At 37.2% G+C, this 72,089-nt stretch overlaps 2 long non-coding RNA genes and 1 pseudogene across 2 annotated transcripts; 1 reads left to right on the forward strand and 2 right to left on the reverse strand.

Annotated features, from left to right (window-relative positions):
* Positions 1-16,138: 16,138 nt before the first annotated feature.
* Positions 16,139-18,858, reverse strand: LOC105972557 (uncharacterized). The gene is made up of 2 exons (XR_016029583.1): positions 18,491-18,858; positions 16,139-17,352 (listed from the first exon to the last, which is right to left on the reverse strand). It is a non-coding gene; the product is annotated as an uncharacterized LOC105972557 (long non-coding RNA).
* A 3,335-nt stretch (positions 18,859-22,193) lies between these two features.
* LOC105954689 (uncharacterized) lies at positions 22,194-24,936 on the reverse strand. The gene is made up of 3 exons (XR_016029582.1): positions 24,529-24,936; positions 23,295-23,390; positions 22,194-22,448 (listed from the first exon to the last, which is right to left on the reverse strand). It is a non-coding gene; the product is annotated as an uncharacterized LOC105954689 (long non-coding RNA).
* A 25,675-nt stretch (positions 24,937-50,611) lies between these two features.
* Positions 50,612-51,326, forward strand: LOC148765176 (secreted RxLR effector protein 161 pseudogene; annotated as a pseudogene).
* The last annotated feature ends 20,763 nt before the right edge of the window (positions 51,327-72,089 follow it).

Raw genomic sequence — 72,089 nt, forward strand, 5'->3', positions numbered from 1 at the left:
TATGAAATCTACAAAATTTTATATTTCAATCTTGTATGGTCGTATTGATATATGAATTGTAATTTTTGTTGTCGAAATAAATAAGTTATGATTTATTTACCGAAACTGTACAAAACCAGAGTCAGTTTAGAATAAGTAATTAAATGTAATGTTTTCCTCTTTCAAATTTGGTTATTCTACTTGGATCATAACTCCAACTTAGAGAACTCATTTGAGATAATATTTGGCAGTGTTTGATATAGTAGATATTTTATAAGAAATGTTTGAAGTCTCCTCCCTTGTTCTGAGTTTTAAACTGCACTACTGTACCAATTTTCTTATTATCCTTATTTTCTTAGGATTTTCTAAAACTATTTTTAAAGGGTATATAAGACTCCTAATAGTATATGGAGTTAAAAGTTCAAAAGGTTTGGATGAATTTGTAAAGCAAAATGAATTTTTAAAGTCACTCCCTGTGTCAAGATTTCAAAAGTGTACCCCCTTAGAAAAATATTTATATCTTTTATTCGGATAATAATTTTTATAAAACAATTCTCAGTGGTTTTAAAGACATATAAAGGAGTATGTTGTAAACATTTCAAAGGCTTTTGATTTGTGGTTCAAGAAAAATGATTTTTCAATAATGGGATACCAAAACTGTTTGAAGAAAGAATTATAGTCTACTAGCCTAGAATGGTGTTAAGAAGCAAGTACAAGATTTAGAAAAATGATTAATTGATTTCTATGATAAATTAGAACACTTGATTTTTTTCGTATATTATTTGTGATTTTATGTGGCACTTTTGAAATAAAGGTTTATGTATTAAGTGATTAGAGTAAAGTAATGCCGTATGTGATAATTTTCATAATTCATGACATGAGTGTTATTGATATGCTATGAATGACATGGTTATATGATTGGGTGATTATGATATGGTTAAAGTTGAAGAATACCCTTCTTGGTGCTACTATGTGATATTTAATGTTTATGTGTAGTTATGAAATTAAAATGTGAAACAAAAGTGTTATCTTCTATATGATTGTGTGTTCAATGATTTGATTAAAGATGTGAAGTGTATTTGTTGTGGTACTTGTTACGTTTATGCTTGTTTATGTGAAAGTAAACATAGATAGATCATGTAAGCTTCATGTGATTCATTAGTAAGTCTAAGAAGCATAAATCACGATTTTTCAAAGTTAAAAATGTTTCGAAATTGGTTGTGGATCTAGGTGAATAAGTATGGGATACGGGGGGCAGGTATTCTGTTAGTGGTTGATAGTTGGGGTCCACATAGGGACCTTTCCAAATAAGGACTGATTCACATAGGAATCGAGATTATAAACCACTAGCTTGGCTATAGTAAAGTTATAGTCGTGACTATAGTAAAGTTATAGATCACAAGCTCCAAAATACACGGCTTATTGCCGAACTCCACGATTGTTTTTTCAAACGAGCCCAATGTTTTCCGATGAAAAGTTTTAAAAGTCTAATTATATGGCATTAGACTATCAATTAACTTAGAATTGATTATTCTATGATATCTATTTTCCACATCATGGAGAAAATAATGTATCACTATAATCAATTCCAAATTATCCGTTAGGAGATTTTTCCAGGTAATGTCTATAATTAATTATGCCCGGAGTGGGAGCGAAATTCCATAAATCTCCCTTCTCATAATCAATTATATTATCTATAATCTATGAGGATGTCCAATATAATTAATCATAGAAATACTGTGGGCACCTATTGAGGGTGTTCTATTTCTATGTTCTCTAGTTATATATCATGGGATCATATTAATACTCAAATTAATCATCCTATATAACAAACATAGAAAAACTACGAATCATGATAAATTTATCATGTTCAACACAGTCATCTATGTTATCTAATTATAATCCATGGTATTACATACAAACATTTATAACCAAATATAAACACATAGATGAACACGAACATAATGAATTAAAGGCAAATTTATGCATGTCCAAATTTCATGTTGTTCAATTATATGTCATGGGTGTCACATAAACAAATTAAACCCATATATAATAAACATGAATAATGCATGCAATCATGCTTATAACAAGTATAAGCACTCATCAACCATAAAATATTAAATAAAGCCATTTAATTTTGTTTCCGCTATTATGGTTAAGTTGGGACCCCAGATTTCGACTCCTTAAAATTAGGAAGTCCAAATGTCCCCGTAAATCCAGAACTCTCGAATTCCAGGCTGCCCGGAGCCGCTGCCTATTGCCCGATGTCGAGACCCTGCGCAGTTAGTAATTATGGTGTTGTCCTGGAATTTCCAGCCTTGTTCTGAAATTTATATCTCTATCTGGGTAACTCCGATTCACAATCCGAACGGTCCAGTTCTACGACAAGAAGTTAGGAACCTCTAGAAAACATTTCAGCTTGATCCGACAGTGGACTAGGCCGTAATAACAGAAACGGCACAGTTGTGCAGACAATTCCGAGAACAAGAACTGCTCTATTCTATCTACGTAATTTCTATGTAAAACTCCTCTAGAAAAATTACAAAAAAATAAAAATATTGTAGGCACACGATCTTCCATCAATATCTGGCAATGGAAATTAAAACCGACAAGTAACCACTCACGAGGCAATGGGATCCATTCACATAAAACATAAATAAAACATCCATAACCATAATAGCGGATTTTCTATTCTGCAAAACCAAAGTCAGAAACAAAACGCTACATGCAACATATGAATTTTCCGTTTCATGAAACTTTGGACAACATGGTGAACCTCATACGAATTAATCAAAGAAGCTCCGATACCAATTGTTGGGATGTGAAGCCCAAGATTCAATGAAAATTCACAAGAGGTTCTAGATTAGCCGGTTTTAATTTTATTAACATGCTTTTATTAGATTCGTTTAAAGAGGAATAAATCTAATCTAGCAACTAACTGTTTTCCCGAGCACATTAGTTTGTATCGGCGCACGAACGAGGATCCACGCCAAGCCTTCAATCCTCGAAAAATTGTTGTCCAGAAATTTACAGCCCTCTTCCTTCACCAATATCTCCTCGATGGTTGATCTGATTAAGAAAACCATCAAACGGATTTTATTTCTATGGGTTAGGAAACTAATTTATGAATTGCAAGCCAATCGGACAAACGATTAATTTTTGGTAAATTTCTTCGCAGGACTGCTCAGAAATTTCGGGAATAATACTTTGCTCTAAAAAACCTATAGTCTTCTATTGTATATCCCGGATTAATAATTCTTCTACAAGGGTGGACTTGTACTTGAAGAAATCTATATCTATAATCGAGAAACTTAGAGAGAGAAGAAGAAGAGAAAAATATTTTTTCTTCTAACGTGAAATAGGCGTGTGGAATTATTTTTCTCTCATCAACCTAACTCTATTATATATAGCACAAGGAATTAGAGTCACACAAAGAGAGGATTACATGGAAACAAATCTCACTCCTTCTATAACTCTATATAGTCAAAAATTGCAATCCAATGAGAGCTTATTTTTCGGCTATATTAATTCCAATATATAATATTGGTTGAACTTTATTTTCTCGATTAATAAGAAAATCCATTGGGCTACAATAGGGACTAAAGGAGAAAATATAAATCGGGCAACTAATAATTAATTAAATCCAAACTCTTAAAAGAATTCATTTAATTAATTATTAAATAATTATTTATTTTACACTACCAAATAATTATTGAACTCCCGTTTATATTCTCAAATATTATATTCGAGCTCCGGTCGATCATTACTTAGATTCTCCCCACATTAAAAAATCTATATAACCACCAAATAATTTAGTCACTGCTAAATAAATTAAATGGTTTCTTTTCATGAGTCTTACCCGCTTAACTTATTTGAGTATGCCGGATACGAAATCCACCTGGCCAGGACTTGGCATAAACAAATCTTATAAGCTACTCAATGGTTATTATCAATCTCATATTTCAGATATGTGGATTCCTGTCGATAATTAATTTCCACCTATTAATTCTTATTTCTCTACCCAACGCACTGGGGGCCATTTCACTTAATATTGGAATCTCTACCATTGTGACATCAAAGTAGAGATCATCAATTAAATATGAACGTTAATTATCTAGGGATTAAGAGAGTAAGTAATTTACTGTCAACTAGAAATAATACTGTTTCATTTATGAACACTGATGAAACAGTTATTTCACTTTGTCCGGTTCAACACATGCCGGGTGTGCTAGCACAATAAGTCAAAACAATAACTACAAAAGTTATTCTCTGTTTACTGTGATCAAGACCAATCATTTAAATATTGTGCTACAATCTTTTACCAATGGTCAGTCCATTTCTATCTAGATTGTGAACGTTTATCTTTATATTCTAAACGGACTTTCGAAATGATCTTTCTCTGCGCCGTAGCACACCATCTCGAATACTATTAGAATATTAGACTTATGCTTTTAATTAATTGACAAAAAATCTATTAAATGCATTGAATACCCTAGTGCATATTCTCATAAAATTATAATAAACTATTTTATTAATTCAATAATAAAATTATGTAGATAAAAGCGAGACTTTTAGTCTACTATCCTAACACTTTCTTCTTGCAAAATGTTAGAATTAATGAACTTTTGATTATAGATTGTCTTTGCATGTTAAGATTTCGGTTATTGCTTGTATTTGATTATATTTTTATGCCTAAATGACTATGTTAATAAATGACTATGTGGAACTTTATTTGTGTTTTGCTATGTGATCTTGCTTGGCTTGTTTATGTGTTGATCATTGGGTATGAGGATGAGAGAAGGGTAAGTAGATGGGTGCATGTGTGGGTGCATAAGTGTCATGATTTTTAAAAGGTAAAAATATGTTGGAAAATCTTTCGAGGTTACTGTAAATAACCGGGGTACGACGAGACGGTACAGTAAGGCATAGGGGTGGTTTGATTCCACGTCGCTAGACGGATTCGTAAAATATGAGGTTATTTATCGGGAACTTAGATTGATTCTTCCAAAGGGATTCCCGATGATTTTTCATGTCATGCATGTCTAATTATGGTGTTGAAGATATAGGGTTATAAAAGTGGGAAAATTTCACTCTATGGTCTTGGGATCATAGGGTTATAAATGTGGGATAATCTCACTCTATAATCTTCAATACGTGTCATGTCATAGGGTTATAAAGGTGGGATATTCTCACTCAATGGTCTTGGGATTATAGGGTTATAAAAGTAGGAATTTATCTCACTCTATGCGCTTGACAAAAAGGAACAACGACGAAGAACTCTGACAAAAAGAGAAGTATATGATTGCTTTAATTCATGTTGTATGTATATGTATAATAAAAATATATGTATATATGTATGCTCTATGTGTTATTGGTATTCGATAATACTTCAAGTTTCTCATCGAGTCCTCAAAGGCTCATATAGGTATTGTATGTTTGTAGGTATATCCGATTTGGAGCCCGGGGAGTGAAGATGGGAATCGAGCTTGAGAATCGGGAAGGGATCATATGGAGGGGATGTGGATTGTGTTGGCTCTTAACCTAGTTATGTGGTTTTATTTGTATAATATGCTTGTAAAAACATTTGATACGGTTCTAGGTATCTTCTACCGATCGCTTCCTCCGATCTGTGGAAATTATTAAAAGATGCTATGTGTAGTAGTAATTAGGATTACCCTCCTTTGGATATTATATCGGTAATCCGTAGTATTTTTTAAACGAAAGCGAATTTTTCCAACTATATGAACGTACGCTTTTCGGCTAGCAATTTCTTCGTGTCTTGTCTCGATATTTGAAAATTATTTTTATTTATGTTCCTTGCTTAGAAAATTATGAAATTTTCCGATTCTTTGAACCTATCTAATCTCATCAGATTGATAGGTATTATGCATAAATGGGATAAGTATTTAATTAGTTATGTCATAACATTGATAAGTATTTCTCATCACATTGATAAGTATTTCTCACTAGTGCACTAAAACAGGGTCAGTCTAGTGTTTTATGTCATAACTGAAGCTTTACTCACTCAAATGCCTTGTTTCCACTTGAAAAATGTTTTAAACTTATTTTTGTGTCTTGGGATAAATTTTGGTAGTTTTATGGTCAGTGAGGAACTTATTAGGAAATTTCAAAACTCCCTCCCACTGTTCTGGAGTTTAAATTGAGTGTTTGTGCCATTTTATTTATTTGTCCTAAATGGTCAATCATCATTCAAAACTGTTTTCACTGAATGATTAAGACTCATGATAGAAGGTATGGTATTAATCTGGAGTAAATTGAGTGTAAGAGCAATGAATTTTTTAAGTTGCTCCACTGAATCTGTCCGAATTTTCATGAGGTCCATCATATCTAGTTATTTTCTAGTGTTGCATGTAGTATGTATTTGTGTTAATTGATTGATTAGGGTTTAGTATAGTGTGATCTCTCTCCCACTGATTTAAAATCAAAAAAATTGACGTAAATATATATCTACAATAATCATTTTTAAAAGTCGTCCGCTGAGATTACTTATAATAAGAGTAATCCTGAGAGGGGTGTCACATCAACATATCCCTTTGTTGAAAATTTGAGGTTTACCTACTTTTTAGAAAACAAATATTGAAGTATAATTTCCATATTTAAATTACGAAATAAATGATGAATGAATGAAAAAAGTCGAGGCAAAAATTTGATTCTTTCTCCGTAAGAATATTGACCCGTATAAGTGCTCACATTCTTAGTCCATTGTTCCCAAGATACTGTTAGAGTAGGTGACCAACAAGCCAACATGTGGCTGTGGTTTTTCGTATTTATTATGGTAATAAACGAACCTTTATTCGTAATAATGATAAAACAACTTGGCATTCTATATCTTTGTCCCTTTGTCACAAGCATAGATATAGTCCTTACAGTTATTACAAGTACTAGTAATTGATCGTTAGGATTGTGAGATATTTACTTTAGTATTATAACTGTTAAACGTGTTCCTAGTCGAAGGGTTACGCCACGAATGAGGATATCGGCCTTTCCCATTAAGAGACTAGCACTTAGTGTATATGTACTGCATCTCATCAGTAAACGGTATTGTGATAACGGCATGCATAAGTGGGTGCTCGTAAGTTGACGAGTTCACTGAACTCCCTCACCCTAGAAATCTCTAAGTGGTTCCCAATAATCGAGTCGAGATATCTATGGTATAGTTGTACACCATTAGTCCTTATGACCTAGACATCACCGTGACTTCACTAAAGGACCAGCTGTATCGTGACATATCCCTGAGTTCCACCGAGGACCATCCCAAGGGCCAGTGTTCGTGCAGTCTGAAATCTAGTGGGAGGTCAGTGCATTGTAGTCGGGGATTCGATCGCTAGAATAGTCTTGGATGTCCTGTGTGTTCTAAAAGTTTGTGATCATTCTAAGTCTCTGGCCAGAGCTGACTAAGTGATGATTAGAGAATTCGATTCTCTAAGTCATGCACGTAACGATTACAACACTTAGAACGATTGCACCGTCATTGAACAAATAAAGAGGTCTCGACGAACCAATGCCTCTAGTTGAATCGGGACATATGAATGGAAGGGACCGTACTGTACGTTAACTATATCTGAAGGTTCTTGCAGGCACTTCATTTGTATCTAGGGAATCATGATGTGTAGTTGCTAGACGCCAATCTTGATTGGTTGGGTGATTAAGGTGAAACGAGCTTCATTTTAATCGTAACTCTAAGGGACGTTTTTTGACCACAAAAGGTTGTGGGCCCACGGCTAGCTTACACCTGAACCATCAAGGGTCACACTGCTCGTGCACATGAGATCTTTGAATAAACGGTCAGAGATAAAATGGTTTATCTTTGCATGATTGGAAGTCAATATGATTGGGTCCAACATTCGTTATTTGGAATTATGAATGAGAATAAGAAAAGGAAAAGAATGGGCAAACGTATTAGTGAACTTTCTAAATCGGGATGTTTCCAAATTTAGAAAGTGCACTGAATTAGGGTTTCCACTTTTGGAAAGTTGGAAATCGAGAGATGCACTCGTAATGACGAGGACATTATAATGATTCCGAAAATGTAATCGTTACAATTTTCCGATCTTTGAAATGAGAGAGACGAGCAAGTGAAAGAACTAACGAACTTAAGCTGTTGGGCCCGGTCCAACTTAAGCCCGCTAGGATTTTATGCAAGACAATATAAATACTTGATTTATAGGTCTTGCACAATGACACAACATGAAACCCCAACCCTAGCCGCTCTCTCTCACTCTCTCGCTCGGCCGCCTCCACTCAACCACCGCGCCGTCACCGAAAAAATTGCCGGAATCGGCCATCCGTTGGCCGATCCCTTTCGGTATTCCTTTCCTTCTTTCTTTTCTTCCGTTTTTCTAACTATTACGTGTCTAGTGCCACGTGTTTAGTAGATCCAAGTATACGAGGTGAACTTCGAGAGGAGGAAGATCGAAGATCGAAGAATCAAGGAGCAGCACACGAGCCGAAGCCGCTCGCATCCCCACGCGCCGCCCGAAGACCGCGCCACACGCATGGCCGTGGCCCGTCTTGTCACTGCTGTCGCTCCACCGCTGCTGCCCCGGATTGTACGGATTGGTTTCCGTAGCAATCTTGTCTTGCTTAGTGCTCCTAGCTCACGCTTCAAGAGGTAAACTCACGAATTCATTGTTCTTGATTCGCTTACGTTTAAATAAAATGTTCATGTTCGTTCTTGTATGATTTTATGTGATTACATGAAATCGTTTTATTTGTTGCGAGCATGTTATTTGATTTAATCGCGAGCATGCTCATTGATTGAAATTCGGTTGAATAATTAAGCATGTATGTTGTTTTTAATTTCGCTGGAAGCGCAAAGGTACGCAATTAATTGATTTCAATTATCGGGCATGTGTTTATGTGTTTTAAATTGTTTAAATCGCATAAAATTTTTGTTTTCCACTGCGTACACGTGTTCGATTCCCAACAGATACAACGACTTTAGGGGTACGAATTTTGCAGCACAACAATACTCTAATTAAAACGAACAAAACGAGAGCGTTGAGCTTTCTTAGACACGCGGGAAATGATGAAAAATATGCTTTTGTATTCTATGAAGTGCACGAATGAATGAATAATTCTGTGGCAATGGGTTCTCTTTATAGGGCTGAAAAAGTTGTGTGCAAAAGACACAAGTTTGTGGAAAAGAAGGGGCTGAAAAGGTGCATACACTTTCACATGGACAAAAAACCAATTCGGTTGAAAAGCCACCTTTTGGATCAGAGGGAGCCACTTGGCGCACACGTAGATGATGATGCCCATGCAGTACATGCACACGCACGGGTCAGGCAGGGCGGCGGCGCTCGTGTGGCTTTCCACTATTTAAAGTGTTCTCATCAAAACTTTTTTTCCAATGTGGGATGACGTTTTTTCACCTCCCATTTCACATAAATAATATTATTTAAGTCTCCATCTTTAGACATTAATTTATCTTCTCTGAAAAGTCATTTTTGAGAAATTAACTACATTAGATTCATGAAGTCGAAGTATTGATCATAAATATTCTATTTATTTCCATTTTCCAAAAAAGAAAGCCACTTAAATATTTTATTAAAGTTAGGAATAAACCCACTTTTTTCAACATTTTCTTTCATTTAATGTATGTATGAAAATGTACTGGGAAAAAAAATATATGTATGGCAAACAACATTTCAATTATCCTAATTGCTAAAAACTCATCTTGTAAATTTTATTAGTAAAGTCTGAAAGGATCGACAAAAAACAAATGAATAAAACATAACTCATCAATTAAGGAAATGAAAAAAAACATAACTCATCAATTAAGGAACTGTGAGTTACAAAAATGTACTCTTTTATTGTATCAAATATTTGCTTGATTTTTTTATTTTTTTATATATAGTCAGCATGGGTTGTTCAATTTATCTATCCTTGGCATTTTATTTTCTACACCACATTTTATTTGATTGTCTTTGTGATTTAGTTTTTACATAAGAAAAATATTAGTCTTTATTGATTGATGATTGGTGCAGAGTGAAATATGTAAACTATACACGAGTCTTACAAAATATTGCATATTATGTAAGAAATACATCCTGAATAAAAAAAAAACTTTTTTCACTTTGCCTTTTGTCTGCAAATTCACGTAAAAATGTACACGTCGAAGTGGAATAGTATTTGTTTGTTTTCTTCCATATCAGGTATTGTGCTATTGTTATCTGCCAAGTTTGCAGTGTTTGAAGGAGCTCTCGACGTGTATTGTAGATTGTAGAGTGTCAGGCCATATGGTCAACACACATAAAAGTTCCGTCATCTTTGGCAAATCTTGTGCTACCGGTGACATTTCCCTTATTCGTTGGACCCATGGGTTTGTCAGTCAGGAACTTCCCATCACCTATCTAGGGTTTCCTTTGTACCGTCGGAGTGGTATGTTTTTTAAGACCCTCCTCCAGAAGATGAAGAATTGTTTGCAGGGTGGGACAAACCATACTTGGCTTTCGGGGGTCACCTAACCACGATCAAGGGCACGCATTCTTCTTTGACCTTGTACTTGATCCAGATCCTCCAACCTCCGAAGTATATTATTCAGTCTCTGGAGTAGTGTATGGCCCGGTTCTATTGGTGTTTATATGACGACCGATGTCCTATGAATTCAATTACATGGTGATCGGTCTGGTGACCTGTTATAGAAGAGATATTTTGGCAAATCGGGCAGGGTGATTTTTTTTTGCATGAACACTGGCTAGGCTATGGCCCTCTCTCTCACTCATTCCGATGGCCCACCATGGTCATGAGTTGGTCAATAGTTTTATTCGTGATGGTTGGTGGGTCAGCGATGAGCTAGGTTTGCTTCTCTTAGAGAATTGGGTTGACCGGGTTTTGAGAAGCCCTATTTTGTAGCACACTATAGACCTTCCGGGTTGGAAACCGATTTTCGATGGATGATTCTCTATTGGTACAGCTTGGTCGATGCTTAGACAACAGTATACTATTCGTCCCATGTTTAACATTTTTTTGTCCTCATGTGTAACTCTTACTATTTCTATCCTTCTCTGTCGTCTGGCCAATTTCTGTCTTCTTGTTGATTTGTTGCGTTATTCTAGTGGCATTGTTCTGGCTTTGAGGTGTACTTGTTGCCCAAATAGATCTTCAATCGAGTCATACGATCACATCTTTTTCTAATTTCCGATTGCCGAGAGAGTCTGGACACATTTATGTTTATTGTTTGAGCTTGCTCCTCCACACACTTCTCAGTCAGTTATATTCTCACCTGCACACATAGATCATTCCGCCATATATTTCACTTATGGTTTCAGCCAGCCACACGTACATGTTCGCTACACATCCTGTGTATGGATGTTTCTCTAATCTTGTTGTGCCGTTGGACTGCGAGAAATGATTATTTTACGCATTGCGAGTCACATTTGCACGCTTCACTACGCTTGAATCCTCCAGGATGCCAGATGGAGCGGTATGTCCCATGTTACTGCCATATTTGGATTTCACTACCGTCGTCGGCCCTTGACCTCAGATCCCGCCTATTATTTAAAGTCGTCCCCCTACTGCGTGTGATATGATCCAATCATGCATCGAAGCTAGTGCCGAGCTCACAGGATTGCAAACTCTTTCAATGCAAGCCGATGAAGATGGTGTTTTATGCGATATGGTGCAGAGATGTGTTAGTTGGCTACCAAATAGAGAGATCGATTATGAGATCGATTTTGATTATACTCCTTCTGTTATTTTTCCGGATTCGAGGACGAATCCTTTTAAAGAGGAGGAGTATGATACGATCCTAACAAGCTCAAAGATGAAGGATTGGAAGAAGAGAAAACGAGTGAGATTCATTGAGCCATTCGTGTTGGAAATAAAGAATGGAGGCTTAAATCATGCCTTTGAAGAGTGTTTGTTGAGGAATATGAAGAAAATGAAGAGGATAATTCGTTGGAAAAGTCGAATTCCATGCATCCCAGATTCTCGCCTATCTCTGGCGGTTTTACCATTCGGGTTATAACTCTCTCATATGACGTCCAATTTAAGTAATTCGAATTGATGTAAAATTCCAACTGGAAGTTCTACAACTTTCATGTTTTGAGAAAAGATAGATTTGAAGTTTAACAGTGTCGTAATTGAGCATGAAGTGCATGCACGTGCACAGCCAATTGTCTACGCGAGATTAGAAAGTTGATCGAGAAGTAGAATTCATGATCCAGTTATTTAATCTAATTATGAACGTTTTAATTTTAAGATTACTATGTTTTTTTATTATTTTAGAGTTCTTAATGATTATGATTTGCTTATTTATTAGTTTTCTTATTATAGTTTAGGTAGAAGTCATTTTCCTTGAGGAAAAAAGAATCTTTTTAGATCATATAAATAGGTTGCCAATTTGGCCTATTTTAAGGGACGGTTTTTAATCAATATTTGAGTATTTTGAGAGTTAATTCTCCGTTGCTATTCTACAACAAACATTGGGATTTTACAAAAGTGGATTCTTGTAACTTTCTTAGCGACATAATATTGGTTTCTGGTTCTTTATAACCACGGGGTCACTATTCCACATTGATAATAATGGTTTGTAGCTCTCTTTATCAGTGTGAGTCATCCCTCAACACCGACGGGGCCTTTCTGTCATCTTTGGCCATTGTTGGTGTCGGTAGCATCATCCGTGACATGACGTTGAGAGTTAAGTATTCAATTTATTAAAATATTAAATTAAATATTGGAAGATGGATATAACATAGGAAATTAGAGGATTTATTAAGTATCTTTTAATTTCCTATTTTCCTATGTTATATCCATCCTTAAATATTTAAAGGGTCGACAAACTGTACAACAAATTTTATTTTCACAATAATAAAACATACATGAAGTCGTTATATTGTTCTTTCGAAGGTATTTACACTGAACTGTACACCTGGTTATTTACACTAGATAATTTTGAACTGTGGATCTACACATGAATGCACACATACCCATGTGTATGTGTGTTTAATGGATACTTATTTAATCAAATATAATGTTCAAATCTATCTGATGTAAATAAGCATGTACATCTAGCTTCCAAATGTAACATATAAGTCGATATATTTATCTTTATTAGATAATGTAATATATGCAAAACACATAGAAAATATAAGGAGGTGTGCTTAGAGATTAAAGTTCAAATTGATGTTATAAATATTACTTTTAAGTAATAAATTTACAATCAAGTACATTGTATGCTGAGTTTTTTTGCACGTAAAATCAATGGTTATTAGCAGCAACAAAAATGAGATAACGAATTGGACACAATGAATTAGTAACAATAAAATAATTAGCATTTGATTATTACGCTCACACATGGTTCCCCTAATACGGAAATATTAAATATCGTTTGAATTTTAGTACAATTTTGACATCAACTGCAATTTACAACCTTTTCAAGTCTGATTTTAAAAACATGAAAATGGTAGTCCTTTGATTAACTTTCTAATACAATTTAAACCAGTTAGGTTGGATATCGAGTGTCAAAGTTACTGCGTGAATGAATTACATTTTAAATTTTAGATAACTCAAAACATCAGAGTTGTGGGCAATATTCATTGATTCATGCATATCTTTCTTATCCGACATCCAACTTTTGTGATTCTATTTGGATGAGGGAACTATAAATTCAGTATTTTGTGTTTTGCAAAACAGTTCCAAATTGATCAAAATTATCTTTGAAGTCGAAACGATATTATCAAAACTAAAACGGTATTTATCGCATTCCTATATAATATATTCTGGCATAATTTGTTTTTATATGTTTTTTTTGGAAATAAAATATAGGTCTTATAGTAATTTGAAGTTTGTGTACTAAAAAATTGCCAAAGTACTTTTATATTCATTTGTCATCTACTCATTTTTAATGCTATATACAACTAGTAAATTTATTTATTGTGTGTATCAGAGTATTCGCTCAATGTTGGTGACCCATTGTTGTTTCATGCACATGCTCTACATCCATGTTCCCATAAGTTGTACTTATTTTATTGTATTATTATATAATAAATTGAAACTTGAAGATACCATGATAAGTTACACACAAGTTATTTTTGTTAAATTTAATTTAATGTTTTGTAAGCCGCATCTAAACAAATAAATGTTTGAAGGGATGATGAACATTACAACAAATTTTATTTTCACAATAATAAAGCATACATGAAGTCATTATATTGTTCATTCTAAGGTATTTTTTTTCTGAATTGGTATGACTTTCAAAATGTCGATGGATTATATATAATTTTCTGAACTATGCACATGAGATAGAAATAAAAAGTTAGACACACTGGAAACGAAGATAGTAATTAAATTCATACATTCTCGTATTTTTATTTTTCGTAATGAAATTCATCTTTGGGCATTCTATATATTATATTCCATGCAAGCGTATAGATATATTCATAACGAGTCACTCTACTACTCTGCATTAATTAAACAAGTTCGTAGTCGAGGGGTTACGCCAATAATGAGGATACCAGCCTATCCCTTTTGAGACTCGCACTTAGTGTATGTGTATTGCGTCTATCAGTCATCGGTGTTGTGTTAAATCTGTTAGAGTAGGTGACCAACATGTGGTTGTGGTCTGTCGTATTTATTATGGTAATAAACGAACCTTTATTCGTATTGATGATAAAACAACTTGGCATTCTATATCTTTGTCCCTTTGTCACAAGCATAGATATAGTCCTTACAGTTATTACATGTACTAGTAATTGATCGTTAGGATCGTGAGATATTTACTTAAGTATTATAACTGTTAAACGTGCTTGTAGTCGAAGGGTTACGCCACCAATGAGGATATCAACCTTTCCCATTAAGAGACTAGCACTTAGTGTATGTGTACTGCATCTCATCCATAAAAAGGTTGGTGATATCGGCATGCATAAGTGGGTGCTTGTAAGTTGACGAGTTCACTGAACTCCCTCACCGTAGAAATCTCTAAGTGGTTCCCAATAATCGAGTAGAGATATTTATGGTATAGTTGTACACCATTAGTCCTTATGACCTAGACATTACCGTGACTTCACTAGAGGACCAGCTGTATCGTGACATGTCCCTGAGTTCCACCGAGGACCATCCCAAGGGCCAGTGTTCGTGCAGTCCGAAATCTAGTGGGAGGTATGCGCATTGTACTCGGAGATTCGATCGCTAGAATAGTCTTGGATGTCCTGTGTGTTCTGAAAGTTTGTAATCATTCTAAGTCTCTGGCCAGAGCTAACTAAATGATGATTTGAGAATTCGATTCTCTAAGTCATGCATGTAACGATTACAATACTTAGAACAATCGCACCGTTATTGAACAAATAAAGAGGTCTCGACGAACCAATGACTCTAGTTCAATCGGGACATATGTATCGAAGGGACCGTACTATGTTAACTATATCTGAAGGTTGTTGTAAGCACTTCATTTGTATCTAGGGTATGACGCGTAGTTGCTAGACGCCAATCTTGATTTGTTGGGTGATTAAGGTGAAACGAGCTTCATCCTAATCGTAACTCTAAGGGACGAGTTTTGACCCCAAAGGGTTGTGGGCCCACGGCTAGCTTACACCTGAACCATCGAGGGTCACACTGCTCGTGCACATGAGATCTTTGAATAAACGGTCAGGGATAAAATGGTTTATCTTTGCATGATTTGAAGTCAATATGATTGGGTCCAACATTCGTAATTTGGAATTATGAATGAGAATAAGAAAAGGAAAAGAATAGGAAAACGTATTAGTGAACTTTCTAAATCGGGAAGTTTCCAAATTTAGAAAGTGCACTGAATTAGGGTTTCCACTTTTGGAAAGATGGAAATCGAGAGTTGGCACTCGTAATGACGAGAACATTATAATGATTCCGAAAATGTAATCGTTACAATTTTCCGATCATTGAAATGAGAGAGACGAGCAAGTAAAAGAACTAACGAACTTAAGCTGTTGGGCCCGGTCCAACTTAAGCCCGCTAGGGTTTTTTGCAAGACACTATAAATACTTGAACTATAGGTCTTGCACACACACACAACACGAAACCCTAACCCTAGCCGCTCTCTCTCTCTCTCTCGCTCGTCCACCTCCCCGCGGCCTGTGACGCCCGCCTTCTATGAAGCGTTTGTCAAATTACTCTATGAAATTACCCGGTCTATTTTTTTTTCATGGATAATACTAATTACTAATCAAACTATAGTTCATAAAAATACGTACGATTTATTTATTAACAACCTCACTTCTAGCAAGGTAGAGTACAAAGGTTCCGGACATTTACAACAGCAGCTTCTAGCTTATGAGATTACAATATTCTAACATAAATAAGCTCAAACGCTGATATTTATAATACAAGACAGCGATTATTCTTAACTTAATCGAACCATTATTTTACAAATATAAACAAGGTAACTACTCGGACGGGAAATCCTTTGATTCGTTCAAGCTGTACCTGTCTCTGAGAATATGAGAGAATAAAGTAGGGGGATAAGTCATAGAAGACTTAGTGAGGTGAAATATAAGAATAACGAGTTACGACATGAACCGAGAGAAAGTATGATGATCGAACCAATTGGTGATATCGGAAAATATAAGCGATTAAAGATTATCCATCGATTGGAAATTCCAGAATAATAGTAAGGATAATCAATCGATTTTCCGATCAATAGAGATAAGAATACACCTACCTTGTGACTCCCGTAGCCGTTTACTACCTTATTCACCGAGCAGGGAATGACCCTGTAATGCAATGTGGCATGCCCGGGCGCATGCCGGTTTAGCCCGAAACCCAACTAACCTCCAGTTGTGTACGGGTCTAAACCTATGTGGGTACTGTTGGAGAGACTACCCACCGTCGGCCCGATACCGCCCAGCGGTCACCTCCAAACAGCCCCGGGCCCATCAATATCCATTGTCCTTGAGGCGTCCCAAAAGGACTTCATCGATCATATAAGAAGACCATATTTCTGATTATTTCAGGATTTCAAAGACAAAATAATTCCGAAGAAATGGGATCAAGTGAAAGGTTTCAAAGAGGGCTCGATGTTTCAAGATGTGAAGTTTAGATAATTGAATAAAACTTGAAGGAAACGATCGGCTTCAAAGAATTTCAAACCGATCACTCAATAAGTACTATTCGAAGGAAATGAAAACAAAGAGTTAAACACTCGATACGATAGCATTTCTCAAATAATCTCAGGCTCAACATCATCCAATCAATTTCAAATAACGATAATCAAATGATAATGAGTAGATCAATTCAATGAAAGGGAGCAAAATTCAAGAACTCGAGCGATACAATTACCCGAGTTTATCATATTCCCAGAAAAGGTCAAGCAAGAGAACCCTCACCTCGTCCAATCAAGAGTACATGTCGATCACGGTTCCTCGATCTCAAAACCTATGCAATATTTAAACTATAAGACACCAAATTATTTATTAAAATAAAATGATATACACTCTACGTTTTCCTAGCTTTATATGTTCTTAAGGTCGAATAATTCACTTACCAATTAATCTAACCCCGTAACTAACATCAAAACTTACCACATAACCATCATGTTTATGTTACCAGGACGAAGACCAATAAAATATGTTCATATATGACGACTTTCTTAACATAATAATAAAACGTATGTGCTGCCACAGTTTATTCAAAAATTCATAACAAATTCCACATTTATCCAAATTGCTAACATGGTATACCAAATGAAAGCTAACAAATAATACTACGAGTTCACAGAAGACTTCCACCCCTGATTCTGAACCAAAAATAGCAGAATTTCCAAAAACCAGCCTATAACAGAACTGTCGAACATTGAAAATTCATTTCTGGTACAACTTATTTGAAAATTAATAACATGCTATACATATCTTCGAAACAGAACAAATGATATACCAAATTAAAGCTAAGAACAATATCTACAAGTTCAATGAAGACAACATTCTCAAATTATGAGCACAACATAACTAAAACAGCCCCCGAAAAGGTTTATAAAAACTGCCGGTATTTACAAAAATCCATTTTCTGGCAGTATGTTTGAAAAATCGTAATAATTCGAAATGTCATCCAAATTTAACAAATAGTATATGAAATCGAACATAACGACTTCATCCACAAATCGACAGAAGACATTGAACTCAAATTATGAATCAAATATACAGAAAACAGCCCCAAAAGAATAATCATACGAGCTGCCAGAATTGACAGCTTTCAACGCCCATATTCCTCCGTTCAAAAAGCCTATAGAACTCAATCATATGGAACGAGCTTCAACATATAATTAACGTACTCCAGAAAATCTATGATGTTTGAGAAGAAACGATTTTAAATTCGAATTCCAAAACTCCCAAATTCTGTTCCGAAAATCAGAGTAACAACGACAAGTTTTATTTTCGAAAATCTTTGAAGCTACTATAGTGTTAAAATCAGTTTTCAACAAGGGTTCTAAAATTGGGGAAAATTAATAATTCTAACAATTTCATCCTATTCTACAATTTTCATGAAGAAACGAAATCGAAATTCGAAGCCAAAATACCTCAAATCAGATTATTAAATTAACAGTAGGCAATCGTCATCAAATCAAAGGGGTCGGAATCTCCACCGAACTAAAGCCTGTAAAACCCCCGCTCGATGAAACTTCACCGGGAAGGTCGTCAAGTCACCATCTTTTCTTCGATGATTGAACCCTAGCCGCCTCGTATTCTTAACTTCTCTCTGTGGTTTTTTTGATATTCAATCTCTTGTTGGGTGGTGCGCAGTTTATATGATGAGTAAGAATGGGAGTGATGAATGAAATTGAGACGAGATGAGGAGGTATTTATCGGAGGAAGAAGACGATGATGACTCTACACCTCGAGACACGCGGCTCTGCCTCAATTTTCCAAATAAACAAAATTCCATTCTTCTCAATTATCTGATAGATGTAAACTTACGTCATTTCCTTGGTTACTAAGTTGCTAGTTTATTATTTATACTTATACCCCAGATTTATCTACTAATATCACTTCAGCCACCTAAATCTAACTATATTATTATATTACTCTCATTAATGAATAAACTTCAATAATATACATATATAAACTATTATTATACCACATAATATAAATTAAGGGGTGTTACACTCTCCCCCTGTTAAAGAAATCTGGTCCCCAGATTTACTTATTGTTAATATAATTACCTGTGTGGAAAAGTTCTGGGTAGTGATTTCGTATCTCTTCTTCTCGTTCCCATGTAACCTCTTCTATATCGTGATTTCTTCACAATACTTTCACCAATGGAATCCTTCGATTTCGTAATTCTTGAAATTCTATTTTTTTTTTTTTTTTATCGAGGATACGAACCGGTTGTTCTTCGTATGACATGTTGCCTACGAGTTGGAGTCCTTCATGAGAAATCATGTGAGGTGGATTTGGATGGTATTTTCTGAGTTGAGACACCAGGAATACATCGTGAATATTGGTAATATTGGGTGGAAGGATTAACCTATAGGCTACATGACCTATACGTTCATAAATTTCAAAAGGTCCTATATAACGTGGGCTAAGATTCCCTTCTTTTCCAATACGCTTAAATCTTTTTTTTTTCTTGGCGACACCTTGAGAAACACCATATTGCCAACTTCAAACTTGATGTTCTTTCTACGCCCATTGCTCTATTGCCGATCTTGTGAGGCTTTCATCCGTCGCTTGATGATATGCACAAAATAGCATCTTGTATTAGTTCCGGCCTTAGCGCTCTTTCTCGACCGTCTTTGGTTGCTCTCCATCTATCGAGTTCCCAATGCAATAGAGATCGACCTACCATATAGCGCCTCATATGGTGCCCACTTGTATGGTCGTCTGGTAAGTGTTGTAGTACGCGAATTCGATTAACGGTAACTTTCTCTATAATCCATGGCACATGCTCTCAATCATGTCCTCCAAAAATCCAATCACTCTCTTTGATTGCCCATCCGTTTGAGGATGTGCAATATAACTAAATTGAAGTTAAGTTCCCATGTTTTCTTTCTTATGCAATCTAATTGGGCATGGTGCTTATGCAACCAATCCATCCCCAAAATAAGATCATAACCTATGATTAGAAGATTTGCACAGTCTTCTTTACTCTCTAACTCAATAGCACAAGCTCTACACATACTATATTAGTAAGTATGTTGGAGCCTATTGCAGTGCTCACCTCAAAATTATAAGGTAATGGTTAGCCTTCTAAAACTAACTCATTTGCGAAAGACGATACGATAAACAATGAGTTGTTCCGGGACTAAATGAGGTTTACCGCATTTACCAAGTAGACAAACATTACCTTCTACGACAGCGGTTGGCTCGGCAGTTTCGTCCACCCCAGCAAGTGCATAAGCGCGGGCAGGAATTTTGGCCTTGCTTTGCTGCTCCATTGGAGCCTTTCCTTTTTGTCCTTGTGGAATATGAAGAGATTCTTGTCTCCTACGACAATCACGTGCGATATGATCAGCACTTCCACAAAGAACACACAATCCTTTCTTCCTTCGACAATCATTTTCTTCATGATTGGAGAGTCCGCAAAATCCACACTTCCTCTGCATCGCTAGATGAGGGGGAGCCCCGCTTTGATGATTTGACACTGGGTTACGATTCGTAAAATGTTCTTGATCCCTTCGTGGATATTTCGGATCCGAAAAGGGATTTCGATTTGAATTTCCTCTCAAGTTTGTAAATTTAGTTCTCTTCGCTCGCTCTTCAAAGTGGGTCAACTCTCGCATTTCCGACTCGATCTGCATCGCCTTATTAATCGTCGCGCTATAATTTGTTGCATCCGACGAAATTATAGCCCAACGAAGTTCTAATTTCAATCCTTCAATGAATTTGCGTACTTTGCGAGTTTCATCGTTCATATAGTGTGGAGCATAGCGAATTAGATAATTGAAACGAGCTTCGTACTGTGCCACCGTCATTGTGCCTTGAGTAAGATTCATAAAGTCCCTCTCTCTAGCATTTTTCACCACTTGTGGTATGAACTTCTCATTGAATTCTTGGACGAAGTTAGCCCAAGTTCGAGCAGTATTGTTTTGAGCCCACTTCTGATTCACCACACGCCACCAATGACGTGCAGTTTCTTCTAGCTGGAAAGCTGCATAACTAACCTTTTGAGAGTCAGAATAGTTAGTAACTTCAAAAATCTTTTCCAACTCATTAAGCCAATTTTCTGCCTTGCGATCATCGGGCTCGCCTACGAATTTCGGTGGTCGAAATCGAAGAAATCTCTCAAACCTTTGGTCCTCCATAGGCATCGCATGTTCGGCCATTGGCACGCCCGTCTGTGGTGGTTGTTGACAGAATTGCATAAATTGTTGCCACATAGTTAGCATTGATTGTACTTCTGGCGTTGCTGCCTCTCGAGGAACTTGTGGCGCTTCGGTCGCTTCGTGAGTCTTGGTATTATTTGGTTCCATCATTGTTTCATCGTCTTCGGGGCTATGAGACGAACCTTCATGACGATTCGGAGATAGTGCAAATGAACATGCTTGAGTTAGGTTCTCGGGAAGTTTCCCCAGAAAAGACATTCTGGGTCGGGTTATACAAGGTCAGGTTATATAGTTAGTGTCAATTGACTTGATATCAATTATGCGCGACACTAACTCGGATTAATCGAGTATAGAAGTATACGTACGAGCACGAAAAATATATAGAATAACCTAGAAAAGGGATCTTTACTGAATGATAGTTATCATATATACTCGAATACGAGTTGGATTTACAAAATTTAACGAGGTTACTATGTATCAGCTCTTAATACCTACCTTACATCGAATAAATAGCATATATCGAGGCACATGACTATAACCATGTGCTTCAAAAGCCCCTATTCACATATCTACGATAGACAGGCTTTCTTACTATGCATAAAGAGAACATCATAAATGCATATGCTAGATAAAACAGTCGACTACTGTAGCAAACATTGTGACGGCTTATGAGAAGACTACGTAGCCTAACTCGATCGTAATCAGATTCAACATATGTGATAGCGCATGTAGGTTCATTATTAATCACTAAAAGAGGGAATAAGTCGGGATCTACGTCGAACGCATTCTCCAAAAGGCATCTAGACTTGCTAAATTCGTAATTTGTGGAAGAGCCTACCCTAAGCTCTGATACCACCTGTGACGCCCGCCTTCTATGAAGCGTTTGTCAAATTACTCTATGAAATTACCCGGTCTATTTTTTTTTCATGGATAATACTAATTACTAATCAAACTATAGTTCATAAAAATACGTACGATTTATTTATTAACAACCTCACTTCTAGCAAGGTAAAGTACAAAGGTTCCGGACATTTACAACAGCAGCTTCTAGCTTATGAGATTACAATATTCTAACATAAATAAGCTCAAACGCTGATATTTATAATACAAGACAACGATCATTCTTAACTTAATCGAACCATTATTTTACAAATATAAACAAGGTAACTACTCGGACGGGAAATCCTTTGATTCGTTCAAGCTGCACCTGTCTCTGAGAATATGAGAGAATAAAGTAGGGGGATAAGTCATAGAAGACTTAGTGAGGTGAAATATAAGAATAACGAGTTACGACATGAACCGAGAGAAAGTATGATGATCGAACCAATTGGTGATATCGGAAAATATAAGCGATTAAAGATTATCCATCGATTGGAAATTCCAGAATAATAGTAAGGATAATCAATCGATTTTCCGATCAATAGAGATAAGAATACACCTACCTTGTGACTCCCGTAGCCGTTTACTACCTTATTCACCGAGCAGGGAATGACCCTGTAATGCAATGTGGCATGCCCGGGCGCATGCCGGTTTAGCCCGAAACCCAACTAACCTCCAGTTGTGTACGGGTCTAAACCTATGTGGGTACTGTTGGAGAGACTACCCACCGTCGGCCCGATACCGCCCAGCGGTCACCTCCAAACAGCCCCGGGCCCATCAATATCCATTGTCCTTGAGGCGTCCCAAAAGGACTTCATCGATCATATAAGAAGACCATATTTCTGATTATTTCAGGATTTCAAAGACAAAATAATTCCGAAGAAATGGGATCAAGTGAAAGGTTTCAAAGAGGGCTCGATGTTTCAAGATGTGAAGTTTAGATAATTGAATAAAACTTGAAGGAAACGATCGGCTTCAAAGAATTTCATACCGATCACTCAATAAGTACTATTCGAAGGAAATGAAAACAAAGAGTTAAACACTCGATACGATAGCATTTCTCAAATAATCTCAGGCTCAACATCATCCAATCAATTTCCAATAACGATAATCAAATGATAATGAGTAGATCAATTCAATGAAAGGGAGCAAAATTCAAGAACTCGAGCGATACAATTACCCGAGTTTATCATATTCCCAGAAAAGGTCAAGCAAGAGAACCCTCACCTCGTCCAATCAAGAGTACATGTCGATCACGGTTCCTCGATCTCAAAACCTATGCAATATTTAAACTATAAGACACCAAATTATTTATTAAAATAAAATGATATACACTCTACGTTTTCCTAGCTTTATATGTTCTTAAGGTCGAATAATTCACTTACCAATTAATCTAACCCCGTAACTAACATCAAAACTTACCACATAACCATCATGTTTATGTTACCAGGACGAAGACCAATAAAATATGTTCATATATGACGACTTTCTTAACATAATAATAAAACGTATGTGCTGCCACAGTTTATTCAAAAATTCATAACAAATTCCACATTTATCCAAATTGCTAACATGGTATACCAAATGAAAGCTAACAAATAATACTACGAGTTCACAGAAGACTTCCACCCCTGATTCTGAACCAAAAATAGCAGAATTTCCAAAAACCAGCCTATAACAGAACTGTCGAACATTGAAAATTCATTTCTGGTACAACTTATTTGAAAATTAATAACATGCTATACATATCTTCGAAACAGAACACATGATATACCAAATTAAAGCTAAGAACAATATCTACAAGTTCAATGAAGACAACATTCTCAAATTATGAGCACAACATAACTAAAACAGCCCCCGAAAAGGTTTATAAAAACTGCCGGTATTTACAAAAATCCATTTTCTGGCAGTATGTTTGAAAAATCGTAATAATTCGAAATGTCATCCAAATTTTACAAATAGTATATGAAATCGAACATAACGACTTCATCCACAAATCGACAGAAGACATTGAACTCAAATTATGAATCAAATATACAGAAAACAGCCCCAAAAGAATAATCATACGAGCTGCCAGAATTGACAGCTTTCAACGCCCATATTCCTCCGTTCAAAAAGCCTATAGAACTCAATCATATGGAACGAGCTTCAACATATAATTCACGTACTCCAGAAAATCTATGATGTTTGAGAAGAAACGATTTTAAATTCGAATTCCAAAACTCCCAAATTCTGTTCCGAAAATCAGAGTAACAACGACAAGTTTTATTTTCGAAAATCTTTGAAGCTACTATAGTGTTAAAATCAGTTTTCAACAAGGGTTCTAAAATTGGGGAAAATTAATAATTCTAACAATTTCATCCTATTCTACAATTTTCATGAAGAAACGAAATCGAAATTCGAAGCCAAAATACCTCAAATCAGATTATTAAATTAACAGTAGGCAATCGTCATCAAATCAAAGGGGTCGGAATCTCCACCGAACTAAAGCCTGTAAAACCCCCGCTCGATGAAACTTCACCGGGAAGGTCGTCAAGTCACCATCTTTTCTTCGATGATTGAACCCTAGCCGCCTCGTATTCTTAACTTCTCTCTGTGGTTTTTTTGATATTCAATCTCTTGTTGGGTGGTGCGCAGTTTATATGATGAGTAAGAATGGGGGTGATGAATGAAATTGAGACGAGATGAGGAGGTATTTATCGGAGGAAGAAGACGATGATGACTCTACACCTCGAGACACGCGGCTATGCCTCAATTTTCCAAATAAACAAAATTCCATTCTTCTCAATTATCTGATAGATGTAAACTTACGTCATTTCCTTGGTTACTAAGTTGCTAGTTTATTATTTATACTTATACCCCAGATTTATCTACTAATATCACTTCAGCCACCTAAATCTAACTATATTATTATATTACTCTCATTAATGAATAAACTTCAATAATATACATATATAAACTATTATTATACCACATAATATAAATTAAGGGGTGTTACACGGCCACCGCGCCGTCGTCGCCAGAAATTGTCGGAATCGGCCATCCATTGGCTGATCCCTTTCGGTATTCCATTCCTTCTTTGTTTTTCTTCCGTTTTTCTAACTATTACGTGTCTAGTTCCACGTGTTTAGTAGATCGAAGTATACGAGGTGAAATCCGAGAGGAGGAAGATCGCAGATCGAAGAATCGAGGAGTAGCACACGAGCCGAAGCCGCACGCATCCCCATGCGCCGCCCGAAGACCGCACATGAGTCACACGCGCCGCCGTGGCTCGTAGTCCCGCTGCTGCTGCCATTCCCCGGATTGTAGGGATTGGTTTCCGTAGCAATCCCGCTTTGCTTGGTGCGCCTACCTCACGCTTCAAGAGGTAAACCTTCGAATCAATTGTCGATAGATTCGTTTAAGTTTAAATTGGATATGTATGTTTGTTATTGTATGATTTTATGTGATTACATGAAATAGTTTTATTTATTGCGAGCATGTTATTTGATTTAAACGCGAGCATGCTAGTTGATTTAATTTCGATTTAGTAATTAAGCATGTATGTTGTTTTTAATTTCGCTAGAAGCGCAAAGGTAGCAATTAATTGATTTCAATTATCGGGCATGTGTTTATGTGTTTTAAATTTGTTTAAATCGCATAAAATTTTTGTTTTCCACTGCGTACACCTGTCCGATTCCCAACAGTGGTATCAGAGCTCGTTGTGTAATTAATTGCGTTCTTTTATATATGCTATGATTTTATGCATGTTCGATTTATTAAAGTAGCGATTGTTGTATTATGTAATTGGGAGTTTTCGTAAGTTTAAAATATTTTTGAAATATTGTTTAGAATATTTCCACCTTTAAAATTGTTTAAAATTGGAAAATCGGATCTGAAATTATTTTTAAATGTCGGTTTTTAATTTGTTCGGATCGAACCGGTCGGACCGGCCGGTTCGATGGTTATGCACGATCCAATTGACCGAATCCACGTGGATTCGGGTCGATCAGACCGGTGCTCGGTCCAACTGATCCGGCCCACTGATTTGGGCCAACTAGACCGGGCAGAACCGGACCGCTTAGGTTCGAACCGGTCAGACCGGTTGGGCCGAACCGGTTCACTGGAAATAAAAAAGAAAAAACAAAATTTATTTCAGATTTCTAAAATTAAACTTAAAACAAATTGATTTTAATTTTTGGAAAATTATTTTCAATTAATCCCAATTAGATAATCGAGTCAACAATCATCTATTTTAGTAAATAGGTGTTAGATTAATTAAATAATTTAAATTGTTAAATTGATTACAATTAATAGAACACATATATAATATTGATTATAGTTCAACTTAATTAGTAGTACCTCAACATTATTTGAATGATTTATGCTAGTTGAGGTTCTATAATTATTTTGAAAAAACCCGATAATTAATTAATGTAATTAATTATGTAGTTAGGTCGTATGTTCCTCTTGGGACAATATGCGTTTCCATATACCTTTAGAGAACATAGATGTAGGAATCACATAGACCAATCCGAACCTTCTGATGAGATAAAACTTTTAATAAAAATCCCTCATTCTTAATCTAATTAAGAATTATTTCATGCTATAAAGAAAAACCCAATCTGTTGAATTTTTTCTTTCCTTCTACCAACGGTTGGATTATTTGTAACCCTTTACTGTAGTGCAGTAAGCCGTGTTAGCGGGGAGTGCTATGGTAAAGTAACTTGTAATTTAATTGACATAGCGATGAAGGTAGCCATAGAAAAGGTTTATGCTAGATTAACATGGTCGGCTAGATTAACTAGGGACTGCATTAGTTTGGCATAATCAAGTTCTATGAGCATCTTTGATTGGTAGGTTAGACTTGACACACGACGATTTTGATATTCGCGAGATTAACTTAGGTCATTATCAAGTGTGAGGAAAATTAATTTAGGGTCATATTGTGGATATGATTGATTGTGATCTACCTTTGGGCAAATATAATCGGGCTAGATTAACTATGGGTTATATTTGTCTATTGGACCTAAAGCCCATTAAGAAAAATCAGTTTTCTCGTTTGTCTACTAGAGGGAAGTGGAACTCGATAAAATTAGTGGGAGAACAATTAAATTACATAAGACCAAACATTTAATTGTAACAATTATTTAACGCGAATCTCTAATAATCCTCTTCTCTATACCTCTCAGATAATCATGTCTAAGAATCCCATAATGTCAATCCTCGACAATAAACTCAATGGCCCTAATTACCTAGATTGGTTGCGTAGTCTTAAGCTTGTGCTAACCGTTGAGGGGCGTCTCTATGTTTTGAACGAGAGACTTCCCGCCACTATACCTGCCACAGCGACTGATGCTGAAAAGGAAACTTATGAAGCATGGAAGAAAGATAACACACATGCTAGGTGCTATATGATAGCCGCCACGGAGCCCGCGCTAGCGAGGAAATATGAGTCTCACATGCATGCTTTCGATATAAAGGCTCATCTAGATAGCATGTATAATGAGAATATTAGGGCATCGAGGTACGCTGCTACAAAGGAGTTGATCACGGCGAGACTGCGCGAAGGGACTTCGGTCCACGAGCACTATCTCAAAATGATCACTCTCCTTGAAAAGCTAGTGATTCTCGATGTCACCCTCCCGGCCGAGCTCTTGTTGGATTTGATCATGTTGTCTCTTCCTAGTTCGTATGAATCGTTGATAAGTGTTCGTTTTGCACAACTTTTACTTATCTAATCTTCGTGTTTTGGTCTTCATTCGTCCGAGTTTTCGGCTTTATTTGTATATATTATGTTGTTTTTGTTTTATTTATATTTTTAGGTAAAGATAAGCTATTTTTGCCGATTCGAGACGATTTTGGAAGCGAAGCCGAGAACCAAATCAAACACGTGCAAAAGTGCATTCTCGCGGATTGTGGCAGTGTTTGGTATTTAAAGCATAACTTTCTCATGCGACCTCCGATTGAGCTGATTCAAGTGGATTTAGAAAGCTAACTTCAAGGGCTACAACTTTTGTGAAATGCACAACTGTCGAATTCGGGCTGAAAAAGGGTCAAAACAGTGTTTGAAGTTGATGCAGAGGCCAGATCGCGATCCAGCATCACCGGATCGCGATCTGGTGGCAAATTCCAGCAGCAGCGAAAAGTTGGGGCAGATCGCGATCCGCACTTCCTGGATCGCGATCTGGGAAGGCGGTGGGCAGTTTTCGAGGTTGCCAGATCGCGATCCAAGAATCCCAGATCGCGATCTGGGCACATAAATCGAGACTAGATATTTTTCTTTGATATCTCACTATAAATAGAAGGTCTCCTTTTCATTTTTCGATCTCTCGATAATATCTCGACCATCTCTCGACTTTTTCTTCGGTTTTCTCTTCGGTTCTCGCCAGTTCTTCGCGGGAAGCTTCGACGAGGGTTTCGACTCGGGTTTTTCATAAGCTTTTCTTTACGTTTTGTTTATGATTTCTCGTGTTCTTCATTTTGATGCTATGTTTGTAATGAGCTGAGCATTTTCTTTTAGGGAAATGAAACCTTGTATATATTGATTTTGATTTCCAGATCTGTGATCTATTTGTCGTTCTTTGATTATGTTTATGTTTTCCTGTATTAAATGCTTTCGATTGTTTGGCCAACAGTTGAATTGATTCTAAATGGGAATGAACTCGAGAGAGGATTTCTCGTTTGATTTTAGAAAAACATAGCTCGGGTTGTGGAAACGGAGACGTGATGCACCTCGGGTAGCCCTTAAGGACTTGACCTAAATGCTCTCTTAATATCAGGTTCTGAACGGAGACGTCGGACCTGTGGGTAGACTCTAACTACACTGGAGACGGGGGTTAGGGTACTTTAGTGTCTGGGTTAGCGAACATAGAATTGACAAAAGATTTCGATTTGTAGATCTTTATCGATAGTACACTGGTGGATTTTTCCCTAGAAGCCATCACACGTCGGAATTCCTCGCGTATACTGGCGGACCGTTGTTTTTATTATTTTTGTTTCCTTTTGGTTTCATGTCATCTCCCATCTTTTTCTCCCGTCTAGATAAAGTTTAGGATAGTATAATTACGGTACTTGGTAGATTTAGGAACTTAATTCCCTGTGGATCGATATCTGGAATTCACTATTCTACAAAACGCGATACTGTACACTTGCGGTTTTTCATACGTAGGTTTTACGCGTATCAAGTTTTTGGCGCCGTTGCCGGGGAATTAGTAAATCTTGAATTTACTAATATCGTTACCAACTATCGTTACTTTACTTTAGACAATTTTTTTTCTTTTGATTTTTTTTTTATTTTTATAGCAGATTTGTATACATCGATGGCCTCGATTTATGATCTCTCTCTTTGCAAGATTCAATCCAGAGCTGATTACATTCAACATGAGTTGGAGGATATTAAAAGACATCGAAGGTTGAACCCAGAAAATGGAATTGCACAAACAAATGAGCACTTCTGCTATCTACAAGAAGAACTCCATTTTTTGGCAAATATTTTCGAAAATTTCAGGAGATGTCACATTCACAAACCACATCCGACCATCCTTTATGAAGACAACGAGGTATTTACAGATTTTCGTATAAATGATGAGGTTGAGCACCTTGAGGGAATTATTCATCCCAGTTCTGTAGATACTTTAGCGTGTGATGAGAGTGGGATGAAGATGATGGTAGATGAACTTGACGAACATAATCCTATCCACATTGCTACTCCGGATTTGAGTGTGAACGAGGAGACGAGTTTCAAATTTGAGGTAGAGCTTACTCCAAAGCTCGAATATCTTGTGTACGAGTTTGAGAGATCGGTAGGCAAGCAACCCATCCTAGTCTCCTACCGACTGATTTCCAAAGCAAACGAAAAGTACCATGGGTTGGGATGGTCATTAAAAGATTGCAATCTAGTCCATGATATGATTGCAAAGTATGTATCAAGATTGACGGATGGATGCGCAATCTACAAGGCTTTGGATTGGACATAATCCGTCCAAATGGTGTCGAGCCGTCGACAGTAAAACAGGCGCTGAATGGGAGGCAACCAATTGTTTATTTATCTTCTTATTTTCTTTGTTTTTGTCGTTTTTGTCGTTTTAGCATTTTTTTTTTGTTTTTTTTTGGTTTAAGCTAGATTTCACCCATTTTCTTGATTTTTGCCGGTATCTCGTTCCCAAGAAAAGAAGAGTTAGAAGTCGGGAAGTCTAGGCAATTCTGGCAATTCGCCCTCGGTGCCAAAATTCATGGCACCCCGTGCAACCAAAGAACACTTTCGCAACCGTAGAACACTGATCAATCTGCGGCACGACTGTTCAGGGCGTATTTCTTTCTCCTTTCTTTTATTTTTCGCATTGAGGGCAATGCATGATTTAAGTTTGGGGGTGAGTTTAGCTTATTTTTCTTTTTGGTCTTTTGCATGCATACATATAATTTAGTTTCATTTATGTACTTCAATTTCCGTAATTGTGTTATGTTTGTCACATGCATTTCATTTAGGATCGAGTGTAAGTTGCATTTCCGGATTCTATTGAAGCAAAGCAATTAATGAATTAGTAGATGGGCTAGTTGATTTTAAAATTGAAATTATGGATAACCGGCTAATTATAGATGTATCTTCCGACTGTGTTTTTGCAACTTGTGTGGATAGCCTTTCGAATCTTTTCCGATTAAGCTTGAGCGCACTTTTCTGAGGGGTATAATAGCCTGAGGTTTGGGGGGCGAGTTAGAATTGAATTATGTGTTCACGATTTCCAGTTGTTGGCTAAAAGTTCTAACAATGGTCTTTACGTATTTATTTTATGTTCGATGTTAAAAAAAAAACAAAAAAAAAAAAAAAAAATTTGTGGTATTGTTGTGATTCACGCTCTGATTTCCCCGCCTTTCTGACTCGAGCTTAACCCGTTGGGTGCACCTCGTCGCCTAAGTCTCTCGAGCTGTCGAGCTTGGGGGTTTCTTGGACTAAAGTTCGATAAATGGGTCAGGGAGATAACACAGTGGTGTCGGGCCTTGCACGAGTCACGATTATGCCCGTTTCAAAAAAAATGAAAAAAGGAAAAAGTTGTGATGAAAATCACCAAAAATATTGTAGTTGTCATTTCTTTTATTCGAATAAATAGACCTACTTATGCCCAACTCGAGTTTTTGAATTTCTGAATCAAAACTTACTTTTCACCCACATTTCTACTCAAAACCCTCGATAATTGTGTTTATTGTTTAAATTACGGATTCTTGAGTCTATCTTTCATTTTGGTGTAGAAACAACTAATTGCGTCGGTAAGAAAGTCGAATACCTTAAGCCGTATGCCATTCTAAGATTTTAGGTTATCTAGCTCGTTTCATCTTTGGAATTAATTGCAATGCTTTGACCAATCCGGCAACTTTGTGGGTGTGTTGTCTGAAAACCCTCACGAGACACAACTCGTCCTTTGGGGGTACCCAGGGGTTCAACGGCTTGTTGCATACGCTAAATGCAATCGTGTTTCCCTACGTTAGTGGCCTAGGTTTAGTTTTTTTGCTTTCGTCGTTTTTGTTTTTGGGTTGTTGTTGTTTTGTTTTGATTTACTCGGGACGAGTAAAGATCTAAGTTTGAGGGTGTGATAAGTGTTCGTTTTGCACAACTTTTACTTATCTAATCTTCGTGTTTTGGTCTTCATTCGTCCGAGTTTTCGGCTTTATTTGTATATATTATGTTGTTTTTGTTTTATTTATATTTTTAGGTAAAGATAAGCTATTTTTGCCGATTCGAGACGATTTTGGAAGCGAAGCCGAGAACCAAACCAAACACGTGCAAAAGTGCATTCTCGCGGATTGTGGCAGTGTTTGGTATTTAAAGCATAACTTTCTCATGCGACCTCCGATTGAGCTGATTCAAGAGGATTTAGAAAGCTAACTTCAAGGGCTACAACTTTTGTGAAATGCACAATTGTCGAATTCGGGCTGAAAAAGGGTCAAAACAGTGTTTGAAGTTGATGCAGAGGCCAGATCGCGATCCAGCATCACCGGATCGCGATCTGGTGGCAAATTCCAGCAGCAGCGAAAAGTTGGGGCAGATCGCGATCCGCACTTCCTGGATCGCGATCTGGGAAGGCGGTGGGCAGTTTTCGAGGTTGCCAGATCGCGATCCAAGAATCCCAGATCGCGATCTGGGCACATAAATCGAGACTAGATATTTTTCTTTGATATCTCACTATAAATAGAAGGTCTCCTTTTCATTTTTCGATCTCTCGATAATATCTCGACCATCTCTCGACTTTTTCTTCGGTTTTCTCTTCGGTTCTCGCCAGTTCTTCGCGGGAAGCTTCGACGAGGGTTTCGACTCGGGTTTTTCATAAGCTTTTCTTTACGTTTTGTTTATGATTTCTCGTGTTCTTCATTTTGATGCTATGTTTGTAATGAGCTGAGCATTTTCTTTTAGGGAAATGAAACCTTGTATATATTGATTTTGATTTCCAGATCTGTGATCTATTTGTCGTTCTTTGATTATGTTTATGTTTTCCTGTATTAAATGCTTTCGATTGTTTGGCCAACAGTTGAATTGATTCTAAATGGGAATGAACTCGAGAGAGGATTTCTCGTTTGATTTTAGAAAAACATAGCTCGGGTTGTGGAAACGGAGACGTGATGCACCTCGGGTAGCCCTTAAGGACTTGACCTAAATGCTCTCTTAATATCAGGTTCTGAACGGAGACGTCGGACCTGTGGGTAGACTCTAACTACACTGGAGACGGGGGTTAGGGTACTTTAGTGTCTGGGTTAGCGAACATAGAATTGACAATAGATTTCGATTTGTAGATCTTTATCGATAGTACACTGGTGGATTTTTCCCTAGAAGCCATCACACGTCGGAATTCCTCGCGTATACTGGCGGACCGTTGTTTTTATTATTTTTGTTTCCTTTTGGTTTCATGTCATCTCCCATCTTTTTCTCTCGTCTAGATAAAGTTTAGGATAGTATAATTACGGTACTTGGTAGATTTAGGAACTTAATTCCCTGTGGATCGATATCTGGAATTCACTATTCTACAAAACGCGATACTGTACACTTGCGGTTTTTCATACGTAGGTTTTACGCGTATCAATCGTTCATAGTGAACTTCAACATGAACAAACTAGATCCTCCCTTGGATGAGTTGATGAACATGTTGGTCAGTTTCGAGTACACCATTAAGAAAGAGAAGTCTGTTCTCATTGCTGCTACTTCTGGTAAGAAGAGTTCTTCCCAAAAAAAGAGAAAGGAAAGAGTTCCCTTCCCAAACAGCAAGTTCGAAGTGGATGAAGGTAGTGGGGGCCCCAAGACAAAGGTCAGCAAGCAAGTTGATGATGCTTGCCATCATTGTGGAAACAAAGGACATTGGCGTCGCAACTGCAAGGCTTACCTAAAGCAGAAAAGTTCTAAAAAGGGTACGTATTTCATTGACGTAAATTTGTCTGTCAATTCTTCTTCTTGGGTATTGGATACTGGTTGTGGCTCATATTTGTGCAATGATTTGCAGCTAATGACAAGAAGTCGAAAGCTTAGAGCGGGTGAGACCTACCTAAGGATGGAGAATGGATTTTCTGAATTGGTATGACTTTCAAAATGTCGATGGATTATATATAATTTTCTGAACTATGCACATGAGATAGAAATAAAAAGTTAGACACACTGGAAACGAAGATAGTAATTAAATTCATACATTCTCGTATTTTTACTTTCGTAATGAAATTCATCTTTGGGCATTATATATATTATATTCCATGCAAGCGTATAGATATATTCATAACGAGTCACTCTACTACTCTGCATTAATTAAACAAGTTCGTAGTCGATGGGTTACGCCAATAATGAGGATACCAGCCTATCCATTTTGAGACTAGCACTTAGTGTATGTGTATTGCGTCTATCAGTCATCGGTGTTGTGTTAAATCTGTTAGAGTAGGTGACCAACAAGCCAACATGTGGTTGTGGTCTATCGTATTTATTATGGTAATAAACGAACCTTTATTTGTATTGATGATAAAACAACTTGGCATTCTATATCTTTGTCCCTTTGTCACAAGCATAGATATAGTCCTTACAGTTATTACATGTACTAGTAATTGATCGTTAGGATCGTGAGATATTTACTTAAGTATTATAACTGTTAAACGTGCTTGTAGTCGAAGGGTTACGCCACCAATGAGGATATCAACCTTTCCCATTAAGAGACTAGCACTTAGTGTATGTGTACTGCATCTCATCAATAAAAAGGTTGGTGATATCGGCATGCATAAGTGGGTGCTCGTAAGTTGACGAGTTCACTGAACTCCCTCACCGTAGAAATCTCTAAGTGGTTCCCAATAATCGAGTAGAGATATTTATGGTATAGTTGTACACCATTAGTCCTTATGACCTAGACATTACCGTGACTTCACTAGAGGACCAGCTGTATCGTGACCTGTCCCTGAGTTCCACCGAGGACCATCCCAAGGGCCAGTGTTCGTGCAGTCTGAAATCTAGTGGGAGGTCTATGCATTGTAGTCGGGGATTCGATTTCTAGAATAGTCTTGGATGTCCTGTGTGTTCTGAAAGTTTGTAATCATTCTAAGTCTCTGGCCAGAGCTAACTAAGTGATGATTAGAGAATTCGATTCTCTAAGTCATGCATGTAACGATTACAACACTTAGAACAATCGCACCGTTATTGAACAAATAAAGAGGTCTCGACGAACCAATGACTCTAGTTCAATCGGGACATATGTATCGAAGGGACCGTACTATGTTAACTATATCCGAAGGTTGTTGTAGGCACTTCATTTGTATCTAGGGTATGACGCGTAGTTGCTAGACGCCAATCTTGATTCGTTGGGTGATAAAGGTGAAACGAGCTTCATCCTAATCGTAACTCTAAGGGACGAGTTTTGACCCCAAAGGGTTGTGGGCCCACGGCTAGCTTACACCTGAACCATCGAGGGTCACACTGCTCGTGCACATGAGATCTTTGAATAAACGGTCAGGGATAAAATGGTTTATCTTTGCATGATTGGAAGTCAATATGATTGGGTCCAACATTCGTAATTTGGAATTATGAATGAGAATAAGAAAAGGAAAAGAATAGGAAAACGTGTTAGTGAACTTTCAAAATCGGGAAGTTTCAAAATTTAGAAAGTGCACTGAATTAGGGTTTCCACTTTTGGAAATTTGGAAATCGAGAGTTGGCACTCGTAATGACGAGGACATTATAATGATTCCAAAAATGTAATCGTTACAATTATCCGATCATTGAAATGAGAGAGACGAGCAAGTAAAAGAACTAACGAACTTAAGTTGTTGGGCTCGGTCCAACTTAAGCCCGCTAGGGTTCTATGCAAGACACTATAAATACTTGATTTATAGGTCTTGCACACACACAACACGAAACCCTAACCCTAGCCTCTCTCTCTCTCTCTTTCTCTCGCTCGGCCACCTCCCCGCGGCCACCGCGCCGTCGTCGCCGAAAATTACCAGAATCGGCCATCCGTTGGCCGATCCCTTTCGGTATTCCTTTCCTTCTTTCTTTTTCTTCCATTTTTCTAACTTCTACGTGTCTAGTGCCACGTGTTTAGTAGATCGACGTATACGAGGTGAAATCCGAGAGGAGAAAGATCGAAGATCGAAGAATCGAGGAGTAGCACACGAGCCGAAGCCTCACGCATCCCCACGCGCCGCCCGAAGAGCGCGCATGAGCCACACGCGCCGCCGTGGCTCGTAGTGCCGCTGCTGCTGTTCCGCCGCTGCTGCCTTTCCCCGGATTGTACGGATTGGTTTCCGTAGCAATCCCGCTTTGCTTGGTGCGCCTACCTCACGCTTCAAGAGGTAGATAAGTTCATGAATTAGTTCACCCTAAAAATTTCTAAGTGATTCCAACTTATCGAGTAGAGGTTTTTGCGCTATAGTTATACACCATTAATCCTTAAGACACAAACATCAGTGTGGCGTCACTAGAGGACCAATTTTGTAGTGACTTGTCCCTGAGTCTCATCAAGATCACTCCAAGGGCCAATGTTCGCACAATCCAAAATCTAGAGTAAATTATGTGCATCATAGTAGGGGATCCGAGCCCTTGACAAGTCATGGATGTCATGTGTGTTCAAACGGTTTATTATCCATGAAGTCTCTGGCAAGAGCTGACAATGTGATGATTAAGGAAATTGGTTTCTCTAAGTCAAACACGAACGACTTATGTTACCTAGAACGTTCGCATGGTTATTGAACTTTATTAGAGATCTCTGTTGATCAATGCTTCTAGTTAAACCATGATATATGTGTCGAAGGGATCATACAGTACATTAACTATATCGCACAGTTCTTGCATTCATTTCATTTGTATTTAGGGAATGATGACGGGTAGTTGTTAGACGCAAATCTTTATTTGCTGTTCATTCATTGATTTGATGGCAATTAAATTAAAATGAGTTTTATCTTAATCGGTACTCTTGGGAGAGTTCGTATAAGAACAATATGTTGTTGGAATCACAAAGAGTTGTGAGCCACGACTAGCATACACCTAAACCATTGAGGGTGACACTTCTCGTGTACTGAAGATCATTGAATACAACGAGCTAAGATTAATTTATTAATATTTCAGAATTAAATTTAAATACCATTGGATCCAATTTTCGTAATTGTTGATTACGAGTTGGAGTAAATAAAGGGAAAGATTTTATGCGAAAATTTAGTGAACTTTCGAAATTATGAGTTTTTCTGATTTAGCAGATACACTCAATTGGAAGTTTCTAATTTTGAAAATTAGATAATTTCACGTGGCACCGGTATTGGCAATAATTTTATTCTCATCACAAATATGTAATTATTACATTTTTCAAATTAATCGTTTATTAGAAACGAAACATACGAAGGCGTCGGCCTGACAACTTAATGAACCTGGTCCAACTTTAAGACCTACTAGAGTTGAGAACCCTAGTATATATATATATCACTTAAGAGGAGTTGAATCAGATTTTTCACCTACTCATAACCCTAGCCGCTCCCCTTCTTCGCCGTCACTGTTTTCTCTTCCCTTTCCTCTCATTTATTTCTCATTATTTTTTAACCTTTTCCATATCTAGTGCTATAAAATTGGGGGATTAGAGTGTTTGAGGTGAAACCCGATTGCAGAGAAAAACGTGAAGACACACAAACGCCATCCAAAGGGCCGTCGCCGCTGCTGTCTGCGCTCCGTCGCCGGAATGATTCCCCCCTAAAATCTCATGCTACGAAAGTAAGTTTTGATTCTCGAAAGTATGTCATACTTATAAAATATTTATAAATTCGTGGAATTCGAAATCGTATGTTAATTTAATTTCGAATTACCAAGCATGCTTATATGTGCGATTTAAATGTTGCAATTCAATTTCAAATTACATTATATATATGGCCGTTTAATCGGAAGCTATTAAAGGTATGCAATTAAATAAATATATGCTCGGATGATAACCAAATGAATTGATTAATTCCCTACTTGTTTAATCACTTTCGAAAGCATATTTTAATCTGTTGAATTTATTGAACTTTTGTGTTGTTGAAATTTGGTGTTTTGATTTTAATTGAATATTTAGAATATTTTCAGAATTTTTGGAATTGGAGCAAATTAAAAATCGAGAAATTAAAAAAAATGAATTTCTTTTGAAATTTTTATTATATTTTTCTGAGATGCCAGACCGGGTCTGACTGGTCTACTCATCTGTTAAAAAAAATAAAATTCGAAAAAACTAAAAAAAAAATCCAAAGTTAAAATTTAAAAACTTTATAATTAATTTTAAAAATTATTTATCAATTAATTAAAATTTTATAATTGATCAATTAATTAATAGATTTCAACAAATGAGTTTCAACTTAATTTATTAATTTAGGTAGTTAAGTTTATTTATTAATTGAACGTGTTAAATTAATTTAATTAATGGAACACAAATTATAATTGCATCGCAAAGAATAAATGAGCCTCATCTTATATGTCCGATTTATGACCGATTTATGACTTAGAGTGTTCCACTAATTATTTCTCATTAATTGCTTTAATTTATTATTACATATGATGAATAATCGTAATGAAATGCGATGAGGTCGTATGTCCCTTTAAGGCTCAATATGCATTATCATGTATACCTTTAGTGAACATAGTTGTAGGAATCACAATCGAACTTGTCATGATTTAAGCATCACTTGAAATCCCTCACTGGTAATTCCTAAGAAAAATAATCAAGGTATAAAGAACAACCGTATGGTCATTATTTCTTCTTTCCCTCTATCGACAATAAGATTAAGTGTAGCCCCTATTAATAGTACAATAAGCCCTGTAGCTGGGAGTGCTATTATGAGATGAATTGTAATTTAATGACATTAAACGGAAATGTGGTGTTGATGATTTTACCTACACTCAAGTATACGTGTCGAACAAGTAATATAGTGGACAAACGTCCAGATATCGATCCTAAAAGAATTTAGTGCCTCCGAATTCGTTGAAATAATATAAATTGATATAAAATCAGAGATTTCTTTCAAAAAATAAACAAAAACTTGTGTTGAACAAGATTATGCAGCAGAATATAAATGACACAAGTTTCAAATCATTATCCACAAGTTTATAACATGTGGATAGAGCCATCTTCTCTTCTATGAGAAGCCACCATCTTCTCTTTTGTGAAGAAATCACAAGATGATTTCTTCGTAGACCAATTCCTAGTATTTAGTACAAAAGTACTTAATGATACACTAGGCATACAAACCAGCTTTCAAAAGAATACAAATGAGAAGCCACCATCTTCTCTTCTACGAAGAAATCACAAGAAGATTTCTTCGTAGACTAATTCCTAGTATCTAGTACAAAAGTACTTACTGATACACTAGGAATAGAAATCAGTATTTAAAACAATACAAACGAGAAGCCACCACCATCTTCTCTTCTACGAAGAAATGACAAGATTATTTCTTCGTAGACCAACTCCTAAAATCTATTACAAAAGTACTTAATGATATGCTACGAATACAAATCAGTACTCAATGAGATTGAATACAAAAGAGACTCAATTATGCAGTGAGAAATCCATAAAGAAAGTAGGGTGTTGGTAAAGGTGTTTCAACACCCGCAACTCAGTGCTCTCAACTCTCTGCAAAAAAATGTGAGGAATGAATGAGTTATTCTCCTATCTATAGAGTCCAACAACTCTTTTCCCTCACGAAATTAACACACTAGGAGAGATACTAGGTTAGTGGGATAATGTGTTAGTAGATTAAATAAGCACGTGCTTAAATAACTACCCACTAACCTAAAAATAACCGCCGACTAATTCTGAATAATAAATCCTATAATAATAATAAGTTTTGAAACATTATAAATTGATGTAAGAAACGTAAACCAATTAAATTATATTTGACTCAAAGTCAAATATCAAACATATCCCACAGAGAATATTAAATTATCTAATTCTAATCGGTAAATTCGACCAACTATGATCAAGCCTACCCTGCACAGTCTAAGGTTGATCAATAAAATTAAATAAAACTAAATCAATTTTAAACAAAATAAGATTTATCAAAGTAAACAAGCCAAGGATTTTATTCTCCTCCCCCCTCCCCCCCCCCCCCCGACCAATTTCTTCAACTATATAAGAGTTATTAAATCAGATTACTAACCTGAGATGCTAAATTAATCATAACATGCTTCCGCGTGTATCATGATTTTTATATTCTAGATTTAATTACTGTATTCCTACGGAATTAAATCTAGAACACAACATGAAGCACAAGTCTCAATAATTGCTACCTAAGAGATTAACTATATTCTTATGTTAATACAACAAAGGCTCTTCTACCGTAGTTGTAATTGTTAAACTGATATTCCCATTCATGCATTCAAGAATCACAATATAGCACATAAAGTGGCCAGTTTCATGCACTTAATAAAACAAGTAGAAGAAATAAGTTAGAATTAAAACTTGCATAAAATCATAGAATGGGTTCATCAAATCCGACATAGAGATCAAAATGAAATCCTATAAAATAAGAGTTTAGCTACTCATGATGAAATTAAAACCTAAATAAAAATAAATCATGAAATAAAATTATGCTTGAATCTTCAAATTCTTCGCCTTCTTTATTGCTTTTTTGTTCTCAAAATTGCGTAAAAAGATGGCTTTTTATAAGGTGGGAACAATTGGGGAAAATGCAGTTTCCTTGTACAATTGGAAGTTCCTTACTGCACAGTCTTGCTTTCTCGGACGGTCATCTGGCGATTTGCCCTACATTGCGGACAACCCTCCGAAATGACGTGACGTATTCTTCAACTTTCTTGAATTGGACGGTCGTTTGGATTCCTAGCGTATTTCTCGGACGGCCGTTCGAGATCTTGACTGGTCAAGTGACGTTGACTCTCCAATTTTGTCCACATTTTCTTCTAAATTGCAGTTTTTGACGCTCAATTTATTCAATTCTTCAATTTGTGCCTAAAAAATAATAAATCAAAACTTTAAGCATGAATTATTAATAAAATACCTCAAAACTCCAATGAAAAGATATAATTAAGTATAAAAATATACATTTAACACACCCTTAAACATGAACTTTTGCTTGTCCTCAAGCAAAACATAATCATAAGCAAATAATTCAATTAATGCATCTCATCACATAGATTAATGACCAGCTTCACGTTTTCAGGACTTGTAATTATAGTAAAACTTCTTAAACATTGGCAAGCTCGCAATTCAAAAGCACTTAGTCACTTACCAGTGCCAAAAACCACAAATCATGCAATTGCTTCAAGCATCCAATATTCGTATATTAAAAATAGATTTTTTTTTGCTTACATACATATGTATTACTCCAAATACTCACCAAATTCTTCTACTCTAGCTACTGGGATCATTGGGGCTTTTATTGCTTTCAATTGTTAGGCTTTTTGGTTCAAGGTAAAAAATATGGGTATATGTGGCTATGCTTCGTGAATTGAAGTGATTACGCCAAAATTTGAAAGATGGGCGTTTGAAATGATGAATGCACATCTAAGGCCTTAATAAACTCGATTCTCAAGATTACAAAAGTTGTTTCAAACTTTCTTTTCCTCTTCTTGAATGCTTCTTGAATTGAGGTGATTTCTTCTCTTCTTTTATTCACTTTTTTTTATTATTATTATATTTTTTTTCCAAGCAAACACCAAGGGGTAATTTTTCAAGAATCTTAATCTATTCTACCATATGAAGTATTGGCTAAAATAAAGAACACCGTTTCTCCAAGGCTCAAATCAAGTATCTACAGATAATTTCGATAAAAGGTCGGCTAGAAAGGCTCAAACGGTTCAAAGAAGGCCCAAATCATATCCCAAATCACTCACTACTCAATACTTTTGTATCATAAATTTCCTAAGGTGAGCTCTAAAACCGAACATAGCATGATCTAGTATAAATTAATTCTACATATAAAATACAAAACGTTCAACAAAAGCAATCAACAAAGTGTGATTCCTAGAGAGCTAAAAAAAAGTGTAATTCCTACAAATAATTCGCTTCTAAGTTCCTTTGAATCAAAATCTTACCAAATTTTTAGTCCTCATCACAACAAAACAAGTAATCTCATCATCAAACATTGGTCATCTCTCATCATTACAACTCACCGATGCACTCGACTCAAGCAATGTTTTGTAAAGAAATAAAAACAACTAAAAGAAAATAAATCCTAATGCATGCAAACTAAACGTAAATAAAGAACAAATAAAAAGAATATTTTTTCACATCCAAACTTAAAATCTTCGTTGCCCTCAACGAAATTAGAACAAAGTTGAAGGATAGAAAAGATCTGACTAATCAGAGTCCACGTAATCAGGGTGCTCCTCTCTGTCTCTCTCACGCTCTTCATTGTCGGAAACCTCGGGCACGGGCTCAAGAATCGGTGCCGGTAAAGGTCCTGGCTCCACACAATCAGGCGTCCCACACCCCAAGTGTCGTATGATGTCTTGTAGCTTATTTCTTGACAATCTTTGGAGCGCCTCCAGCGTGTTGACCTTGTTCTCGACGGTTGCCAACTGGTTCCTCGTAAGTATCATCTCTCGCTCCATCTTTCTCCAGAATTGTCGTTTCTTTCTTACGGTGGAAAAGCGGCTTCAAATTCGACTAAGTCTTGCGGATCGTCGTGCATGAACGCCTTCAATTATGAGGCTATAAAGTCGGCAATCGGCTTCAGGAGCCTTAGCTTGATGTCGATCGGTTGCTTGGGGACTTTCTCCTTTTTGCACAACCCCGCGATTAGGCTAAGCAAGAAAAGTCCCTTTGAGTTGTCATGAATAACCCCGCGATTAGGCTAAGGAAGAAAAGTCCCTTTTTTGCACAACCCCGCGATTAGGCTATGGAAGAAAACTATTCATAGTTGGTCGTGGATAGTTTCACCGATGTCGATCGGCTCTCCCTTGATTATGTAGTAGGCAAGGGCACATCTTTCATGATTGACCTGACTAAAAAAGGTTGTCCGAATTTGCACAAATAAATGTTTACCACGCCGTGCCCGCATAATTGATGCTTTTCCTATTGAGCTCGTATGCCTTTTTATCTGGATATTCAATCCACATTGAGCGTCCATCACATAACACCTCACCGATTTGATCTTTGGTGACTTTGTCTCGCATAGCTCTCCATTACCTACCAAGATTTTGGAGGCAGTAATATTCGTTGATTGTGTGCGTCCGCCAATCGACATATTTATTGCGTACCACACTTCACGTGTAGTGGGGAGGTTTGAGTGCCAATATGTTGGTGTCGAATTCCCGGATGATCGAGATATTGTAGACGGGTTCCGGTTCACACAACTGTTACCACCTTTGTTTGTTGATTTTGTGATTGAGGTTGGAAAAGTATGATAGTGTGATCGTTAGGTCTCTTTTCGTGATTGCCGTCTTCTTTGTTTGTTTGTCGAATAGGGCTTCATCTCCTTCGACACTAAATGTCTCAATATCGGGTTGGGGAACCAATGTCGCCTTGGTGGATCCATTATTTCCCTTCCCTTTGTTCGAGGTGGATGGTTAGCCTGTGCGGCCTCTCTTGTTGGAAGACATGATAAGAAGGATTGGAAGAGAATTGGTTACGATGTGATGCAATTTGAAGCCCCAAACTTGGTTCGAGCGATTCGTCTAACACCTTGTGGGTGTGCCTTGAAGAATAAGGTTGTGGAAAAAATTGTTCCATTCTCAAGATTCCCTGCCAATACCAACAAAAATACTATCAACTTAAGTGGTCGAGTGTGTGGGTTGTAAATGTGAAAGTGAGATTTCCAAGAATATTTGATAAAAGTTGAGGGGGAGAAGCTAGGGCTCGAGTGAGAATTTGAGAGTGGTTTTGGAATGTGGGGAGAAATCTGATTTTCTGCCCTTTTAAAACGCTCAATACGCTTTCGTACAGCCGTCCCGAATTTGAACTGCGTTTTGGAAAGCCGTCTGAAAATGCGTAGGTTTGTTTTCAACTTCAGGATCGCGGATGGATGTCTAAGATTTCGATCTAAAACTCGGACGATCGTCTCAAAATGCGTGAGTTGATTCTGGGATGTCAGGATTTCGGACGGCCGTCCGATATGGTGAACTAATATCCGGAAGGTTGTCTCAAACTGGATCAGTTGGCTCTGACCCTCTTGAACTCGGACGACCGTCTGAGTTTGTGCTTGGATATTCGAGCGGTCGTCTGTATCCCTTGATCGCAATTTCGACTCCAAAAATTGAAAATCAATTAAAATCGTTAGAATGCATGCCTATGAAAAATCATAAAAATAAAATAAAGAAAACAAATACGAAAATCATAAAGCTCTGGTTACCGGGGTTTAGAAAACACTCGTAAGACAGCGGAAGGAAATAAACTTTATTTAAGATAACCCCGTTTAATAGACTGGGTTCCCAAATCAGAGTACAAAAATTAAAAATCGATATCTTGGCTAGATATTTTAGAAATCGTTGACGTGATAAAAATCCGGGTTAAACAGTCAAGGCATCAAGGCTAGCGATTCCTCGAACTCCACTTTAGGAAAATCATTCTGGGAATAATTCATGTAAACTAATTCATAATTTACTTGGGAATCCAATTAAGGCATAAAGTCCCTTTGAACGAAGTTCCCTTTTTTAAACAAAACGGAATTTCTTTTAAAATCTTTTGAAAATCATTTTTCTTCCAAAATCATTTTTATGCGTAGATGCGTATGACGGGATCCCTATCAAAACCATAACGTAAGCATCGACAATAGACGTTTTTATACTGAGCCCGGTCTTTGGTGAGAGCTACCCACACTGCAGTCTATAGTATCTTGTCATTTTGGGATACCGGCCCGCCGTATCCCGTGTCTATTCATCGAAGCAACGTTACCGTTTCGACTCTTCTATACTAGACCATGCAACCATTTAATGACTCGAGAAATGCACGTAATTTGAAGATCTTAATACACCATTCAAATAAACAGTAATAATATCAAGTACGTCATTCACATAATTCGAAGGAGTTAAATCACATAACTTGATAATCAAATCATAAAATTCGGAAGCAATTTCCGAAACAATAGTAAGAACATATAGATCAAACATTAGTAATAAAGACACATATACTTTTACACGTATATTCACATAGGCACTTATCCGTATTTATATACTTATACATATACGTATATACTCTAATTTATAACTATGGGTTATAAGTTTCCTCAACCCGAGGGGAGTACGCTTATAACATCATAGGTTTAAACTATCGATATACACATATATATACTTATATATATTCATACTTATACCTTATAAGAGTAAAACACATTATTCAAATAATCATCATGAAATTCAATATTTCACATAATTCCTATTCAAAGGAGTATAGAAAATCAAATATAGTAGAAGTACTAGAACATAGAAAGTTTCAAGAACAACTAATAGTTCTAAATATATACTAGTCTTTGTATCTTACATATAACTACTCTAATAATGGTTCTCTAGATGTAACATCATAAACTATTACCATATTAAGTCATGTCTCAAGAGTTTAAATCATGTTAACAAAGGACCCTTTAATTCAAAGAAATTCGTTTTTAGGAAAATCGGACAGTTTTGACACCTTAACTTTAAAAATACATTTCTCTTAACCCTTAACTACAAAAATTCTGAAACTTTAACCAAATACTCCTGTATGAGTGAAAAACACCCATTTAAAACAGTTTTCCAAAATAACCAGTAGGCGAAGAGAAATAAGTAAAACAATACAGTAGTATGGTCACACTTTCAGAAACAGAATCAGCCACTTTAAAAATACCCAATAAATCACCCTTATGTTAAAACACTGTAAAACTTCGCAGAAAACTGTTTTTATAGGTTATAAATATAATTCCAAGTGGAATCAAGGAAATCAAATCAAACTAGGAAAACATCGATTTTAAAAGTATATCCTCAGCTGACTCACAAACTGTGCAGGTTTAGTAAATAATTCATCTCTTAATCATCTGAAATCCGATTGATGATTAAAATATATGAAATTAAAGAAAACAGAAAGATCTAGTTACCCATGAAATTTCGTGATTTTAAGAAACCAGGGCATCTGTGAAACATGCAGTAAACTCCGAGACTGAAAACCTGGAAATTCATTAGTGATCTATATCTACATCTCTGATCAAAACAGATCTGGCAGTTTAGGCACTATAACTTCAGAAATTCACATCTCCTAAACCGTAGATCCAAAGCTAATGAAATTTGGAAAACATGTTCATATCTAAGTCTAGTTCATAGGGTTAAAACAGTTTATGAATAAGCTTATCGATGTGAGAGATATAATCAATTTAGTGCAGTAACATAAGCAGAAAAATTCAGAACAGATCCACTAACTTTAAAAATACCAATTAATTCATACCTTTACTTAAACACTACCACATTTTGTGAAAATTAAGTTTCATAAGTTTATAATCATATTCAAGTGGAATCAACTCAATAAGATTAGTATAAAACGCTATATAACACATAATTCGTGGATGACTCCGAAACTGTGCAGATTCAGAAAACGATTCATAACTTACTCAATATAAATCCGATTTATGCATAATTTATATCAACATGAAGCTAACCGAAAGATCTAGACTACCACCAAATTTCATAATTTTAACTTAGGGATTACCCGATGAGACATGCAATACAATCAGAAGCTACGAAATTGAATTTCAAGTAGTGTTCATCAAGAACTTTATCTTCTAAAGCCCAAAATTAAACCACAAACATATAATTCATTAAAAACCATATACTTTATATTAATTAGGTTATTATTTCCGTAAAGACCAAGGTCCTTACCGAAGAGCAATAAATCGAAGATGAAGGAGTAAGAAAACAAAGGCTCGGTGGATTTTCGGCGGGTTTGGCCTGGATGTTCTTGGATGGCTTTGGGGCTGAGTTTGAAGGATGTGAAGAGGTTGTTTCTTGAAGATTTTTAGCAGAATTGAAGAACAGGGAGTTTCTCTTGGAGAGGAATTGAAGAGAGGAAGGAGAGAGGGGCTTTGATGGGTGATGGAAGAAGATAATTCTTCTTTGGGGCTGTTTTTGATCGATGCAGAGGGAGAGGGAGAGGAGAGAGGGCCTTTTGGCTGATGTTTTTGGTTTGAAGAGAATGTGAAGAGGAGGGGCTTATTTATAGGGGAGATGAGGCCCTTATTTGCAATATAAAAGATATTGGGGTTTTATTAGCAATTTGGGAGAACATACCTTGGGGGCTTCTTAGCATTATAGAAGAGAAGAGGGGAGTCTTTTGTAATTAATAAACTTAGGGAGTAATTCACTTTCCCTCACACACAACACACGGCCAATACACACACACTAAAACGTATAGTTCATATAATTCCATAGGATAGCAATTAAACTATAACCAAAACTAATTTCACATCATCTCAATCCTAGATTAATCATCAATTAAAGCACATCATTAAAATCTATGGACTAAAGAACATAATTCATTAAATCACATAATTAGAATCAACTACTCAATTAATAATAATGTCTACTTCTAAAAATACTATAATGTATCTAAATCACATAAACACATAGAGAATGTATAAATTGCTACCCGATTCATGAAATGCACGTATATTCGTATTTACTATATGTTCAATATAATCATATATAAATGCTTATGAAAATGCGGGCTGTTACATTGCTACCATTGATCCACTCAGTGAGTTGGACACTGCCTCAAAAGGGTCTTGAATCTCTCCCATGCTTCGGATAGTGCTTCTCCTTGATCTTGGACGACATTGTGAATCTCTCGTTGTATTCTTTCATCCATCTCTGGTGAGCTGTAAACTTTCCTGAAAAGTTTTAGCAGTAGAGGCCATGACGAGATAGAGTGAGGAATTGGGACATCAACCACTGGCGAGCTCTTCCTTGCAGGGAGTGTTTGAAGAGAATTAATTTCAGCGCCTCTTGCGAAATGTCGTTTTGACGATGTGAGTTATAGGTATCTAGAAAATTGAGAATGTGAAGATGCAGATCTTCACCTACCAATCCACTAAATAACCTGTTATTTTGGAGCATCGTTAAGAGGACTTGTTTGATCTCAAAATTATGAGCCTCAATGGGTGGATACTGGATGCTTAGGTGGAATCCATCAAGAATCGAGATTATGTAGTCCTGAATTGCTCGGGGTCTAACGATTGGCTTTGTGGATGCCGTAGGGGTTGGTCTTGGATTTGAATTCCGTCATCATCGAGCAAATACCCTTGTTCGTCTTTGTGTTGATTATCTCCCATTATATTGTTCTCGCGTTAGAGTCTTCTAGCGGCTTGACAAATGCGTTCGATCTTAGGGTCAAACAGTTCTCACTCGAGATTGAGTATCCTCCGCATAAAACGGTAGCTCAAACAAAAATAAAAGAAAGACAAAAATTAAAATTTTGGGTGAGTTGTCAAAATTGTTCAAATCTAGAGTTAGAATAAAATAGATAATTAAAATATTCTCCGGCAACGTCGCCAAAAACTTGTTGGTGATTTTACCTATACACAACTGTACGTATCGAACAAGTAATATAGTGGACAAAAGTTCAGATATTAATCCCATAGAGAATATTAAATTATCTAATTCTAATCTCTATATTCTACAAACTGTGATCAAGCCCACCCTACACAGTCTAAAGTTGATCAATCAAATTAAATAAAAATAAATCAATTAAAAAGGAAATTAAACAAGCAAGAGCACAAAAGCAGTTGAATACGAAGATTCACAGAGTAAACCAGCCTAGGATTTTATTATTCCCCTTATGTGATTATAAATTCCCCAATTCCTTCAATTATGCAAGTTATTAAATCAAATTACTAACCTAAGATGCTAAATTAATCATAACCTACTTCCGCGTGTATTACGATTCTAATATTCAAGATTGAATAACTGTATTCCTACCCAATTAAATCTTGAATACAACATGAAGCACAAATCTCAATAATGGCTACTGAAGAGATTAAATATATTCATATGTTTATACAATAAAGGCTCTTCTACCGTAGTTCTAATTGTTAAACCGAACTTCTGATTCATGCATTCAACAATAACAATAAACCACATAAAGTGGCCAGTTTCATGCACTAATAAAGAAGTAGAAGAAATAATCCGGAATTCAAACTTGCATAAAATCATATAAAGGGTTCATAAATCCCACATAGGGTTCAAAATAAAATCCTAGAAAATAACAGTTGAGATACTCATGATTCAATTAAAATCTAAATAAAAATGAATCATGAAAGATATAATTATGCTTGAATCTTCAAATTCTTCGTCTTCGTTATTGCTTCTTTGCCCTCAAAATTGTGTAAAAAGAGGACCCCTAATTGTGTGTTTGAGATTGCTTTTTATAAGGTGGGAAAAATTGGGGAAAAGGCAATTTCCTTGTACAATTGGAAGTTCCTTACTTCGCAGTCTTGCCTTCCCGAACGGTCGTTTGGCGATTTGCCCTACTTTTCGGACAGCCATCCGAAGTGACGTGACATATTCTTCAACATTCTTGACTCAGACGGCCGTCTAGATTCCTAGCGTATTTCCCGGACGGCTGTCTGAGATCTTGACTAGTCAAGTGACATTGACTTCTCCAATTTATCCCACATTTTCTTCTAAATTGTAGTTTTTAACCCTGAATTTATTCAATTCTTCAAAACTAGGGACTGCATTTGTTTGGTAGAGTTGGATCTATGACATCTCATAATGGTAGGCTAGACTTGACACACGAAGACTTTGATAATCTTAAGATGAACTTCGGCCATCGTCTAGTGTGAGGTAACTTTTGTTAGGGTCTCATAGTGATGTGATCGATAAGAATTACCTTTGGGATTATGTAATCGGGTTGTCCCGCTTATGTGAATGGACTAGTGGGAGATAAGTTGGATAGTAAATCCGACTTATGCTCATTTGCGGGGTATCCCGAGGACTCAATGGGATACGAATTCTATTATTTCAAGGAAGCAGAGACATTTGTTTCGATAAATGCCACCTTTCTAGAAAGGGAGTTTCTATCCGATAGAAAAGGCAGCATGATAGAACTTGAAGTAGTTCAAGAACCGCAAAGTGAAGTTCAAGCACAAGAACAAGTAATCGAGCCAATATAGCAATCCACTAAGATACCTCCTGAACCTTCAGTACGTAGATCCGAAAGAGTTCGGAAAATGCCTGATAGGTTATTCCTCCTCGAAAATGATGAAGATCATGTTGATCTTGGACAAGATCCAAGAACATACAATGAGGCCATATCGGATGCGGACATGGGACATTGGCCGACTGCCATGAAATCCGAAATGGACTCCATGTACTCCAACAAGATGTGAACCTTTGTAGATCTACCTAAGGGAATAGTTCCCATAGGCTGCAAGTGGATCTATAAGAACAAAATTCGAGTGGATCGAAAGGTATCGACCTACAAAGCTAGATTGGTAGCGAAAGGATATACTCAAAGGCAAGGTGTTGACTATGAGGAAATCTTTTCACCAGTTGGAATGCTGCAGTCCTTTAGGATTTTGATGGCCATAGCTGCGTGGTACGACTAAGAGATATGGCAAATGGATGTGAAGACCGCTTTCCTTAATGGAGACATTGAGGAAAACATTTACATGGCGCAACCGGAAGGCTTCATATCTTCTGGAAGTGAGCAAAAGGTTTGCAAACTCCAGCGATCTATTTATGGATTGAAACAAGCATCCCGTAGTAGGAATATTAGGTTCGACTCAACTATCAAAGGTTTCGATTTTGAAAAGAACCCTGAGGAACCTTGTGTATACAAGAAGGTTAGTGGGAGGTCAGCGATATTTTTAGTGCTTTATGTCGATGACATTCTACTCATTGGGAATGACGTAGGAATGTTGCAACAAACGAAAGCATGGTTGTCCACACGTTTCTCAATGAAGGATTTGGGAGAAGCATCATACGTATTAGGAATACGCATCTTTAGAGATAGAGCAAGAAAGATGTTTGGCTTATCCCAAAGCATGTACATAGACACCGTTATGAAACAGTTTAGCATGGAAGAATCCAAGAAGGGATTCTTGCCAATGTCCCATGGGGTTCGTCCCTCGAAATCCATGTGTCCTCAGACACCTAGTGAAATCGAGGAGATGAAAAGTATGCCTTTGCTTCTGCCATAGGAATCATAATGTACGGCATGCTATGTACAAGACCCGATATTACGTATTTTGTGAGTGTCGAAAGCAGATATATCAGTCTAACCCCGGTCCAGCTCACTAGAAGGCTGCGAAAGATATCCTCAAGTACTTACGAATGACTAAGGGCATACTTTTGGTCTATGGGGGTGCCGAGTTGAAATTAGAGGGCTTTGCCGACTCTAGTTTTCAATCGGATGTGGATGACTCAAAGTCGAACTCGGGATTTATATTCACGCGTAATGGTGGTATCATGTGTTGGAAGAGTTTGAAGCAAATCACGACCCCCGATTCCACTACTGAAGCTGATTATAATGCAGCATCCGAAGCTGGAAAAGAAGGGACATGGATAAGGAAATTCATCCAAGAGTTGGGTGTCATTCCTAATGCTAATAATCCAGTACCGTTGTACTGTGATAACACCGGAGCCGTGGCCCAACCTAAGGAGCCGAGATCTCATCAGAAGTCCAAGCATATTCTGAGGAAGTATCATGTGATCCGAGAGATCATTGATAGAGGTGAAGTAAAAGTAGAACGAGTCACCTCGGAAGAGAATGTTGCAGACCCCTTCACGAAGCCTTTACCAAGATCAGTCCACGAGGAACATCGAGCGTCGATGGGATTACGATTTATGTAGTTGGCTTTAGGCCAAGTGGGAGATTGTTAGAGTAGGTGACCAACAAGCAAAATATATTTTGATTGATTACTAGTGCCTCGCCATTATTTGATTGATTTATGCTAGTTGAGGTCCTATAATTATTTTGAAAAACTCGATAATTAATTAATTATATAGTTAGGTCGAACGTTCCTCTTAGGATAATATGCGTTTCCATATACCTCTAGAGAACATAGATGTAGGAATCACATTTACCAATCCAAACCTTCTGATCAGATAAAACTGTTTCTAAAATTCCCTCATTCTTTATTTAATTCAGAATTATTTCAAGTTATAAAGAAAAACCAATCTGTTGAATTTTTCTTTCCTTCTGCCAATGGTTGAATTATGTTTAGCCCCTTGCAATAGTGCAGTAAGCCATGTTAGCGAGTAGTAATATAGTAAGGTAAGCTGTAATTCAATTGACATAACGATGAAGGTAGCCATAGAAAAGGTTATGCAAGATTAACGTGGTCGGCTAGATTAACTAGGGACTGCATTAGTTTGGTATAATTAAGTTCTATGAGCATCTTTGATTGGTAGTTAGACTTGACACACGAAGATTTTGAATTAGCGAGATTAACTTAGGTCATTATCAAGTTGAGGAAAATTACTTTAGGATCATATAAATGATATGATTGATTGTGATCTACCTGTTAGAATAGGTGACCAACAAGCCAGCTTGTGGCTTTGGTCTTTCCATTTATTCTTGTAATAAATAATCATTTTTCGTATTTATGATAAAAACACCTTGGCATGCTATATCTTTTTCCCTTTGTCTCAAACATAGATACATTCCTTACAATTATTACAAGTACTAGTTATTGATCTTTAGGATCGTGAGATATTTACTTTAGTATTATAACTGTTAAACGTGTTCCTAGTCGAAGGGTTACGCCACCAATGAGGATATCGGCCTTTCCCAGTAAGAGACTAGCCCTTAGTGTATGTGTACTGCATCTCATCAGTAAACGGTATTGTGATATCAACATGCATAAGTGGGTGCTTGTAAGTTAACGATTTCACTGAACTCCCTCACCCTAGAAATCTCTAAGTGGTTCTCAATAATCTTGTAGAGATATCTATGGTATAGTGGTACACCATTAGTCCTCATGACCTAGACATCACTGTGACTTCACTAGAGGACCAGCTGTATCGTGACATGTCCCTGAGTTCCACCGAGGATCACCCCAAGGGCCAGTGTTCGTGCAATCCGAAATCTAGTGGGAAGTCTGTGCATTGTAGTCGGGGATTCGATCACTAGAATAGTCTTGGATGTCATGTGTGTTCTCATAGTTTGTAATCTTTAAGTCTCTGGCCAGAGGTGACTAAGTGATAACTAGAGAATTCGATTCTCTAAGCCATGCACGTACTGATTACAACACTCAGAAAGATCGCACAGTTATTTAACTACTAAGGAGGTCTCGATGAACCAATGCCTTTAGTTCAATCGGGACATATGAATCGAAGGGATCGTACTGTACGTTAACTATATCAAAAGGTTCTTGCAGGCACTTCATTTGTAACTCTGGGTGATTAAGGTGAAATGAGATTCTTCTTAATCGTAACTCTAAGCGATTATTTTAGGCCACAAAGGGTTGTGGACCCACGGCTAGCTTACACCTGAACCATCGAGGGTCACACTACTCGTGCACTCGAGATCTTTGAATAAACGGTCAAAGATAAAAATGTTTAATCTTTGCATGATTGGAAGTCAATGTGATCGAGTCCAACATTCGTAATTTGGAATATGAATGAGAATAAGAAAAGGAAAAGAATAGGCGAACATCTTAGTGAACTTTCTAAATTGGGAAGTTTCCAAATTTAGAAAGTCCACTGAATAAGGGTTTCCACTTTTAGAAATTGGAAATCGAGAATCGGCATTCGTAATGATAAGGACATTAAAATTATTCCGAAAATGTAATCATTACAATTTTCCAATCATTGAGTTGTGAACGAGTGAGTTAAGAACTAACGAACTTAAGTTGTTGGGCGCGGTCCAACTTAAGCCCGTTAGGGCTTTTATACAAGACACTATAAATACATGATTTATAGGTCTTGCACAACACACAACACATAAAAAAAAAACCCTAGTCTCTTGGATCTCACACCTCACGGCCGAGTCTCACCCACGGCCGCCGCCACCACCGGCGTTTGTCGCCGGAATCGGCCTCTTACACCGATTGGTTTTGGGTAGTTCTTTTCCTCTTTTCTTTTCTTCCGTCTATGCTAACTTTTGCGTGTCTAGTGCAATGTATTTAGTAGATCAAAGTATACGAGGTGAAATCTGAGAGGAGAAAGATCAATAGTCGAAGAACCGAGAAGCAACCACCGAGCCGACGTCGCACGTGTTGGAGTAGGTGACCAACAAGCCAACTTGTGGCTGTGGTCTTTCTTTTTATCTTGTAATAAAACAATCGTTTTTCGTTCGTAATAATAAAATATTTCATTTGGCATTCTATATCTCTTATCCCATGCAAGTAGCATAGATATAGTCCTAACGAGTTACTCTATTAATGTGAGTTGATCTAGTAGAATCATGAGATAACTGAGCAACGTAATGTAACTGTTAAACCTTGTTCCTAGTCGATGGGTTACGCCAATAATGAGGATACCGGCCTTTCCCTTTTGAGACTAGCACTTAGTGTATGTCTACTGCGTCTCATCAGTCCTCGGTGTTGTGACATCGGCATACTTGAGTGGGTGCTCATACTAGATGAGTTCACTGATCTCCGTCGCCCTAGAAATATATAAGTGGTTCTCATTCATCGAGTAATAGGTTTCTAAGATATAGTTGTACACGATTAGTCCTTAAGACCCAGACATCACCGTGACTTCACTAGAGGACCGATTGTATCGTGACCTGTCCCTGAGTCCCACAGCGGACCACTCCAAGGGCCAACGTTCGTGCAATCCGAAATCTAGTGTGAAGTCTGTGCATTGTAGAAGGGGATTCGATCGCTTGAGTAGTCATGGATGTCCTGTGTGTTCTAACGGTTTATAATCCAAGGAATCTCTTGCTAGAGTTGATCGTGGGGTGATTAGAGAAATGTGTTTCCCTAAGTCACACACGAACGGATTTATAATACCTAGAACGTTCTCACGGTTATTGAACTTTATAAGAGGTCTCGGTGAACCAATGCCTCTAGTTCAATCGGGACATGTGCTGCGAAGGGATCGTACTGTACGCTAACTATATCATAAGGTTCTTGCAGGCACTTCACTTGTATCTAGGGAATCATGATGCGTAGTTGCTAGACGCCAATCTTGATTCGTTGGGCACCGATTTGATCGGCGATTAAGTAAAATGAGTTTTACTCTAATCGGGACTCTTGGGAGGAGTTCGTATAAGAACACTGTGTTGTTCGAATCACAAAGAGTTGTGAGCCCACGGCTAGCATACACCTGAACCATTGAGGGTCACACTTCTCGTGTAATACAGATCCTTGATAACAATGAGCATAGGTTAATATGTTAATCTTTGCAAAGTTGGAGGTCAATATGATTGAGTCCCAGATTCGTGATTGTGGATTACGAGTCGGAATAAACGTAGAGAAAGAGACATGCGGAATTTAATGAACTTTTTAAACTGGGAAGTTTCCCGATTTAACAGGTCCACTGAAGTGGAAGTTTCCACTTTTGGAATTTGGAAATTTCGAAGAGGCACTCGTATCGACGAGGACTTAAAGCTCGTCACAAATATAATTTTGTTATAATTTTGTGAACGATCGTTTGCTAGAAACGAGGCCGACGAGGGAATGGGCTTAATGCATCAGTGGGTTAAGCCCAATGACTTAAGCCCACAAGGGATTAGAACCCTAGTATAAATAGACCTCAAACAAGAGTTTGAGTTCAGATTATTTACTCCCACAACCCTAGCCGTCCAGCCCTAGCCGCCCAAGCCTCTCGGCCGCTGCTGCCCCGCCGCACCGGCGCCGTTCGCCGCCGAAAACCGCCGGTTTTTCTCTTCTTTTTCTCTCGTATTTCCCTTTTTATCTAACCCCTTTGTATCTAGTGCTACAGTAGGGGGAGATCAATTTATTCGAGGTGAAACCTGATTGGAGATGAGCTGCAGCCCCGAAGACATAGCTGCACCGCCGCTACACCACCCCACGCGCCGCTGCATCGCCCACGCGCCGCCGCCGCTGATTCGCACGCGCCGCCGTCGGACCAGCTGCCGTTTGGTGGTATTCCTGCAGCCCCAAGGATTGGTATAACGCAGCTTGTACGGGTTTGAGTTCGGATTTCGATTCGTCGAAATCTCACGCTACAAGAGGTAATTAAATCGGAACTTTCGTAAATTTGATTCGAACATGTTTGTGTGAAATTTAGTTTACGAGCATGAGTAATATATGATTACATGTTTTGATTTTTGCAATATGATGAACAAGCATGTTTTATATTTTTTGGTTTTACATGTTTTAATAAAATCGATAATTACAATGTGTATGGCGGAAGCGTTAAGGTACGTTGACTATATGATTAGTTCATGCAAGTAATCGAAACTAGTTCGATCTAAAAAATTTTAAATTCCGCTGCGTATACATGCACGATCCCCAACACAACAAGCCAACTTGTTGCTGTGGTCTTTCCATTTATTCTTGTAATAAATAATCCTTTTTCGTATTAATGATTAAACACCTTGGCATTCTATATCTTTGTCATTGTTTCAAACATATATATAGTCCTTACAGTTATTACAAGTACTTGTAATTGATCTTTTAGGATTGTGAGATATTTACTTAAGTATTATAACTGTTAAACATGTTCCTAGTCGAAGGGTTACGCCACCAATGAGGCTATCGGCCTTTCCTTTTAAGAGACTACCACTTAGTGTATGTGTATTGCATCTCATCAGTAAACTGTATTGTGATACTGGCATGCGTAAATGGGTGCTCGTAAGTTGACGATTTCACTGAACTCCCTCACCCTAGAAATCTCTAAGTGGTTTTCAATAAACGAGTAGATATCTCTATGGTATAGTTGTACACCATTAGTCCTTATGGCCTAGACATCTCCGTGACTTCAGTAGAGGACCAGCTCCATAGTGACATGTCCCTGAGTTCCACCGAGAACCGCCCCAAGGGCCAGTGTTCGTGCAGTCTGAAATCTAGTGGGAGGTATGTGCATAGTAGTCGGGGATTCGATCGTTAGAATAGTCTTGGATGTCCTATGTGTTCTCATAGTTTGTAATCTCTAAGTCTCTGGCCAGAGCTGTCTAAGTGATGATTAGAGAATTCGATTCTCTAAGTCATGCATATACCGATTACAACACTTAGAACGATCGCACAGTTATTGAACAGCTAGGAGGTCTCGATGAACCAATGCCTCTAGTTCAATCGGGACATATGAATCGAAGGGATCGTACTGTATGTTAACTATATCAAAATTTTCTTGCGGATACTTCATTTGTATCTAGGGAATCATGACGCATAATTGCTAGACGCCAATCTTGATTCATTCGGTGATTAAGTTGAAACGAGCTTCATCTTAATCATAACTCTAGGGACGAGTTTAAACCACAAATTAAAGGGTTGTGGACCTGCGGCTAGCTTACACCTGAACCATCGAGGGCCACACTGCTCGTGCACTCGAGTTCTTGGAATAAACGGTCAAAGATAAACATGTTTAATCTTTGCATGGTTGGAAGTCAATCTGATTGAGTCCAACATTCGTAATTTGGAATTATGAATGAGAATAAGAAAAGGAAAAGAATAGGCGAACATCTTAGTGAACTTTGTAAATTGGGAAGTTTCCAAATTTAGAAAGTCCACTAAATTAGAATTTCCACTTTTAGAAATTGGAAATCAAGAATTAGCACTCGTAATGACGAGGACGTTTCAATGATTCTGAAAATGTAATCGTTACAACTTTCCGATGATTGAGTTGTGAGAAACGAGCGAGTAAAGACTAACGAACTTAAGTTGTTGGGCCCGGTCCAACTTTAGCCCGTTAGGGCTTTTATAGAGGACATTATAAATACTAGATTTTTAGGTCTTGCACAAAACAATAAAATAACACAACACAAAATAAAAATAAAAACCCTAGCCGCTCTCTCACACTCTCGGCCGATCCTCTCCCCTCCGCCGCCGCCGCCGTCGCCGGAATCGTCCTCACGCCCCGATTACAATTGGTAGTATCTTTCCTTTGTCTTTTTCTTTCGTCTATTCTGACTTTTGCGTGTCTAGTGCCACGTATTTAGTTGATCTCACTGTACAAGGTGAAATCCGAGAAGAGGAAGACCGAGGAGTCGAATTGCCGAGAAGCCGTCGTCGAAGCACCGCCGCACTCGCCCCCAGGCGCCGCCCAAAGAGTGCACGTGGATCTCACGCGCCGCCGTCATTGAGCGCGTCCATCGCCGCTGCACCGTTGTTGCTCCTCCCGACTGCATGGATTGGTTTCCGGGGCAGTTTGCTTCGATCCGAGAGTTTTCACTCACGCTTCAAGAGGTATTTTTCGGATCCGATTTTATTAGGTTATTTAATTAGATTAAATTATATGTTTATATTCGCAGTATGATTTTTTGTGAATTGCTATATGTAATCGTTTATATGAAATTCATGATTTACTGCGAGCATGCAATGTGATTTAATGTCGAATTAATTATACGCATGTTGTCTTTAATTTTCGTTGGATGCGTTAAGGTACGCAATTAATTGTTTAATATGAATCGATCATGTGATTATGTGAATTAAATTGTTTAGTTCATGTAATATTTTTGTTTTCCGCTGCGTACACGTGTCTGATTCCCAACAAAAGGTTTATGCTTTCACATCTCGCAAATCTACACCACGCTACGATCCGCTTCTTGAGTAGTGTAAAACACCAAGCTTTCGGAATCAAAGGGACTCTGTAATAACTTGTATATTTTGGCTCTTTGATAATTTGCAAGAGATAGGACAAAAGTCAGGCTAACAATTCCTTCTCGGGCTTCCCGATAGTTGAATTGAAGGGTTTACAAGAGGAAATTGTACCCCTTTTTTTCCCAACTTGGGGTGGTATCATCGGACTTTTAGTAATTATCCCACCCCTAAAGACTTTGTTATCCTTCTCGAGACTGGAGAGTTTCAATAATTAAGAATTTAATTGTACATATGCTCTCCACATGATTTTCTTGTTTTATATATTTAAGTAGAACTTGTTTTACGGACTTTTAATTTTGAATTATATGTCCTCTTTTTGACATTTTATTCCCCTCGCTTCCCAAAGTAGGATCATAAATCAACAATAAGCATAGAGGGAATATTAAATCAAGAATTTCTCCACTTTTCTACCCATTTCATTAAGCTACATAATGAACGCCGATTCTTAAAGGTTTAATCAAGGTTCTAGAGATAAATCATTGAAATTAGAAATGGATTCAAGGTTTCATTGGATAAAAAAATATTCAAATCATCTTCCTATTAAAAATGACTTCAGAGGGACCTATAGTAAATTCCACAAGCAAATGTGGCATAGTATAATTTTTTCTTCATTCACTACTATGCTCAAGAATCAAGCAACTCATAATTAAATTCCTATGTTCTAAGACAATTTACTCTTAAGTCATAAAATATATACATCCTTTACAATTTGTAATCACAATCTAAATATGATCAAGCCTCGTTGCCGAACATCGGTCAACCACCTAGACTAAAAAATGCATGCTCTAAAATAGTTCATTATGAAGATGAAAAGAATACTAATTAAATGCAGAAATGAATAAACTTAACTAAGAGGTTTGTGCACCATTGAACTTAAAAATAGTATCGAGTCATGACAATGAAAACATCTAGACGAAATAGAGAAGACACGTATTTCAAATTAAGTGCGAAAACAATAAAAATAGTTATAAATCAACAAAAAAAAAATCGAAATGCAATTTTTTTATGAAAAAGAAATAGACAGAAAAGAAAAAGAAATAACCAAATAGTTGTACTAGTAAATCCTAGGATATGAATCAGACTTTGTGGTCTACGGATCATTTATTGGCCCTAGAAGGAAGGGTGACTCATGCTCCGGCTTGAAGGCATGTTGATGGTATGACATCGGCATATTGAAATAAGGCTCCTCACTGTATTCTATTTTGAACCCCACGGCAAACTTGTTTGTCATCCGGTCAATCTTGTGCTGGAACAAGCTTGACTCTCTATATCTGAATTCTAGTTTCGGCACATGGATCTTCACTGAATCTTTTTCGATGGGCGACGATGGATCGGCTTGTGGGACATGTATCTCCTTGTGTTCCTTGGATGCATCCACCTGATCTTCAATCCATGCGTCTTGGGATGTGAACAAATTATCTCGTTGTCCTTGATTTGAATTGACCTCATTAGAAAAAGCATCCCTTATACTTTAGACTTAATTACATAGGCCTTCTTGTACAACTCTGTGATAATCGATGGGTACACGAAATACTCCCAACATCTATTGCTAGTACGAGAGATGATTTATTAATGAACACACCCACACTGAAACGCTACTCAATCAGATGCGATTTAAACGCGGGCATGGGGATTTTGTCCACCTTATTGTGAGAGTTTGTCATCAGCCTCCGGAGCATGACTCATAATACAACGTGATATGGGACCTTTAGTCGTTTTTCCTTGAAATGAACCTTGAGCCCTAGTCCTTTCGTCACCCATTTCACCAACATAACAAAAGGAAATTATGTGATGGTATTTGCATATGGATCCCCTCTTAGGTATTATTCGCACACAAGGTTAACCTATCATTCTATGGCCTCATTATGAGCACTGCATTAATAGCCACATGTTCAAAAGTGACATAACAGTCTAGAACTTGTGTTTCTCTATATCCCTATTCTCATGGGCGTAGAGCTCACTATAAATATTGCAAGAGAAGGACGATGGCCACCATCGGAGATCCCTGCCTTGTTTCTGCACTGACTTCTTATTCTTCAAGGTGCATTAAAGAATTCAAGGCCTCTGAATTTGTGTAAATGATTATAAGTAAATATAAAATCAGACATTTCTTTCAAATTAACAAAAACTTGTGTCGAGAAAGATTATGCAGCGGAATATAAATTACACAAGTTTGAAATCATTATCCACAAGTATATAACTTGTGGATGGTGCATTCATAGGAGAAAAATAGTAATCAAAAGAATAAAAATGAGAAGCCAAGATCTTCTCTTCTAAGAAGAAATCACATGATGATTTCTTCGTAAACCAATTCCTACACTCTATGACAATATTGCTTAACAACTCTCTAGGAATACAAATTAGTATTTAAAAGAATAAAAATGATAAGCAAAGATCTTTCTCTTCTACGAAGAAAATGAGAAGTTGATTTCTTTGTACACCAATCCCCAGAATTTGTGATGATGTTGCTTAGCAGTGCTCAATGAATGCAAAGCAGTATTCAATGAATACAAAAAAGACACAATTTTGTAGTGAGAAATCCATACAGAAACATGGTATTGTAAAAGATGTTCCAACATCCGCAACTCTGTGCTCTCAACTCTCTGCAAGAAAAGGTGAGAAATGAACTGAGTTCTTGTCCTATTTATAGAGTCCATGAGCTCCTTCCCATGCACGAAATAAACACAGCAGGAGAGGTAATGAGTTAGTGGATTAATTAAACATGTGCTTAAATAATTACCCACCAAGCTAACAATAACCACCCACTAACTATAAATAATAAATCCGAATTAAAATAATAAATCCTATAACAATAGTAAATTTGGAAATAATAAAAGTTGATTTCAGAAATTCAAAACAATTAAATTATATTTGACTCAAAAATCAAATATTAAAAAATCTCCATCTTTTTGACTTTCTGATCAAAAACCAATTTTTCATCAACTCTATTCATGAAATAATTTGAACTCCCCCTGCATTAAACACTTCGAATATTCAAACTCCTCATGAATATCAGATCACATATAATAATCAACCTTAATAGCACATATTGAAATACAGGGATGTTCTAAAATAGCAAAGGAGAGATCAAAAATAAATGCAGCAGTTCAAAAATTACATCCCACATAAAAAGACAAGTGGGATGATTTAAAATTCAACACTTGAACCACTGCTAGAACCGGTTCCATCGTCATCTCCCCATTTTTGATGAGAAAGGGCCAACTCAAATATTGCAATCATTCAATGTAATTAATAGCGCAATTAAAAATTCAGCAGAGCAACATATATAATAGCCCAAATTAACACACTTTAATAAAATAACTATGATAATCAAAGTGCCCAAATTAAAAATAGGGGCCAACACCCACGTTTTTTAGCAAAATAAATATTAAGGAAAATTTAAAATCGTGATATATGAAAATCTCACTCCTTGCAAGAAATACCTTTCTGAAAATCTTAGAGAAATATAAAATAAACTTTTTTTTTTGAATAAAAAAAACACAAGGATTATCACAAATATTGGTAACACTGAAAAATAGCAATTTAGGGATTTTATTTATTTCCGCACTCTTTGTTTTTTATCCTTTTATTTGATTATGGAACAATTGATCCTGTTTCCCTTTTTTTTTTTTGAAAAGCACTACTCTTATTTTCAATTTTAGAGTTTTCACATGGAACATAATCAAGGGTCAGCTTGAAAGATTCCTCAGCTACTCATTCCAACTATCAAAATAGAGGTGTTTGGCTCATGGTTTTGTGAAAAGACAGAAAAGCCATAGTGTGTGTTAGACTCCACGTGGGAGTATGTGACCAAAATTAATTGGGAATTCTATTGAGATTCAATTTCCCACAATTACGATGTGTGCAATTGTTGGAAATAAAAGGAATTATATTTTCCTTTATTTTATTCAAACATACGTGTGAAACAAAAGAAAGGAGAATTCGTTCTTTAATCTGATCTCTTGTATTTATGATTAATTGGTCTTTATTTGTTAACATTAATCAATATTTTATTCCTTTTGGAATTTAGTTTAGATACGGAATGAGGTAGACTCACTTTCTCATACAACTCTATTGAACGTGAATAGGTGATTTCCTCTTTCTTGTACATGAGGTTTTTATTGAAGTATAAAAGAGAGAAAAAGAGTTCTTATTCGGCGTGCCTTTTTTTAGATAAAACGATTTCTCTTTTTTTTCTCCTACGTGTTTTTTTTATCTAGAGAAAATCTGCAGAGAAAATATTTTGCTCTCGTTTTTTTGCTCCACCGTGAGTACGTGATTTTCATAGAAAATATATCAACTTCAAGGCATACACCAAGGTTCAAGAATTGACACCAAGATTCAAGGATTATCACAAGTTTGCTTCGTCTATACAAAAAGAAGATCGGTTCTTCTAGAGAGGGTCTTAAACAGATCTCGGGAGGAGAGCGATCCGCCGACTGAAGTGATTAAGCGTTGAAGGGTGTTCAACTGAGCGGAGAGGAGGCTGGCATAATCTGAGTTACTAGTTTTGAGTATTGCACAAAAACGGCGTCAAGATAAAGAGGGAGTCTTTAATTTATTGTTTAAGTCCTAATATTGTGCTTGTAAAACTACAATACTGAATATTCGTTTTTTGCAGATCCTCACTGATGTAGGGTACAATTGTATTCAAACCACATTAAATTTTTGTCTCGTTTATTTCTGCTTTTATAAACTGTGTTACGAACTATTGCAACACTTCACGCAACGATAACGAAAAACTGAATCCGACACAAATAATTAATATTTGCACGAAATAAATTCTTATAGTTGACATCAAGAGCCTGTCACTAGATATACTTAGTGAGATTTCGGGAATTAATTAATTTATTTTGTTACGTGGAGATATGTTCCATCGTGAAGGAACATCTACAGTACGACCACCTCTCTTGGATGGATCAAATTACTCTTACTAGAAATTGAAGATGAAGATGTTCATCAAGTCCGTTGATGAACGAGCTTGGCGCGCTAACGTGAGTGGTTGGACCCATCTCATGGCAAAAGGAACATATGGTGTGGAGACAGTAAAACCAGAAGAAACATAGACTAATGCGGAGATATCACTTGCCAGTTACAACTCAAGGGCGATAAACTCAATTTTCAACGGCGTTGGTGACAATCAGTTCAAACAGATATCGTCATGTGAATAAAAAAAAGGGCATGGGAGATCCTACAAGTGACATATGAAGGAACGTCAATTGTCCGAACATCTAAGCTGCAGATTCTTACCACCGGATTTGAGAATCTTAGGATGGAAGAAAACGAGATGATTGCTGATTTTTATGCAAGGTTGTGCGACATATACAACGAATCGTATGCACTCGTCGAACCATACTCAGAAAGTAAATTGGTGAGGAAAGAGCTACGATCATTACTAGAAATATTTGCATACAAAGTAGCTGCTATTGAAGAAGTGAGAGATTTTGACACACCTCAACTTGATGAACTTATGGACTTATGGGGAAACTGCTAGCACACGAAACGAACCACGAGGATACCCATCGAGAAAAGAAAACGATGAAGAATGTGGCAATCCAGGCTGAAGCTTCCCATGGCAAGTCAAAAGGCCAAACATTTCCTGAGTATGACCTTGATTTTGAAGAATCCTTGGCAATTATGTCAAAGAACATTGAAAGGCGTCAAGAAATTGAAAATAGAGGAAGTTCCTTTCAATTAGGTAAGTCTGTTAACCCTCAAACATTCAAAAATTTTTCTAATAATGGTTAATCTTATTATGCAAAGTCTAGAAGAATACAATGTCGAGAGTGTGGGGGTTTTGGACATATTCATGCAGAGTGTGCGAACACATTGAAGAAAATAGGATGTCACTCACCACTGGTTGGAGTGATAAAGAGGATAGTGATGAGGATGAGAACAACAAAGAAGACCAAACCACTAACTTTGTAGCATTCAATGGTGCTACTTCGATGAGCAGAACCGAGGGAACTGTTGCAACAGTCTGTCCGACAGAACTCCAGTATGATGAATTATCTTCTGATAAGATTAATAGCCTGAATTCACCATTTATTTTTGCAGATGACTTTGAGAGAAGTAGTGATGATGAAGAGCCAACCCTAGAAGAGGTTAAAGATGTATATGGATAAATGTACCAGAAGTGGATCGAAGTATCTGAGGTAACTAAGTGCCTTGAAAAGGATAAGCATGTTCTCATAGAGAAGAAAAAGGTGTTGAAGGTAAGAATTTCTACTCTTGAGGAAAGGGCTATTAGACTAGATAAAGAAACAAGTAGTTTGCATGCTAAATTTACTCTGAACGAAGATGCTATTTCTAAGTTTAATACTGGTAAGGTAACTTTGCATGAAATTTTGAACAAAAATCAGCCAAACTATAGTCGTCTAGGTATATGGGGCAATCAGCTATCTACTGATGTATTGAAACAGAAAGAAAATCCTAAACCAAAAATCAATTTTATTAAACAATCCACTATTTCACAGATTGTTGCGACAGTTGCATCAACACGGTCATCTCAAAGAAATTTTTTTGTCCCTACCTGTCATTTTTGCCATGTTCCTGGTCATATACGACCCAGATGTTTTAAGTACATGAAGATGGTAAAAATAATAATGGCCTGCTCACCACTTTCCGCTAAAATTGTTCACACTTTTGTGTCGACTCAAAAACCCAAGATAAAGATTGAATGAATAAAACTCAACAAAAAATATGGGTAAAGAAATCTGATCTTAACTTTTTATCTGCCATTACTTCTTTAAAATCATGTGATAATAGTACTAACCGTTCCAATAGTTCTGTTAACAAATCGAGTTTAGGACATAAAAAACTTGGTCTTCTGAATTTTGATAATTTGAGTGCGAAAAATAATCATGTGAATCCAATTCTCCATTCGAGAACTAAGCTTATTGATATTTGCCATTGTTTCTTAAGGGGCTTGGTTGAAAAGGGGGTTGTCTCAATCAAGTATGCTGCAACAGACCATGAATTAACCGATGCCTTTGCAAAAACACTTGATGTATAGAGATTTGATTCCTTTCGAAAATCGCTGGGAATTTATGGTGTCTAATTCGGTGCAGTTGCATGAACTGTTGGAACAGTCTATGTGTCCTGACTTGCAACTGTTAGTAGTAGGACACTTCATATGTTTTTGTATCTCATATAAGACTTGAATTGAGCATACTGCATGTGATTGACACAAATGTGAATTTGATACTTCGCGTATATCTAATCTTTGTGGGGTAGAACTTCACCAATTTCCAAAATGAAACCTCCGATGCTGCAATATATTTAGCTTTGGTAGTGGAATCAGCCGTTTTACTGTGCTTGGTACTCTTCCAACACACGGCACCACCATTAAGCGTGAATATTAATCCCGAGTACGACTTTGAGTCGTCCGCCTCAGATTGAAAACTAGGGGTCGGTAAAACCTCGTAATTTCAACTCGGCACCCCAATAGACTAAAAATAAATCCCTAGTCCATCGTAAGTACTTGAGGATATTTTTCACACCCTTCCAGTGAGCTAGACCGGGTTAAGACTCATATCTTCTTGTGACACTCACAACATACACAATATCGGGTCTCGTACATAGCATGCCATGCATTATGCTTCCTATGGCAGAAGCATATGGTGTATTTTTTATCTCCTCGATGTCATTAGGTGTCTAACGACACATGGATTTTGAGAGACGAACCCCATGGGACATTGGCAAGAATCCCTACTTGGATTCTTCCATGCTAAACCGTTTCATAACGGTGTCTATGTACAAGGTTTGGGATAAGCCTAGCATCTTCTTAGCTCTATCTCTATAGATGTGTATTCCTAATATGTAAAATGCGTCTCCCACATCCTTGATTGAGAAACGTTTGGACAACCATGCTTTTGTCTGTTGCAACATTCCTACATCATTCCCAATTAGTAGAATGTCGTCGACATAAGGCACTAAAAATATCACTGCCCTCCCACTAACCTTCTTGTATACACAAGGTTTCTCCGGGTTTTTTCTCAAAATCAAACTCTTTGATAGTTGAGTCGAACCTTATGTTCCACCTACATGATGCTTGTTTTAATCCATAAATGGATCGCTGGAGTTTGCAAACTTTTTTCTCACTTCCAGAAGATATGAAGCCTTCCGGTTGCGCCATATAAATTTCTTCCTCAATGTATCCATTATGGAAAGCGGTCTTCACATCCATTTGCTATATCTCATAGTCGTTCCACGCAGCTATGGCTAGAAAAATCATAATGGACTTCAGCATTGCGACTGGCGAAAAGGTTTTCCTCATAGTCAACACCTTGTCTTTGAGTATATCTTTTTGCTACCAATCTAGCTCTGTAGGTCGATATCTTTCCATCCACTCCAATTTTCTTCTTATATATCCATTTGCAGGCTATGGGAACTATTCCCTTGGGTGGATCTACCAAGGTCCATACCTTGTTGAAGTAGATGGAGTCCCTTTCGGATTTCCTGGCATTTAGCCAATGTCCCATGTATGTATCCGATACAGCCTTATTGTATGTCCTTGGATCTTGTCCAAGTTCAACATGATCTTCATCATATTTGAGGAGGAATAACCTATCAGGCATTTTCCGAACTCTTTCGGATATGTGTACTGAAGGTTCAGGAGGTATATTAGTGGACTGTTGTATTGGCTCGTTTACTTGTTGTGATTTAACTTCACTTTGTGGCTCTTGAACTACTTCAAGTTCTATCATGCTGCCTTTTCTATCTTATAGAAACTCTTTTTTTCCTAAAATGTGGCATTTCTTGAACCAAATGTTTTTTCTTCCTTGACATAATATAATTCGTATCCCATTGATTCCTCATGATACCCCACAAAGTAGCACAAGTCGGATCTACTATCCAACTTGTCTCCCATTCATCGTTTCACGTAAGCGAGACAACTCCATATCTTAATATGTTTGATGATGGGCTTCCGAGAATGACAAAGTTCGTATGGTGTGTGTTGGCGCCATATTTCTGTTAGTAAAGATTGAACAAATTCGCCATACGTGGAAATTAAAGATTGGCAAATATTTGTTTTCCATGTTTATTTTGGAATTCATTACAGTCCTATTCTTGTAATATTGTTATTAGGACTTAGATTTATTTCCATGTATTATATTCTAGTTAGGTATCTTTTGTACTTATCTAGATTAGAAGTAGAAATCGACTAGGATTCTATTACCTAGTTAAATCGATTTCTTAGGGCTCAAGTTAGGTTTAGGGTGATGAATTCCGTGCCTATATAAGGACCTCAACCTCATATGAGTCTTATGGAGCTTTTATAAGAAAAATTCCAGCATAAAGGCTTTGAAGGGTGCAACCCGTGCTGCAGCCCTGTCGGCACATCAGGTGTGCCAACAGGACGGGTTTCTTCTACCAGGCCATAAAGAAGATCGGCATTTCAAGAGAAGTGCCTAAAATATCTCGGGAGAGGTCGATCCGTCATTTGAAGGGAGTTCAACAATGGAAGGAGTCCAAGAGTGCGGATGGAGGAATTTCTTTGATTATCAATAAGTTCGAGTCGTCTGCAAGAACGGCGTATAACATAAAGAGGGAGTCTTTAGTGTTTTATTAAGTCCTATTAATGTATACTGTATATTTGAACTAGTTTGCAAGTCCTCGGGGATGTAGGATACGTTAGTATCCGAACCACATTAAATTCTTGTGGTTTTTTATTCTGTTTTTAGAAGGTTAATTACTGTGACAACACAAGAATTCGGTTACCACACCTAATGCCGTAACACGTAGTCTGTCTCAACAGATGAGTAGATTTTCATAGGCATTTAAAATCAACAGTGTGGATTTAACTGCCTTGGTTTTGACTCTATTCAGCAAATAGGCGGCAGTGCGATTTGACTGTAATGACTATAAAATAAGCACCAATTAATATTTAGTTCTGCATTTAAATTTTCATTTTTGCATCTAGCATTTTTGTTATTACCTTTTTTCGTAGAGCATGTTTTTATTTTATTTTTGGTGCTTTTTTTCACTATTATTTAAATTTAGTTTTTTTATTTTTTTCTACATCATATTGAAAATAATGATTTTTTTTGGTGTAGTCATCTATAGAAACCCGTAGGAAACCGTAGTAGTCCGTAGTCATGTATAAACACCCGTAGGAAACTGTTGTAATCCGTAGTCACATATTCTTAAAACCCTAACTCTTCCTTTGAACCCTAGTCGCCAGACACCCATAGACACTCACAGACATCTGTAGACATGAAATCGAAAAATCTTAGATCTGCCCCACCAAACCCTTTATCCCCCACCAAACCCTAGATCCGCGATGCCAACGTCACTAAAGATGCCACAAACCCCACCCACGTTGTCGTCGCTATCCCCACCCTCAACATTGATGCGCCACCGACACCATCCCCCAACCCCTAGCGCTGCCACCCCAAAGAGCGCCATCCCTATGCCCATCATTGAGTCACCACCAGAGCCTCCCCCCACAGAACCAGCACGACAGCCATCGCCATCGCCATCCCATTCCCCCCCCCCACACCCCCCCCCCCCCCCCCCCCCCCCCCCCCCCCCCCACCCCCCCCCCCCCCCCCCACACCCCCCAATGTCGCTGCCTCCAGTGCCATCATCATAGCCACCACCTCCCCTAAAACCATGGATTAGAGTAGTGGAGAGAGAGAGAGAGAGAGAGAGAGAGAGAGAGAGAGAGAGAGAGAGAGAGAGAGAGAGAGAGAGAGAGAGAGAGAGAGAGAGAGAGAGAGAGAGGAAGAATGGAGAGGAAATGTAGATCTAAGAGAGAAACGTGAATATGTAGGTTATAAGATTTAAGGTGTAAGGGCAAGATAGTGATTAAACAAATTAAGATTATGAGTCATATATTATTTCAAACTAGGGATTTAATTAAAAATTTTGATTTAGACTTGTCATTAAGTTCAAATTAAGTTTCATATGAGGGGCTCATAACATATTACCCCATTAATATATTAGGAAAATAATTAAATACATTAATTTCCTTTAATTATGGAAAATGATGACATGTTTTTTGATGATTTATTACCACCAATCAATTTCGCTCATGGGATGAAATTAAGGACACATCACCATGTTAGAGTAGGTGACCAACAAGCCAACTTGTGGTTGTGGTCTTTCCATTTATTCTTGTAATAAATAATCATTTTTCGTATTTATGATAAAAACACCTTGGCATTCTATATTTTTGTCCTTTTGTCTCAAACATATATATAGTCTTTACAGTTATTACATGTACTAGTAATTGATCTTTAAGATCGTGAGATATTTACTTTAGTATTATAACTATTAAACGTGTTCCTAGTCGAAGGGTTACGCCACCAATGAGGATATCAACCTTTCCCATTAAGAGACTAGCACTTATTGTATGTGTACTGCATCTCATCAATAAACGGTATTGTGATATCGGCATGCATAAGTGGGTGCTCTTAAGTTGACGAGTTCACTGAACTCCCTCACCCTAGAAATCTCTAAGTGGTTCCCAGTAATCGAGTAGAGATATCTATGGAATAGTTGTACACCATTAGTCCTTATGACATAGAGATCACCGTGACTTCACTAGAGGACCAGCTGTATCGTGACCTGTCCCTGAGTTCCACCAAGGACTGCCCCAAGGGCTAGTGTTCGTGTAGTCCGAAATCTAGTGGGAGGTCTGTGCATTGTAGTCGGGGATTTGATCACTAGAATAGTCTTGGATGTCCTGTGTGTTCTCATAGTTTGTAATCACTAAGTCTATCGCTAGAGCTGACTAAGTGATCATTAGAGAATTCGATTCTCTAAGCCATGCACGTACCGACTACAATACTTAGAACGATCGCACAGTTATTGAACTATTAAGGAGGTCTCGATGAACCAATACCTCTAGTTCGATCGGGACATATGAATCGAAGTGATCGTACTGTACGTTAACTATATCAAAAGGTTTTTGCAGGCAATTCATTTGTATCTAGGGAATCATGACGCGTAGTTGCTACACGCCAATCTTAATTCGTTGGGTGATTAAGGTGAAAAAAGCTTCATCTTAATCGTAACTCTAAGGGACGAGTTTAGACCACAAAGGGTTGTGGACCCACGGCTAGGTTACACCTGAACCATCGAGGGTCACACTGTTCGTACACTCGAGATCTTTGAATAAACGGTCAAAGATAAAAATGTTTAATATTTGCATTATTGGAAATCAATGTGATTGAGTCCAACATTCGTAATTTGGAATTTATGAATGAGAATATGAAAAATAAAAGAATAGGCGAACAACTTAGTGAACTTTCTAAATCGGGATGTTTCCAAATTTAGAAAGTCCACTGAATTAGGGTTTCCACTTTTAGAAATTGGAAATCAAGAATTGGCCCTCGTAATGGCGAGGACATTACAATGATTCCATAAATGTAATCGTTACAATGTTCCAATCATTGAGTTGTGAGAAACGAGCGAGTAAAGAACTAACAAACTTAAGTTGTTGGGCTCGGTCCAACTTAAGCCCGTTAGGGCTTTTATACAAGACACTATAAATATATGATTTATAGGTCTTGCACAACATACAACACATTACACAAAACCCTAGCCGCTCAAATCTCACACGACTGATCTCTCTCCCTCCCGCCGCCGTCGCCGATCGTCGTCGCCGTCGCCGGTGTTGGCCCACGCGCCTAAAATACTATAGGTAGTATTTTTCTCATATTTGTATTCTTCCGTTTTTCTGACTTTTATGTGTCTAGAACCATGTAGTTAGTTGATATCGGTATACGAGGTGAAATCCGAGAGGAGGAAATCAAGGAGTCAATCATCGAGAAGCAACCGCCGAGCAGACGTCGCACGCGCCCTCACGCGCCGCCCGAAGACAACGCGTGATCCACACGCGCCACCGCAGCTAGCGCGTTCGCCGTCGTTGCTTCACCGCCGCCGGTCCCGACTGCACGGATTGGTTTTCATGGCAGTTTGCTTCGATCCAAGTGCTTGCCTCACGCTTCAAGTGGTAAATTTTCGGATCCGATATTCGTTAGGTATTAATTTAATTAGATTTAATTATATGTGTTTATATTCGCAGTATGTTTTTCGTGAATTACTATATGTTTCGTGTTTAAATGAAATTCATGATTTACTGCAAGCAAGCTATATGATTTATTGTTGAACAAGTTTATACGCATGATTGTTGTTTTTTTTTTTTCGCTGGAAGCGCAAAGGTACGCAATTAATTGTTTAAATACGAATCAAGCATGTGTTTATGTGATTTAAATCGTTAGTTTCACGTAAAAAACAAAATTTCCGCTGCGTACACGTGTTCGATTCCCAACAGTGGTATCAGAGCTCGTTGCGCAATTAATTGCGTTTTTATGCTATGCTTATTTTGATGCATGTTCGATTTATTAAAGTTGTAATGGTTGTATTATTTAGTTAGGTGTTTTCGAAAGTTTAAAATATTTTTGAAATATTTTTTAGAATTTTTCAACCTTTAAAATTGTTTAAAATTGGAAAATCGGATCTGAAATTTAATTTAAAATGTCGGTTTTTTATTATTCGGATCGAACCGGTCGAACCGGCCGGTTCGATGGCTCTAATCGATCCAACTGACCGAATCCACGTGGATTCGGATCGGTCAGACCAGTTCTCGGCTGACTGATCCGGCCCACTGATTTAGTTCAGCTGGACAGGTCAGAACCGATTCACTGAAAAAAAAAATATCAGATTTCTAAAATTAAACTTAAAAAAAATTGATTTTAATTTTTGGAAATTATTTTCAATTAAACCCTATTAGATAATCTATTCAACAATCATCTATTTTAGTAAATAGGTGTTAGATTAATTAATTAATTTAAATTGTTAACTCGATCTTAATTAATAAAACACTCGTATAATATTGATTATAATTCAACTTAATTCCTAGTGCCTCAAC

The sequence above is a fragment of the Erythranthe guttata genome, chromosome 14 (genome assembly GCF_056151865.1).
Source record: "Erythranthe guttata isolate IM_541 chromosome 14, IM_541, whole genome shotgun sequence".
Taxonomy (NCBI): domain Eukaryota; kingdom Viridiplantae; phylum Streptophyta; class Magnoliopsida; order Lamiales; family Phrymaceae; genus Erythranthe; species Erythranthe guttata.